General features: G+C 33.0%; 4 protein-coding genes across 4 annotated transcripts in view; 3 read left to right on the top strand and 1 right to left on the bottom strand.

The window, feature by feature from the left end:
* The window catches only part of LOC114734752 (vacuolar protein sorting-associated protein 53 A-like), a 5,621-nt gene extending 2,620 nt beyond the window's left edge, over nucleotides 1-3,001 (bottom strand). The window contains exons 1-5 of the mRNA XM_028922399.1: nucleotides 2,910-3,001; nucleotides 2,669-2,751; nucleotides 2,363-2,457; nucleotides 1,857-1,916; nucleotides 1,397-1,547 (exon numbers count right to left, since the gene is read on the bottom strand). Coding sequence (XP_028778232.1) covers nucleotides 1,397-1,547; nucleotides 1,857-1,916; nucleotides 2,363-2,457; nucleotides 2,669-2,717 — 355 coding nt within the window. The 5' untranslated portion in view covers nucleotides 2,718-2,751; nucleotides 2,910-3,001. The remainder of the gene's footprint in view (nucleotides 1-1,396; nucleotides 1,548-1,856; nucleotides 1,917-2,362; nucleotides 2,458-2,668; nucleotides 2,752-2,909) is intronic.
* A 13,808-nt stretch (nucleotides 3,002-16,809) lies between these two features.
* LOC114734751 (uncharacterized) lies at nucleotides 16,810-17,196 on the top strand. Its single transcript, XM_028922398.1, has one exon. It carries the CDS (start codon nucleotides 16,810-16,812, stop codon nucleotides 17,194-17,196), a length of 387 nt encoding a protein of 128 aa, XP_028778231.1.
* A 31,953-nt stretch (nucleotides 17,197-49,149) lies between these two features.
* Nucleotides 49,150-54,240, top strand: LOC114734750 (uncharacterized). Its single transcript, XM_028922397.1, has 5 exons — nucleotides 49,150-49,497; nucleotides 49,639-50,239; nucleotides 50,611-52,197; nucleotides 52,306-54,004; nucleotides 54,078-54,240. Exons 1-5 carry the CDS (start codon nucleotides 49,150-49,152, stop codon nucleotides 54,238-54,240), a joined length of 4,398 nt encoding a protein of 1,465 aa, XP_028778230.1.
* A 2,839-nt stretch (nucleotides 54,241-57,079) lies between these two features.
* On the top strand, nucleotides 57,080-66,333 carry LOC114734746 (sodium/hydrogen exchanger 6). Its single transcript, XM_028922392.1, has 22 exons — nucleotides 57,080-57,409; nucleotides 57,520-57,571; nucleotides 57,695-57,754; nucleotides 57,869-57,893; nucleotides 57,981-58,066; nucleotides 58,179-58,290; nucleotides 58,950-59,012; nucleotides 59,157-59,176; nucleotides 59,261-59,355; nucleotides 59,970-59,998; nucleotides 60,382-60,413; nucleotides 60,515-60,562; nucleotides 60,668-60,728; nucleotides 60,821-60,918; nucleotides 61,007-61,082; nucleotides 61,187-61,206; nucleotides 61,401-61,498; nucleotides 61,617-61,726; nucleotides 63,121-63,225; nucleotides 64,563-64,660; nucleotides 64,754-64,833; nucleotides 65,913-66,333. The coding sequence occupies exons 1-22, from the start codon at nucleotides 57,226-57,228 to the stop codon at nucleotides 65,975-65,977; spliced, it is 1,617 nt and encodes a 538-aa protein (XP_028778225.1). The 5' UTR covers nucleotides 57,080-57,225; the 3' UTR covers nucleotides 65,978-66,333.
* Nucleotides 66,334-72,089: the final 5,756 nt, after the last annotated feature.

Raw genomic sequence — 72,089 nt, 5'->3', positions numbered from 1 at the left:
ACCAGAAAATTGCAGTAACGGTTCATTATTTTAGTTTATCTTAACAATACATGGATTGTCAGGTCTAGTTACAATAAAGTATGAGGACTTGTACTATAAATTCTATGGTAAAATTCTCTCATAAGCACCTAAGCATTTTTACATTAGAACTTGCCTAATGCGTATAAAAATGGGACCTCTGAAAACAGATTAAATTAACAAACAAATAGCAAACTTATTCATATGGTAAAGAGAGTGTGTGAGGGTGTGCGCCCTTGCACGCGAGAGAGAGAAAGAGAGAGACTAAGAGATTACTGAGAGAATAACTTCAAAGATTTGAGAATCAAGAATCCTTCTGAAAACAAAAGAAAGAAAAAAACTAATATTTCAATCTATTAACTCAAAGAGATATGCAATCCTCTGGGTATATAAACGGAGACTCACTTCAAAAAACCAAAGCAGAGGCCCTCATAGAGGAAATGCAAGAAAAGCTATCCTTTGATTCTGCGACTCTTCCCAACCATTCAATCATATCATTTCCATTTATACAAAATAAAACTCGGCATTCTACAGTGTCTAATGCAAGTTCCAAACCATGGAAACTTGCATCTTATGCATTGCACAACCAACATCTGAAAAAATTTATAAATCCCTTAAAACTGACATGATCAGTTAATTGTTTGGCCAGCCACTGCTGAGAAAAATTCATCTTCATCACATCCAACTTCACTAGCAAATCACTGACAGGAATTTTGTTCTAGATGTAGCACAGATCAAATTATCGCAAAGATTATAGCTTTTAGAGTCAAAACAACCCAAAAAAAAAAACACAAAAAAAAAAGGATAAAAGGGGAGAATACAAGATGCCTGGATTAAATTTTTGTGCCTTCACAAATCATGTCATTGGTTACAGTCATTCCCCCACCATGAGAAGAGAGTTAACGGAATTACAGAATTCTCTGAAATTAAATATATTCACAGATGCAACAATTATTAGATAGACATGATAAAATTCAAATAAGGATCAATTATTCAAACATAGCAATGCTCTCTCTTGTCTTTAAAGATACCTCGACAGTGAACATGATTGTAACTTCCGGCCTACGTATGCATTTTTAACTTTATTACTATGGTCATCAAGGGACAAGATTATGCATAAACATCACAAACAAGAGATATTCACCTCTATCTGTCTTCCAGTTGCACAGATTAAATGCAAACTTAGCACTTCAAACCCAATAAATATCAACTAACCCAAAAATTACTAAGAATACCAACCATATACCAATCTAATTAACAGATCTTAAGTTACCAAGTTCAACTCCTGATGCTGCAAAAGTAGTCAGCAAGCTTTTTTTCCGAGGGAAGGGGGCATAATAGGTCACTTATGATATACAGAAGGACAATCAAGATTTACCAAGCATGGTAAGACGGTGAAGAGCAGTGATTGTTGTGGTTATGTGCTTCTTGGCAAAATCCAGTTTCTTAATGTCACGGCATATTTCTTGAACCATGGTTTCACTTTGTACAGCTTTAGTTTTTATTTCTCGGATCTTATACATTAGTTCCTGCATCATAAAATCAAAACAGTTAAACATATAAAAATGACATTCAAGTTCACAGAGAAGCTTGAAGGAGGAAGAGAGACAAAAGAAAGCATCACGGACAATGCAAGGAAAAAAAATATATCAAAATACTTGACAGTTGAAAAATAGAAACTCATCACATTGAACCAGGAAACTGCTTTTCACAAGCATGCATTTCAAAAATAAAGAGAAAGAGTGTGTTGTGTGTGCGTGCGCGTGAGAAGAGAAAGAGGGAGGAGAGGGGTAATTAGAAAAATATGGAGAGGGTGAGGGTGGAGGAAGAGAGTCAACCTCCACGGCAGTTGTAGCAGCAGCAAGATCTCTTCTTTGTCCTTTAGTCCTTGAATTGCTCTGAAATTACAGAAGCTGAGTCATCAAACAATAGAAGCCAAAAAGGTGTATATGATTACAGTTTTAACGATTAATACCTCACGACACTGAACCATATTTAGCCCAGGCGATTCACAATTCAGGAATGCAATCAAGGATAACTCCTACATTCCCCACCCCCAGAGTCCCCCCTTTAAAAGAAGTGACCAAATTTATATCCAAAGTATTAACCTTCATGTTAGCTTCACTCAAATGTCCCATTAGAATTGAATAGCTCCGAGCAAGTTTTCAGTAAATGACAACATCAATCTGATTTTTTTAGCAAAATGTCAATATGATTTAGCTCCTGAAATATTGTTAAGTTTTTCAGATGGCTGGGGTTATGTGAGAATAACACAGAACGAAGTCACTACAAGCCATTAACTTAAGACTAGGAAGCAGTTAAGGTCAGAGGCATGGATCAAGACCTGTTGGCGAACAGCTGCTAAAATTCCAGCATCAACAGTGCGAATCTCATTCTGTATCTTTTGCATAAGTGGCTCAACACCGGATAGAGATGCCTCTGGATAATATAGAAAATAGATGAGCATAGAACTGAGCATTAGCAAGAAGAACTGAACTACCTGGTAAGTTCATGAACTTGCTGGCACAAAAGCGCACAAAAGACAACAAACGGAGGGGAGGGGGGAGTTACAGAGTTTGCAAGTATGAAATGCAATCGAAACGGCAGCCCATGCGGATTGGAACTAGATTTGCAAGTAGGACATGGTTACCATTGGGAAACATCTGATTGATATACTCCAAAGCACTTGACTTGTCCATTGCTGATAGTAGATGAAAACCCACCTCGACGCCCCTGATACCACGTTCAATCGAAGCACCAACAACGAAGATTCAATATCTAGATCTCATATATTGCATCAAGCTCTCGGTGAAAAGGGAAAGGATGCCAAGTTCAAAGGCGAAGAGGGGAATTTGGAAGATGAGAGAATGACACAGAAAGTAAGCACCCACCACAGTGGCAGCAACAGCTAGAAAATCAGAGCTCCAAATCTAACATTTATTCATGCACTTCTTCCTGCAGATCGAATTGCAGGGCGATGCTAGCAGCCTGATTTGGATCCTCTCGAGCATGCGCCCTCTTTCGTCATCACGCGGTCAGTCCCATACTAGGGGGCGAATGTCAAAATTCGAAAACAATAAGGACTAACAGTGAAAATTGAACAAGAAATCAACAAAGAAAAAGGGGATAATTTCAGTTAGCCCACAAAATAAATGTAATTTCGATTAGTCCTTGTAAAACCAATAGTCCTTGTAAAACACTAGAGACATCACTGCACCTTTAGACCAAAATAAAATTAAAAATTACGGGTGTCTTTTTTTAAAATAAGATGAGCAAGGGAGGTTTTGACTTTTAAACTCATGATTCTTTGGCACATCAAAAGAGTTATGACTAGCAAACCATCCAGTTTGTTCAATCATATGATGCAAAGAATTACAACTCAAATTCGATGGTTTACAAGAAACATAAGGAAATTCCTTTTCGAATTTTACTCAAGAATGAAAGATATGAATACAAATAAATAACAAGATCTTTTTAACTTGGTTGAACTTTTGATATTATGCGAGTCTAATACTCAACATTTAAAACTTGTGAACCAATAAACTGTTTTTTTGAGTAATTATAATGAGGAAAAAAAGCTTTTATGTTATCTTGAATAAATTTATTAATTTTCCAGCAAAATAAATACTTCTCTAATTTTATTATCTTTAAAGCATTGGATTTCAACAAATCCTAATCTACAAATTTGGGAATGTATTGAATTAATTCTAAATTTTTTTAAGTTTGCTCATCTTGCTACATATAAACTTTTTGAGTAGTTTTGGTAAATTATCATTTTCTTAGACCAAATGGAAATATTTTTAAGTGATTCATTTTTGCATTGGACAATAGACTTCCCTAGCTTTCTAAAGAGTTCTACTTTATAATTTTTGGAGATGTATGAAATTCATTATGAATTTTGAAAATAAGACCACCCTTCTTCTTTAGCCACAATGAATGTCACAAAATCTACATATCAATTGTGATTTTCAATTAAAAACTGGTGATATTTGTTAGGCTTGATGGGCCTAGTACACCCACCTAAGCCCAAGAAAAAAATGCCCAAGCCAACCCAATAAATCGGTATTTTCAAGCCAGAAGCAACCAAGGTATGCTGTCCTCTCAATTTTGCCTTGCCTAAAAATATGTGATTTTGTGCGTTATAATAATATATAGTATAATATTATATTACATTTTAGCTATCATTTTAGTTTTAAAAAACAATTATCTTCCCTTCATGTTGCTTTTTCTTTAATAGATTATGGATGTTATTCAAATTTGAAGTATGAATATTTATCTATCTATTATACATTTATAAATCTTGTAATAAACTGATGAAGTTCATTTTATCATGTAGCATTAGTCATCTTGAACCACCAAGCACTTAGATCAAATATTAGGAGTTGTTTTAGCTTAACCAAAAGTCACGAGTTCGATCTTTTGGGTAGGATCGCTACCTATATAGGTCCTATCATGGCTCAATCATAATTAGTCTGATTCGTAATTGAATTTCTAAAGGGTTGGTTAGGATACTAGGTGTGTAAAAATACATAACCGTTTAAATTAACAACACCCGTTTAACATAATATTCTTGAAAGCCAAAGCCACCACAAATTGTTTGGATGCAAAGTCTAAAGAATTCTTATATAGTTAAGAAAAATCATATTCCACAAAATAATGCATGACAACAAATGAATTTTTTGGGCGGAGAGAAATGAGAAATAAAATTTGTAGAAAGGATTTTTTTTTTTTGGGAATAAAGGTTGAAGAATATAATATAATAAAATATTTTTGATAGAATCAAATATCTTGTAATACACTTTAAATATGTGAAGTAGTGTCAACTACATTTGAATCCTTTTCAAACTTAGACATGTTGTCAACTACATTTAAATCATTTTCAAACTTAGACATGTGTCATGTATTGGATGTGGAGAGAAATTTCTAGTTTGTCAAGGGATACAATAGTATTTCAAATTTCAAGACTCAAGTTGTAAACTTATTTTAAACAATTTCAAGGTGTGGGATCAAGAAATGTATTTTTTAGATATAACTAGCATTTCTTCCCCCTGCGAATTGGTGACAATCCAAATGACAAAGGAATGTTCCCACCTAAACATAGCAAACAGTAAATAACAACCAGAATTCCAAGTCATCATAACTGCGCTGACAAATGGTGTGAAAAATATATCAAACAAAAACACATCAAATAGAACACAGACCATTATACAAGCTACACAATAGGATCTACATTCCTAAAAATTTCTCTATAGACAACATTGATCATAACATTGCTATCACAACACCCATCATATTCTAGAAGAATCTTCAACCCCTTGATGTGTGTCATCCTAAATAAAGCAACATATAACTGGCAATGAGAAAAAAAATGGTTTCAGTAGATATAATCCCACATAATGTAAAGATTGACATTTACTTTTATTTATAGTCATAGTGAATGGCAATATTATTGGCAATGGTCTTCTCTTGAAAAGGAAAATGACTATTAGAAGGATTCATATCCATATGATGAATAAGCACTTTCTGATATGGTTTAGAGGCATTCAAAGTTATCGCTTCAATTACAAATTTTCCTAGATGAGTGACACGTAATCTTGTTCCATTGCAGAGCCTTGATGCTTGATCAATATTCCTTGGAAGCATAATAGGAGCTCCAACCTTCAATTCCAATTTGTGCATTGGCATACCAGAGCTGTTAATTATATTTAGAAATTCAGCGGTGTAAAAGTCTTCAAAACAGTCAGTATCGTTGAATGATTTGCATACCGAGTCACAACTCAAATATTCGATTGATTCACTAGGTAATAAAGAACACACATAATCATTCACTCGGTTGACAACCTCAATTGTTGGAATCTATGATTGAAGTACTTAGTGTTTGATCCTCAATGTTGCCTTCGGTTAAATAAATTAAATTTAGAATGCAGCAAGTGATGCAAACCAAAGTCGTTCTCTTATTGGAGCAAAAAATTAACTAGGTCCTAAATTAACTAAAAATCAAAATTGCTATTAAAAAGTTTTTTTTTTGTTTTTTGTTTATTAAGAACTACTTTGCAAAATAAATTAAAAAAACAATTCAAAATTTTTTTCGGGTTTTTTTTTAAATAAAAAAAATGAAAGGTAATTTGAAATTGAAATTGAAAGAAAATTAATTAAAAAGGTAGCAAATAATAAAATTTGGATTTAAGGAGATATGAGATAATGCTTCTTGAAAAATGGGGATTGGGTTATCCTTGCTTAAAATGATTTGGGAGTTATTTTGTTCACTAATTCAAAATCAAAACCTTAATCACTGATTAAGTCAAGTAGTCTTAATTAATAGATGTCCTAGAACTTTAGCTACAACTACCAATTAAAATTACCATTGAAAACCGATTAGTGTGCAATTAGGATTAGATTAATGCAATTCGGGTCTCTATGCAAAGAACACTCAACTTGAGATATTCAATAAGTACCATATAATTATAACATTCATCCAAACTATGAAAGAATAGCATAATCATATAGAACTCAAAACTGGATATAAATGTAAATTTCAAATTGTAAAATCCAATCTTAATCACAAAAACTCAATTCTAAAGTAAGAATTACAACTAGTAATCTCAGAAAATTTAATTAAATAATATCAATTCTAACACAGAAAATCCATTACTCAATTAAATTAAAAGAATCAAAATAGAAGAACTCTCCTAATTAACTTTGAAGCTCAAACCCAATACTCCATCTCCAAGAAGCTCAATGAAATTAGCTGGACATGATTTGAGATTCTACCAACATCAGCTCAATGTGTAATTCGGCCATGGAAGAAGAATAAATAGGCGCTGTGGGTCTGGCCGATGGCAGTGACGAAGGAGCTGATACAAAGAGAGAGAGGTTGTTTGCTGGTGTTGATGGAGGAAAAAGGAAGATGACGATGATGCTTCAGACTCACTGGCAGTTACTCAAACAGTGAAGGTCGCAACTTGCTGCCTCCCCTGTTTCAGAGTTGATGAAGAAAGTCGAGAATGATGATGAAGGATGGTGAGGTGGCGTTGTATATTGCCCTTCTCTCAGCTTTGCCGCTACTGCGAAGATGATGATGATCGTGGAACGTGCGCGTGAAGGAAGATTGGAGGTGGTGTGTGCGTCGTGGAATAGGGAATGGAATGCATGATGATGATAATCGTGGGGGGTGTGGCGTGGATGGGTGTGGCGTGTTCTCCTCTCCCTACAGTCATGTCTATATATATACACACGAAGGTGTATATTCTCAAGCCTTGCCACTACTGTTCCGTCCTTTTCTCCCTCCAGAAGGCCATGATTATGCAACCCTATATTCAAACCTTGCAATATCTCCCAAATTTTCTATAACAAAATCTAAGATAATGTGATATGATTTTTTTTTTCAAGAAGATCAATCAGTTAAACTAAATCATAAAAATATGATATTTTTGCCCCTTTTTAGCACTATTTTCATCACACACGAAGGTGTATATTCTCAAGCCTTGCTGCTACTGTTCCGTCCTTTTCTCCCTCCAGAAGGCCATGATGATGCAACCCTAGATTCAAACCTTGCAATATCTCCCAAATTTTCTATAACAAAATCTAAGATAATGTGATATGATATTTTTTTCAAGAAGATCAATCAGTTAAACTAAATCATAAAAATATGATATTTTTGCCCCTTTTAGCACTATTTTCATCAAATCACAATTAATCCAATTTAATCATAATAAATGCAATTAAGCCCAATTTAATTGATAAAAATATAAAATAAGATATGAAAAATTAATATAAAATCAGGATTTATCAGTGTTTGATAAATTATCAAGAAAATCTAGATAAGTAGATGACATAATAGCATTAAGTGGTTCTTCATAATTTTTATTAGTAACTCAGATGGAATTTTAATTTTAGCTGTACCATCATGTGGCATCCCTAAATTACCATCTTTGACATTTAAAAGAAAATTTGAGAATTTCTCTAGAGATTGTTCCTCCTCAACTGAAGAGGCTGAAGACAATCGCATGTTCTTAGACAACTTGAAAATTGTGCAATAATCCCATAAATATGAAGAGCTAATACAACCATTAACAATATTTGCTCTTGTACCTTTTAGTATTATAGGAAGAATCTAATGAAAATTCCAACCCATCAAAATGCACTTTCCACCAAATGGTAAATTAAGATGCATTATGTCCCTTAATATATGATCAAATGCTTCAATGCAATTACATTGAACCATAAGAGCTTCATCCTATATGATTAGCTTAGTATGAAGTATTAGATTAGCTAAAGCAGAATTCTGTCTAATGTTGCAAACAAAGTCCCCATTAACTTGGATAGGAATTGCAAACCTTGAATGAGCTGTTCTTCCAGATAGCAATAATGTAGTAGCAATGCCATTAGATGCAACAACGATAACAATGTCTCCCCTAGCTCGAAGAGTTGATGTCAAAGCATTCCATAGAAACGTTTTACTTGTTCCTCCATAGTCGTATATGAAGAAAAAAGCTCCATCAGTACAATCTAAAGAAGATGAGACGGTGTCAAATATTAAGTGACTTAGTTAATACATTTGCCTCCTCTTGCAGTGCAATGCAATCATAACTTAACTCATGTAATATAAGATGATTCCGGATATCAAGCATTGGAGACGATGAAGGTCTTGGTTGTATAGGGAAATCCTAAAGACTCCTCCCATTCTCTTGAAGAAATAATTCAATCTCCTTCAATACAGCATCTTCCCTCTGAGCATCTAATATATGTATTCCTATAGCAAAAGACAATACGTAATGAACTATGCAATCATAAAAAATTACAATGTTACACATGATTAGTTTCTATTTCCTCCAAAATTAAATTATTACTTACTTGATGACATAGGATCACGATGAGGAATGTATAGTAAATCTTCTGAAAGTATTTTAAAAGTTTCCTTCCACACAAAGTCATAGCGACTTAGTGAAGAACACAAAAGCACGCTCACAAACATCCTACGTAATGATCTTCTAGATGCCGATATTGATGCCTCCTTGATGGCATTTATACACTCTATATCATCATCTAACAAACTAAAGTTTAAAGCATGCATCTCTGAATGTTGAATGAATAACACCATCAATAGTTCTAATCACTTCAAATAAGGGTGGCCCTTTAATCTTGGTTAGCAAAATTTGAAGATAGCAAAGCTCACCAGATGATGGAGGAACATAAGTAATCTTACCAATTGTAAAGCCCTTTTCTCTCCATTTCTAACATCGTTTGTTTTTCTGATAAACAAAATGCTAAGGGAACTCAAAATAAGTTAGTGTTTTAACAAGGTCATCGTGAAAGTTGTTTCCATCCAAGCAATAAACAGACTCACATACCTTAGGCATGTCTAAAATATCTCCAATGTCATCAGCATAAGAGTAAACTACATATTGTTGATTAGGTGAGTGGAAGCTTAGCCTCTCTACAACAGGATATCTATGGTGGATATCAAATGCAAATATATGCCGAGCTGCTTCACATGCCGAAATATATCTAAAGTTGTAATACTGTTGGATCTCATCAACGGGATGTTTAGAAGACCCATCTTCATTGTTGTCATATATGGCCACAACAACCTTATCATTATCTTTGCTAATGTACTTGAATAGGTATTTATTTGCAGAGAATTGATTACACTTCTCTACATTGATATGAGCTTGGAACATGAATAATAATGTGGGGTTATACAGCACAACAAAACGATTGTCCAAGTGGATACCTTTAACTTTAATTATCCTCCCATCATCTTTATCTGTCATCATCAATAGTTATATCCTCATTGAATTGTTTAGGAAAATATTTGTTGCACTTATGATCCTTCATACAAGGTGATTTAGGATTTGTTTACCCACATGGTCTATGAATCATGAATTTCTTCACTAATTCATAAAGGTAAGGATTTTCATCTTCATCAGGGATCTCTGTAGAAATGACCCTATCGATGTCCTCTGGTGATTTCAAGTGATCGTGTCGATCTAAGAATAGCAAGACATATGCATGCAGGAGACCTTTTTTTTTTAGAACTCAATCGTGTGACAATTAACTTATTAATAACATGTAAGACATATAAATTTAAGCATGAATACTTGAAAAACCAAATAATGCCATGTACCTACAATGACAGTGCCAAATATCTTCTTATTCTTCTTCACAGTCTCCATCAAATCTTTGAGCTTCATGTGGAATATTCTACTTGGTATTTCTAGTTTGTTTGTAGGAGAAAGTGTTTCGTTACCCATTAGTCTTGAAATCACTAGCTAAGCAGGATTACATATGAAGGTAATGAAATGCTTAGATAACTCGCCCATCTACAAATACCCATTGCATCTTTGTAGTTTTGCACCATATACCATGCTTCTCCTATGAATGATAACGGCAAAATTATTAGCTTACCAGTTAAAGTAGCACTTCTCTCTCCAGTCAACAAACATTTGTCAAGCCTTGATATAAATCTACCTTTAACTCTTTTTGAGGAGTTCTAACTCATAGTAGCCTTTGAGATTCAATCATGATGTACCCATCAATAATAAATTGGTGTAACAATTTCCTAGAGTACAATAGCGTTGATGTCTTATTTCCCTCATCATCAATCTATATGCAAAATACTCCCTAATACTAAGCCTTTTTTTCTTCTTAGTGGCATTAAAAGTCTCCTCATGATGTTCAATATCATCTCTATAACCATCCTCACTTCTAGGGAACAATATTGGATATTGAAGAGAAAGGCAAGAGGCATATAGTTCATCAATTCATTGTGGCAAGCCAAACAATGTATGAACTATAATGTTCCTTCTATTGAAATTCATGTCTATATCACCAACTATCAATGCTGCAACCTTAGAAGCTGATGGCAGATTGTAATTATGATCGTCGTGCCTTCTAGTACTGATTAGACATATTTTGACATCAGAGTGACGACCATCCACAATCATAGATGATGCTAATCTATACTGTTTGACGAAAGGATTAACCTCAACAAGCATTCTTTTAATCTGATCAACAATCTCATTGTCAATGGCTAGACCCTTTGTGTGCTTACTATATGGGGAAAAAAAAAAACAATCATGCATAAATAATTTATCCCATAAGCTAACATCATAATTTGAGAGACAATCTTATTATCTATTTAATAATTTAACATACCTGATAGCAAAGATACAATTATGCACTTCATTGTTTGTATCATATATGTAAAGTTATAAATACACAGGCTTGGAGCCTTTGGAGGCAAGAAACTTCCAATCCTATGATAATTCATACCAAACAAGATAAAAGAGTATAGACCACCACCACCACCACAATTTTTTGAATGATCATTTTTTCCTCCCATTGATGTAAATGAGAACATGTTGTTATAAGTTCTGATATTTGAATGGAAATTTTTTGAAGGTTGTGACTTCTTATCAAAAAATAATTTCATGAACAAATCTGGAGGAGCAACAATAGGAGGGAGCTAAACTTTCCCTTTAAGGTAGCACATCGAGAATGATGGATTCCTTGCATACTTAGATGAGCCAATTTTTTCAACAAACCACATTTGTGCACTAAACGATTGACATTTAAATGTGGGATCACTTATGTCAATATAATCTACAAGGCCAATATCAAAGTGAATGACAGATAAGATATCAAAACTACGGTCACAAATATATAAAAATATTAAGGGGGCCTTCCTAACCATCACATGTAAATGCACTTCCATTTTCTCTATTTGAGTGCCCTTGATTAGGTTTAGCAACGCCACCATTAGAGAAAATACTAGCATTTACATTACAAACATATATAAAAAAATACATGTTCCATATATTATTAACTAATATATAAATAATGCTTCTTTCCTTAATCATGATTTGAGTCATTCTCACTGCTATCGCTATCTTGATTATTTGGTCCATTGAAAGAAAAGTTAATGCCCTTATAATGTACTTTTGTATTATCTGAATCAAAATGGCACAAACATAAAATCTTAACATAAATAACGTCATGAAACACTTTTAAAGGTGTCAAACTTTGAATGAAACAAATCACACAATAAATACATTTTAATCTAGAGTGTTTGCATAAAAAATGAATGGCTATCAGATTAAATATTTTAATTTCAATAGATTAAGTCACATGACAATAACGTATGAGAGTCTTGATTGATGCAGTGAATATTAACAAAAATAATTACTAAAAATAAAAGACAAGTAAAGATTACTATATATGGGGTAAAAAAATAAATGACTTAGATTTTACCACTTATATATTATTTGACTACTCAATCTAGTTAATAATTTATATTTTAATACATACATACTTATATATTGTAGTACTAAATTATTATGAAGATTTATTGTTAGTTGAAATGTTGACTTTTGAAATTAAATTATTAATCAATGAAAACAGAATTTTTTTAATTTAATATACCTATAATGTTATACTTGTATAATGCACAAGATTATTTAAATTAGATTTCTAGAAGTCAACAATAAATATAAACAAACAGATAGCAAGTGATATAAATGGTTTAGTTATTACTATTATGGGGTGAAAAAATTATTCTAAAAGAAATATTGTGAATGATATAGTATTATAATAATATTTAAAAGCTGAGGTTTGTCTTTCACTTTTTAATGAAATTAATATTTAATGATTAAACCAATGTTTTAAACTTGTTCATATGAAACAATTATACTGAAACTAACAATGATGATACTAACGGTGTATTAACTATCATTAATTGGTGGTATTTAAATCTTTAGCCTTAAGAATATCTATCCAATTTCGTTTAATAAAATCCATTATATGATTACTATAAAACAACAATTTTGCAATGATAACTCATATTAATGCTAGAAATATTATTACTTGGAATAGACTCTAGTACTAAAGAGACCTCCATCACTTGCTCATAATTTTCAAATGCATGTAATCTACTACTTCTTCTCTAACCACACTATTTTTAAACTCCACATCTCCTGTTATTAGGCTGTGTGTAATTCTAGAACTTAAAATCTAAGTTAGTTGCAATATTGGATATGTCTTGTAGTGCACCTCTTTTTGGCCTACGCTTGTTTGAAACATGACTGCTGGTATGGAGGGCATCATTCTCTTGTGCATTCATGTCGGTTCTAGCATGTTCTATCAATTAATGGAATAAAGTCTTATTAGCACCTTGAATAATAAGATAATATCAAACACAAGAACTAAAAACCAGGTCTGAAAAGTCCTTTGGGATACTTTATATCTTTGGCCAACAAACAACATATAAAGCGTACCTCTTGGTTGTCGAGTTGACAACTCTCTATTTTTAATATATTTAAAGAATATTTTGAGTGATTTTTTTGGAGAGTTATTAATACATTTTAGAAGATTTCTGAGAGTTAAATTGGAAGATTTGATTTTGAGCATTATTTGGAGGATTTTCTCATAAATATAGGTAGTTAATGCTAATTTTAAGAATTATATTAATTTTATTTTCATTTCAGTTTCTTTCCTTTCCAGTTTTTTCTCTCTTATTTTATTTTTTCATTTTATTATTTTCTATCCTCTTTTCAGCTGAAGCTACACACAGCATTTTGGGAAGGGAGACCTAGAATCACTATTCATCATGATTTGAAAGGCACCGACCCTGGCGGGAATGAAGGGAGCTGGGGTACACTATTTTGTTGCTAGAGCTCGACAGAGACAAGCAAGGGAGCAGCTAGTTTTGGTTCGAGAGGGAGGAAGGCATCAAATGCTTCTGCAGCATCTTCTTCTTTACTGGAGACAGAAGAGACGCCCAGTTGGTTTGAAGAGAGAGACACCATTGGTTATCAGTTGAGAAAGAAGAGCGACTGTTCATCATTTTCAATCTGGAAACACGCGGACCATAGCTCAGTAATATTTTGATTCCCTGTTTCTCTGTTTTGGTTCCTCTTTACTTTGCTTATGATTTTCACAATGATTTTTGAATTTGAGATCGTTGCTTTAGAGTTGAGATTGATTATATTCAAGAGTAGCTAATTTTGTTTTTACAGCCCACAGGAACTACGAACTTCTTAGTGGATTGAGCTTAGTTTTTACTAAATTGAGAATGTTTAGTGTTAAAATTTGGTTACTTAATCTTGTGCTTTATTATCCATTTAATGACTGGCCACCATTAATTGTGAATTTGAGAATTAAATTTTTGTTGACAAAGGGGATTTTAATTAAGCTCTTAGATCAAGTAATATGGGATTGGATGATAATCTAATTTGTGATCAGGATAGAAATATACCTAATTACCCTATATAATTGTTGTTGAGTGAGACCGAATTGTTTAGCCTCTTAGGTAATTGTGTAAGAAATTACATGATTAATTTAAGATAGGGTTATAAGTGGACTGACATGCACTTGTAGCTAATTGAACTCTAGATTAATAAAATTGACATTAAAGCTAATCAATTCAGTGAAACAATGTTTAAGAAGCTAGTAAGGGAATAGTGACCCTAGGTTGGCCTTTTTAATATTTTCTCTAATAATTTGAGAAAGCTTTGTTTTGTTTTATTTTAATTTCTTTTCACTCAATTTCATTAAATCCTAATTTTCTCAACTTAAACGAAAAAAGAATTTTTATTGCCTAATCATTGTTAATTGAGTTCTATGTGGGATCGACCTTGATTTGCCACTATCTATTTTTATAACCCGTACACTTGTGGTGCATCTTAATATTTGGTAGCATCAAGTTTTTGGCGCCGTTGCTAGGAAACTCAAGGTAATTGGTGGTTAGAAATAGAAATCCTTTTAGTAGTTTTTGCTTGAGTATTTTCTTTAAACATTTCTTTGTTAGTTTCTTTTTGTGTTCTTTTATTTGGATAGATGCTTTTAAGATTTGTTTTGTTTTTCAGGTACTAATTATATGCCCTCCAAATCCATAGGTTCGAAGACACCATTGAAGACAAGAATTCTTAAGGAAATCTTGGCCAAACCTTCTCCTGAAGATCAAGAGGAAGAAGGTGCTAATATCGTGAAAGAAGATATGGCTGAGGATGAGAACAATCGTTTAGGTGTCAATGATTTCCTAGGAAGGCAATCCAAAGGTTATCAATCTAGGATCAAAGTATCAAAATTTCAAGCAAATAACTTTAAGATCAGGCAAGCAATGCTCAAGATGATTGAAGTGAATGGGCAATTTGAGGGAAACAGTTATGAAGATCCAAACTAGCAGTTGATTCAGTTTTTGGATGTTTGTGACTCTTTCAAACATAATGGAGTTCCCAAAGACGTCATTCATCTAAGGCTTTTCCCTTGTTCTCTACAAGGGAAAGCTAAAGCTTGGCTTAATAATTTAGAGAAAGGAAGTGTGAAGTCATGGGATGATCTGGAAGAGAAGTTTAGAGCAAGGTTCTTTCCACACAACAATATAGTGGATGCAAGGGCCAATGTCACAAACTTCTGCCAACAGTTTCGTGAGTACTTGTATGAAGCTTGGGAAAGGTTTAAACTATTGGTTAAGCAGTGCCCAGGACATAATCAAGAGAAATGGGTTTTGCTTTAGATCTTTAGTAGTCGATTAACTCCTAAGTCTAAATCTAAGATGAATGCAGTCACTAACGACGGAATTACAAAACAACCAGTAAATCATGTTTAGGGTTGTTTAGATGATTTGGCAACTGACTACATTCAAAACAATAGTGATAGAATATCAGTGAAGTTTACTGAGAAAGGCACTGAAAATACTTCTTTACAATTGGTGGCAATGTTAGTTGCAATCAACAAGAGGTTTAATCATCTAGAAACTTAGGTTAAGCACCTTAATGGTGGACCTATGGGAGTTAACGCTTTATATACTTCTTGTGATTATTATGGGGGTAGTCATACCACTAGTCAGTGCCTCATTTCTCTACAAGTAGAGACAGTGAATTATGCTGGAAACTTCCATCAGAACAACATAACAATGCATATTCAAACACATACAATCCAGGATGGCATAATAATTCAAATCGCTCTCGGAAACATGGGGCAACACTTAATCAAGCCTCAACTTTTGGTGCAAAGCACGTGATCCCTCCTGGTTTTCATCACTTAGAAAAAGAATCTATTCCTATTCAAGAGTCTAAGCCTGATCTAGAGGCGATGATGAGCAAGCTCATGAGTTTGTAATTGAAGAACACTCAGGATCAAGCTAACATTAATGCCAAGTTAGATTCCTCTATCAAGAATCTTGAAGTGCAAGTGGGATAAATTGCAAATGCAGTAAATGCATTGCAACAGAGAGGGTTGCCAAGTGATATTGTTCCTAACCCTCATGGAGAAGAAATAAGGGAATATAAAGCTATGACTCTTCAAAGTGGTAAGGTATTACTTAAGATTCCACAACTATCAAAGAAGTCTTCAGATTCTAGTGTTCAAGTAACTCCTAAAGTCATGGTAGAGGATGATGAAGAGGCTTTAAAAGAGGACACTATCAAAGTCAATGAGGAGAAGGTGGGACATGAATCTACAAGAAAGAGTAAAGCAAAGAAAAAGGTAACTAATGGGCATCAAAATTGGGTGCTGCCTTTACCATTCCCTCAAAGATTTTAGAAGAAGGCATTTGATGATCAATATAAGAAATTCTAGGAGATTTTCAAGCAATTACATATTAATATTCCATTCATTGAGGCTTTGGAATAGATGCCTGAATATGCTAAGTTTCTGAAGGAGACGTTGAGTAAGAAGAAGCACTTCATTGAGTTTGCAACTGTAGCACTGACCAAAGAGATCGCCAGTGTCATTTAGGCCTATTGTTCCTTTCAAGTGTAGGGATCCTGGTTCCTTACTATTCTATGTTTGATGGGTGATAAGTTTGAATACCGTGCTCTATGTGATTTGGGTTCTGTTGTAAATCTAATGCCCCTATTTGTTTTTAAGAAGTTGCAATTAGGGGAAGTCAATCCTACCATTGTTACTGTCCAACTAGCTGATAGAAGTCTCTCTTATCCATATGGCATTATTAAGGATGTCTTGGTGAAAGTAGGTTCTTTTATCTATCCTACTGATTTCATTGTGCTAGACATTGAAGAGGATAAAGAGATTCCACTTATTGTTGAGCGACCATTCTTGTCTACAGCTAGAGCTTTAGTGGATGTTGAGAAAGGAGATGTGATTTTACGGCTTAGTGATGAGCAAATTAAATTCAACATGGACAAAGCAATGAAGGATTCTAAAGAAAAGAAATAGTGTGCAAAGATTGTTGTGATAAATAAGCTCAATCAAGTTGAATCCAATTCATTCACTGGTAAAGAGCCCTTTTAAGCGACTAGAGTTGAGAAAAAGACTATGGAGGATGCTTACTGTGTACAAACTGAGAGCTCTTGGACCACTTCTATATCATCTCTTGAGAGACATTAGCATTGCTTATCTCAGCCTGCTTGATTTGCTGACAATCTGGTTGAAGACTATAAACTTAGCACTTCTAGGAGGTAACCCAAGGTCTTGGTAGTTACTTTTCTGTTTTGTTTCTTTGCTTGAGTTGTTTTGATGTTTGCTTTCATTTTGTAGGACTTTAGTGTCCCTCTATTAAAGTGATTCAATTGAGCTACAAAGATCAAGAGGAATTCAGAGAGTGCACATTAGGAACAAAAAAGGGAGTCTCCTTCCACTTTAACCTGATCAACTTGATTTATTATTGATTGTCTATTGCTAGAAATTGAGTGCTGGTTATAATTTGGATTTGTATGTGACTAACATTTGATGTTGACTGTTGTTTCTACTAGTTGCACTTGTCTGTTTTGCTTATTTTAGAACTCTTGGAATTTATGACTTTCTTTGCATTTGGATATGGTTGGAACTGTCATGATTTCCAGTGGATTGCTGTCTTTCTTCCACTGCTTTGATTTTGTTTGGTTCCCATCTGTTAAGGGAGTGGCAGTTTTGTTTTTCTCCTTACTTCTTTATCTAATTGATGTGCTTTTACACATTGAGGGCAATATGTCATTTAAGTGTGGGGGTGAGGCAAAAACCATTGATTTTGCACAAACTTATCCTTAAGTTTTTGGTTTTGAGGTAAATATTTGAAAATTTCTTTGTTTTTATGAATAGTTAAAAAAAATTTTAGGAAAATTTTGAACAAAAATTTTGTTTTCCTAGACAAGTTTGGGTTGATAAGAATTTGGTTCTATCTTCCAATAATACCAGTAAATTGGCAAAGAATTTGGTTTTGGTAAATAACTTCAGGAAATCAACAACCTATGAGGATTTGAGCCTAAAAGTTTATTTCTTTTGAGAGAGTACACTTATTGTGATTTTGTCTTTAAAACTTGTCTTGAATCTCTTTTGAGACTGAAAATTCTTTTTGAATGCACAAAGATGATTTAGGCATCCATTTTCATAGCCATTTTAGCCAATTGTCCATCCTATTACATTAATCATTTGATTTACCCCTTTGAGCCTTAACCTTTTCTTTAAAGAAAATTACATGGTTTAGATAGCCTTTTGTTTGAGACGATGAAATTTCTCTTTCAATTTCATTACTTTAGTAAGTGCTATGTGATACTTTTTGAGAAGAGTGAAGGAATTGAAAAAAAAAGTTGGTCAGTGCTTTGTGATTTTGTGTAAATAGGGGGAAAAATGAAGAAATAGAAAATCAAATCAAAATAAAGAGGGAAAAAAAAAAGAGATGTCATGAAAGAATGATTTTAAAGAAGGGAAAAAACAAAAAAAAAGTATAGATAAAAAAAAGAGAACAAAAAGGAAAGAGAAAGAAGAAAGGAAAAATATAATAGCTAAAAAAAATCATCATACGGAAAAAAAAAAAGAAAAGGTATGAAAACAGAAAAATAAAAAGAGCATATGAGTTTGGTTTCTTGAAATTCCTTCATTCTTCTTGTGATTTTTATTAAAAAGTTTAGCACTTATTAAATTTTTCCTCTAATTATCATTTTTCCATTTCATTATCCTACCTTATTCATTAGAACCCTTGAAATAATATAGTGGAGATTGAGATGATAAACAAGCCTATGGTAGATGGGTTGTAATAAATGGAATTGAGTGAAACACAAGCCCTTAATTGTCATGAGATGAGTGTAAACACTTGACTAGTGAGGGAGCTCCTATTATGATTTATCTTTACCAATTTAATTGCCTTGCTACTTGTATTTTTGGAAGACGGAAAAGAATTTTTGAAAACTTAACTCTTGATAGTTTGAATTATTTCTAACTCGGTGATGTTTGCTCTTAAATTTTGTTTCTTTTGCTTTGCTTTAGTTGTTTTATAAATAAAAATCTTGAGGATAAAATTTGAGACAAGTGTAGGGGAATTTGATAACTCTCTATTTTTAATACATTTAAAGAATATTGAGTGATTTTTTAGAGAGTTATTAATGCATTTTAGAAGATTTTTAAGAGTTAAATTGGAAGATTTGATTTTGACCATTATTTAGGGGATTTTCTCATAAATATCTTGATTTAAAATAAATATAGGTAGTTAATGCTAATTTTAAGAATTATATTAATTTTATTTTCGTTTCAGTTTCTTTCCTTTCCAGTTTTTTCCCTCTTATTTTATTTTTCATTTTATTATTTTCTATCCTCTTTTCAGTTGAAGCTACACACAGCATCTTGGGAAGGGAGGCCTAGAATCACTATTCATCATGATCTGAAAGGTGCTGATGCTGGTAGGAACGGAGGGAGCTGGGGGGAAAAATCATCATCGTCTTGGAGTTGGAGGCCGCTGAAATGGTTCGGGGAGAACTCTCTATCTGGGAGGTGCCAAATTGGTTATGGAGAAGCTAGAGTACACTGTTTCTGTTGCTGGAGCTCGATAGAGACAAGCAAGGGAGCAGCTGGTTCTAGTTCAAGAGGGAGGAAGGTGCCAAACAGTTCTGCAACATCTTCTTCTTCACTGGAGAGAGAAGAGACACCCAGCTAGTTCGAAGAGAGAGACACCATTGGTTATCAGTTGAGAAAGAAGAGCGACTGTTCATCATTTTCAATCTGGAACGCGCGGACCATAACTCAGTAATATTTTGATTCCTTGTTTCTCTGTTTTGGTTCCTCTTTACTTTGCTTATGATTTTCACAATGATTTTTGAATTTGAGATCGTTGCTTTAGAGTTGAGAATGATTATATTCAAGAGTAGCTAATTTTGTTTTTACAGCCCACAGGAACTACGAACTTCTTAGTGGATTGAGCTTAGTTTTTACTAAATTGAGAATGTTTAGTGTTAAAATTTGGTTACTTAATCTTGTGCTTTATTGTCCATTTAATGACTGGCCACCATTAATTGTGAATTTGAGAATTAAAATTTTTGTTGACAAAGGGGATTTTAATTAAGCTCTTAGATCAAGTAATATGGGATTGGATGATAATCTAATTTGTGATCAGGATAGAAATATACCTAATTACCCTATATAATTATTGTTGAGTGAGACCGAATTGTTTAGCCTCTTAGGTAATTGTGTAAGAAATTACATGATTAATTTAAGATAGGGTTATAAGTGGACTGACATGCACTTGTAGCTAATTGAACTCTAGATTAATAAAATTGACATTAAAGCTAATCAATTCAGTGAAACAAAGTTTAGAAAGGTAGCAAGAGAATAGTGACCCTAGGTTGACCTTTTTAATATTTTCTCTAATAATTTGAGAAAGCTTTGTTTTGTTTTATTTTAATTTCTTTTCACTCAATTTCATTAAATCCTAATTTTCTCAACTTGAAAGAAAAAAGAATTTTTATTGCCTAATCATTGTTAACTGAGTTCTCTGTGGGATCGCCCTTGATTTGCCACTGTCTATTTTTATGACCCGTACACTTGCGGTGCATCTTAATATTTGGTAGCATCATGAGTCTTCTCAAAGAAGTTTGAATTGCTTGAGAAAATAGTGGAGTTGTGACTGAATCTAAAAGGAACTTGTTGCACGCATCATGACCTGGTGGAAACTTGGAAGGTTTCCTCTTCATTTCTATAATAACATTACAATGCAGAATTGTTAAATTAGAGTGCTTAAGAAAATAGTAAAAAATTTTCTGTTGAATCATATGAGTTAGCTGAAGTGTGGTATTAGTTGTTTATCATGCAGAAAACTTCCAATCTATATGGGAATAAAGATAAAGAACACAAACCACTTAACGCAATCCTCAAGGAAGTGAAGTAAGAAAACAACATAATAGGGCTATATGTTTACAATCATGCCTATGCTATGTGTAACCAGAATATCAGCATGAGAGTAGGCCATAGCTTTTAGAGAAACGATACAGTCAAATCATTGCACTGCTCAAGGGTACTTAGTTCAAACATTTCATGAGGTAAATATCAACCTGCACAACTTAGTTTACCATGAAACACATCCTTAGCTTGTTAGTTTGAGGAAATTAAGTTTACCATGAAATAATTGCAATAAAAATTAAAAAAAGTTCACAAGTCAATTGCCAATGGAAAGAACACTATCATTTCTAATAAAATCTATCATACTACATCCGGTCTTAATTATAAGAGCTAGTTGACTAATTTGAGGAGATTAAGGAAGTAAGTTGAGTTAGTTATTTGTCCTAAACAGGTGTTGTCTTTCCTAAAATATCCTTGCTAATCAAGTGTATTGACTAGAACTATCATTGTTAGAAGGACTACTTTAGAAAAAAAGTGAATTGGAGTCTTATATTTAGGAGCAAAATAAAAGTCAAACAAGGTCTTATATTAAGGACCAGAGGTAGTACTTGTTAACAAAATACATCATTCGTCCCAATTACATCGTAGGACTCAAATGTTTGCTGCCATTCATATTTATTTAATTTAGAAACCATTCACATATGTCCATTGAATTAAATTTACTCCCAAACATTGTTGCATCACAACACGATCCATTCAAGTCCATAAGCTAGAAACAAATGCTTAAATATGATGTCCATATTATTTTAATGATTTACAACATATCAGAATCAATCACATGTATTTATATGTAACAAAAAATCTTCCATATCAGACCTAAACATTTAAGGCCCGAATTCATGAAAAAGAGGTTGTATACCAGTAAAATAACCGGCAAAGCATGTTTGAAATATTCATATCAAATCTGCCACATGTATTATAATAACCCAATATCATCAATCTTCTATATGAGATTAAAACTAGAGAGGCCCAAATTTATTATTAAGTGATCCAATACTTGAATAACAATCAAATGAGCATGTTCGATAAATGCATTATGCATGGTTATTAGTGCTTTAGTGGCTTTCTAGGACATCAGAAGTTGGGTCCCAATCGGGTTGGGGCTTATAATGGAATAATAAACTTAAAAACTATTGCTGTTTTATGAGCCAAATATTTTTAAAATAGGTCAATCATTTACTTATGATCACATTCTGCTTATTTATTTCATGAATTAAGAAGACACCAACTTCAGCATTAACGTTATTCATTTCATGATATGATCAATTTAAAATACCTAAACACTTTATATTTGTTCTTATTAGTGTAAGCCAAACCGATTGCTTGGCTCATTTAGTTGGGAAAACATTATGAGAATCCACTTGAACAGGTATATCCAAGGACATCAGAATCAAAAGTCAACATACAAAAAATAGAAACTACCAACCACCACATAATGCAATTAGTACTACGCTCCTACATACATAAAACATAATGACAACACATTCCACATAAACCACACCAACAAATGACATCAACATGAAACAACAACTTAAAGTGACAACCCTTCTAATCTTCTCCTACTTGATTGCCTTCAAAGGCTTGGATGTTGACTTCATATGGGAAGAATTAGGTGAGGGAATCCATTTTTCTTTCATAGCAGAAATCCTTTTCCCGACATTTCTGTTTTTAGCCTTATAAGTTGCAAAGGCAATCACCTTAGACAATGGGATCTCCTCAGCACCACCTGAATCATCATCATTTTCCTTGCCTATCTCAGAACTAGTCATAGTGGTTTTAGCAAGAGCAGTAACTTGAGTCCTATTATCAAGAGAATCAGATGCTTGTCAAATTTATTGGTGACATGCTATAAAAATATGCTCAATGCTGCCACATCCCGCTAGATTTACATTGATAGAAGGGACAAAAAATTTGGTTAAGGGCCAATAGGAAAAAAGATTGGCTAAGAAAAATACACATGCTGTGAAACCTAAAAAGGGCTCGAACTGGCATTTTCAAATTTATCAGTCCAGAAAGGGCGAAGTGGGAAATTTTGAGAAAAATTTTAGAAAATTTCCTAAAAGTGAGAAATCGGTGAATTAGAGGTTTTAGAACCTCGAAGGAGGCCCTAAAGGTGAAACATATGGAAAAAGAAATTTTTATGGAATTTCCCGAATATAGAGGTTTTTTAGGAAAACAGTGAAAAATTTAGGGAAAATAATTATTTTAAATAGTTAGAGGCCTTAATAATTCTAAAAAAATATGAAAAAAATCATATAAATATTTTTTTGAATTTATAAAATTATTTTTAGGCATCGGAAGCCCCATAATTTATTTTAAAAAAATTTATTTTCTTGCAGTTATACTGATAGAGGCCTAATAAGGGAAAATTCAAAATAAATACGTCGAGGTGGCAAGAAATTCTAAAAATTTTTAGATCATGTTCTTATATTAAAAGGTGAATTATCATAAAAAGAAATGAATTTTCAGAGGCCTAGAAAAATTACCGAATGTTACAAGTGAACACTAACCGAAAAAGTTTCCGAATGGTTTGGCATTGTGATTTGGTTTGTGGGCCATCTTTTTAATCCAGCCCAAAAAATTTTTAGGCCCCACATTGGACCTGAATTAAGCCCAATTTTGTGAGTAATCTGGACCCTTCATTAAATATTAATAAAATTCAATTTTTACATAAATATCAATAGGAAAGTTCTAGAGAGAGAACATGGCATGATTTGAGAATTTGAGGCTTAGAAGGCAGCCACATGGCCACTTTTGCTGGCTAAATTTTGGCCATTGATCAAGGGGAGAGGCTAGATTTATTTCTCTATAAATACCCCTCAAAATACCCAAAAATAGATAGAAAATTAGTAAAATAAGGGGAAGTGCTGCCCATTTCATTATTGGAGCTGTAGACTAAATTTGACAAGTATTTTTGGACAAGAAATCATCAAGCTTTAATCAAGGATTCACCAAGGTATGTTTGAGCTTTGGGTTGGTTAAGATTAAAGCTTGTTTTAGTTAGGAAATTGAATGATTTTGGAGGTGTTTTGTTGCTGTAAATTTGGTTAGCATGCTTATGCTTTAGGGTAGGATAGAAACTTTAAATATGATATGGAATAATCATGTTTAAGTGGTGTATGGACTGATTTTTGAAAGAAAATCAACCTAGGCTTCATGACACATCAATTCGGCCACTATGCTATCTTGGGGTAGGAGTTTGTTTTGATGTGTTTTGATGATTCCAATGAGTTTAAAATGTGTTTTTGTGTAGGAATATACTAAATGAAAGTGTTTGAAATCATTGGAATCAAAAATAAAATTTTGAAAAATACGGACCCCTATTCGGCCAAGCTTAAATAAAAGGGAAGGAGTGTGATTTTTATAAATCTGATTGGATATTTGGATTCTACACAAAAAAATTGTATAGGAATGGATCAAGAGATTGATAGAAATAAAGAGGGAATAATGACGTCAAAAATCAAGGAAAAAGGGGTTTAATTAAGCTTAATGTCAAGCATTAGTGCTTATGCTTGAATTATTGATGAATTGGAATGTTTTTAACTTGAATTAATAGGTTTTGTGGAGGAAATTCAAGGAGAGCATAATTCCCTTAAGGAGGCCAAATTGCATCAAGGATTAAGAGGTAGCATTGTATTATCATTTGAATGTTTATTTTGCTTGTTTAGTATGATGCAAAACATGCTTTTATGTGACTTGACGATGTTGTGAAGTTTTATAGCATGTCACATTATACTCGCTTGATTTATATGATGATTGTAATTCATTACTACTGAGATTTCAATGAAATCTCACTCCCCTCAATGTATAAACAGTAATAGGAATCTCAGGTGGTGTCACTGGGAGCAAGGAGAAAGGAAAGGAATTCACTTAGAGGATGAGGGAGTTCATATTATTGAAACAATGTTTTATAATTATATGTTGTTATATATAGTTGTAAACCATATTGAATTATTATGTCAATATTTAAGGATAAGTACATTTGAGTAATTGACCAAAGATTATGTGTGAGTATATGCCATATGGTTGAGAAAAACTAGATGAAAGGAAAGAAAAAGAAAAGGCAAAGAATGGTATGAGAAAATGGATGAAAGTTGACTTTTTGGGAGTAAAGTTTGACCAACATGGATTTGAGAAATTGGACAAATCTGGATCTGAAATTTGACATGCTTATAGATCTCATTTTTATCTTTAAAACAAGTGATAAGTCATTAAATTTAGAGTTTTGTACAGAAAGTTATGCCCTTCCAAAGTTGAGTATAAATCTTGAAAAATTAAAAAATGAACAAATAGATAGTACCACTTTGAATGAAATCTGGGATTGATGCATGAGATCTAGATACCAATGATTTTTTTTTTAAAAAAGCATTCATGAGCTTTCTATAGAACTTGGAAACACTTTGTTTTGATTTTCCTACAATTAGTTATGAATTTTCAAAGTTAGCTAAAAATACTGTGAATAATGAATAGTAACCCAGAACCTAAGTTGAAACAATGAAATTTTCTCATACTTGAGGCTTATATAATGTTTCCAAATGGCTCCAATTGTTATATAATAAGATAATAAAGGAGGTGTAACACATGCTATTTGAAATAGTTAACAGAGTGTCACTTTCCTACAAACCTTCGGATCAACATTAACACTGTTCTCATCAACTTGTATAGATGGAGAAGGTACAGGTCATCCATGCATAACTCCATAGCAACTGAATTAATTAAATATCAATATAATTAAATACAAATAGAGGAATAATGAAGACATGCCTGATTAAACTCTTCCATTAAGTCTGTGCATTCAATGTAAGAGGTAACAGACATACTAGAGTTAGGGAAGTCAAGGTTATATTGGTTTAGCTTCAGCTTGATCAGCATCATCTTACCAACCAGCATATCACGCTCCTCAGGGAATTCATAAGAATGATCCTCCTAAGTAATAATGAAAATTAATAATATTAATATGAGAAAAAGAACCATAGAACCAAACCAATTAAGAATGCAAAGTCACAGAACACAATACCCTTTCAAGTACAAGTTTAATCTCAGCAACAGTCTTCTGAAAAAATTGCAAGCAAGCTTATCAAAGAAAAAAACAGAATTTTTCCCTGAATAGTCTTCCACCGTGTAGTGAACCTTTTGCCTACCAATAAATCTAATTAGTAACTATTAATGACTAGTAATGATTAATGATCACAAAAAATTAAGTATGACCATGGGATATAAATCTGGGAACAACATGAAGTTTGGTTTGGCATAAAGTTATCTTACTTAGATTTGAATGTAGCAAACTTAGATTTGAATGTAGCAAGTCCTCTCTTACAGTTAATGCAAATATCTTTTCCATTAACATGCCTTGGTTTGCTGCAACACTTAGTACAGCCTATATATAACTAACCATATCTAGTGTCAACTTTGAGAATAACACACTTGATAACAAAGAACGTGTCCTATTCATCATGTACATATCAAATTAATAAGTCTAATGTGATTGTTAAAAAAGATCTTACTATAATTGCTAAAATATACCAACCAAAGGTTGATTAGGAATATCAGATACAAGTATAAGAGGATGGTTCTGGAGTAGGCTAGAGACAGTTTGGTTTTGGTAATGCCTGGGGATGGATTGAGAAATTGTGCTTATAGTAGGAGATGGTATAGTTGTGGCATTGGAATGGCAAAAAAAAAAGTAAGTTAAGTGGACATGTTAAAGTATACAGAATGAAACAAAGAAATCCTTTAACTATATACCTGTCAACGAAGTGTTTCACTTTAGGGTATTTCACATTAAAAGAAATATGTGTCGCATGGTAGGAACTGCATACCTCAGTTGCACCTGTGAAATAATTGTGAAACCAAAAAAAAAATTGAGTTACCATCTACATGCTACCTCATTTTGGAATCCGCCATAATTAAGATTGATATCAATTACCATCTTCATCAAAACCAATCCTGCCAAGTTGAATAATCATCACAACAGGAGCTTGCATGCTATTAAAGTTCATCATACACACATTGGTAGCACAATCACCATATAAAACTCATTCCACAAAATTTCCACTGAAACAAAAATTAACAAAATTAAGTAAGACATACCACATTGTTATTCGTATCTTGGAATGAAAATAAACATAATCAACATGCAATTCATCTACCATAACCAAATGAAGCTTGTTCTTTACTTCATTGTTGGACTTGTACTCCTCAAAATTACCAACTAATGATACGAAGCCAATAGCATCTAATACAAAAAAAAAAAAGATCATTGCAATAAGCTTATAGTATCATAAAAAGCACACAAAAAACATGTAAGGAAAAAAAATAAGTAATCATAATTTTCATCCAACATGCTACCAATAAGGTAGCCAACATGGTTGCTCTCCTTCCCTTTAATGATATCACGTATGGGAAAGAAGTCATAAGAGTATTCAAGTATATTTGCAGTCTCTTCCTTAATAAAGGTCTGACTTCCAATTGTCAACTTGAAAGCATAGTTTGTTGCCCTATACTCCTTGTTATTTGCTAAGACCACAAAGTTAGCCATGAAATAGGTCCTTCCTTCTACAAGTTTGTTATTGAAGAGTTGAATAGGTTCTTGTTCATCACATATGCCTGAATCTTGGTTCCCTATGTACACATGAACTGGTCAATGATATAAATAACAAACATGTAAAGTATAACTATGGAAAAATTTTGTATCATTTAAAAATATTTTTAAGAACCTGTTAGTCAATAAAAATTATAGACACACAGAAGACATTAGTAGGAGCATCCTTGTGATACACATTCCACCTTCTATTGACCTGAACAACTACTTTCCAACAACCAGTTTTGTCATTGATGTCCTTCATAAGTGAGCATCCTTTTGAGGCCATCGTGGAGCTGCTGAAGGATTTAAGATTTGAAGAAGTTAATTACTTAAGAACTCTAGATTGCCTTTAGTTTATGTGAGTTTAAGCAATTGATCACTACAGTTTATATAGCAAAACAAATGTACAAAAAGGCAGGAATAGATCCCTCAATAAATTTTGAAAATGGGTTATCCAATATTGGGAAGAGGTCACTTTCATACTGCTTGAAGTTAAGTACATGGAATGGGGTGAATTGTAATCAACTTGGTATATGCTTGAAGTGTAAATATAGAGATATAATGTCAAAGGAGATTATTGCTATGAATGTATACTCAGAAAATATTGGAATCATAAGATCTTAGAGTATTTTCCTAATAGAAGTTCAGACTTCTATCTATATGAAAGCATTAATGATATGTAGACATGACTTTCATTATTCAAATCATCAATCTGTGAGGCTCGATACAGAAACAAAATTTGAAAAAAAAAATCCACCCTAGCTTATCTTATTAGCATACTAAATCCACCTATACGAAAGGATTGGGAAGACTATAGATGGGTGGCATACAGTGACTACTTGAGCAGGCATGAACTATAGGCTACATCATTGGGTTTGGCTTGATTTTCTAGTTCTTGGGTTGAATCCTCTTAAGTTCATATGTATCATGGCTGACACAAATAAACTTATGATCCTGTGTGCATAGTCTATATCTTTATAAATTCAAGGCCCATGATTCTATTCAACATAAATCAAGGGTGCAATAAATATGAAAGAAGATGGGTGAGGCTCAATGCAAAAAGAAAATATGATATGAAAAATCCATCCTTACATTATCTTAGCAGCAAACTAAATCCACTTATATCACAGTAATGGTGGAAGGACTATAGATGGGCTAAGTGATTGGAGAGCAGCAAACAGTGACTACTTGTGTAGCATACTTACACCTAACAATGCATCTAAAGTACAAGCTATATCATTGGGTTTAGCAAGATTTTCTGCCCTTAAGTCGAAATCCTCTTAAGTCCACATATATCATGGCTAACACTCCATAAATTTGTGATCCTATGTGCAGAGTCCATATCTTTATAAGATCAAGGCATGATTCTCTTCAGCATAAATCAAGGCTGCAACAAATCTGAAAGTAGATGGGCGAGGCTCAATGCAAAAACAAAATTTGAATATGTTTATCCATCCCTACATTATCTTTTTAGAAAAAAGAAATATAAAAACAAATACATAACAAATCTTAAGTTCTTTTACGCAAAAAATATGGTCCATTTTACAATATAATAATAAGAACAATAAGCACAGGATACATGATAATTGAACAACAAAAAAACATAGGATGATGCAGAATAAATCAAAAATCACCCACTCATCATATTTTCCTACAACTTAAACATGTCAATGGCTAAAAAAAAACATATAGTGATAGGAAAAAAGAATAGAATACACAACCATGTCCTGATATATGAAATTTCAAACATTACACGTGGGAAGAAGTATGCCAACAAAAGTATTCTTTTGGATCAACTGAAAAAGCCATCATAAAGTGCTTGCTTGGACTATCGAATAAAAGGTATACCACTAAGTAAGCAAGAACGTGGAGCATATGTGTGTCTCTACAGTAGAAGTTAACTAAAAGATACATCATAATCTAAAAAGTCATGGCTCCATGTACCAAACCCAATTTTTTAATACTACAAATAAGATACTGTAAGAAAGATGTCAAAAAATAATAATAAACCAAAAATCTTTGAGTTTCCCCACTCGAAATTGACAAGTCTATAAGAAAAAGAAATATACTATGCATCATTAAATATATCTACTTGTATTTTAATATATAACTTCAACCATAAAGTTGCACCAAAGAATTAAAAATGTGGAGTCAAATGAAAAAGTAACCCTAAGTGATAATGAAACCAAGAAAACATGACTGCAAGACATGAGATCTCAGACTTGTACATGATATTTGGAGTAGTCCTTCATTTTTTTAAGTAAATCATAGCATGTTAATAGATATTTGCTTTCTAAGCATGTTAATTTCAAATTTCATTATTAAATGGAATTGATCATTTTGTCAATAAAATAAAAGACATAAACTTGCATGGATTATGTGATCCCTTAGAACCCCTTATGAAAATATGGATTTATACTTACTGGAAAATTCATGACCAAGATGGAGATGAATCTAGACAATATGGATATCTATATATCACAACACATGTATATCAGTGTATTAACATTAAATCAAAAGACACAAATTAACATGATAAAAAAGACTTTTCATAACATTAGTAGTACACAGGTGAGATCATAATATCCAGGATTAGATAACAACCCATACTCTAAAAGCCTAATACATAACCAACTAATGTTTTAATACATAATTAGATAACAACCCGTACTCCAAAAGCCAAATACATGACCTACTAATAGTCTAATATATGATTAGATAACAACTCATACTCCAAAAGCCAATACATAGCCAGCTAGTAGCCTATCAAGATATCCTAAACTTAAACACTCCATACTGATATTAGCATAATCAAACTTCTGAAGACAACTCAGTCCTCAAATCAGCTATCAAGAAGAGCTCTCCTAACAGCTATAATTTCACTGAAGGTGGGGTTCCAGTATGCGTTAGTGGCACTCACATAATTCTGAAGAGTTAATGAGTTTGCATGAATGAACCAACAAATGGCCCATCAATTGTATGATATAACAGGATATATTTAAGAATAAAACTAAAAAGCTTAATGGCATTGGTGCCCAGTTGCTTCTTCACAACTGCATAGTTAACCAAGGTCACCATCTTGTGCGTCCTTTCAAGTGGAAGGTATGTCTTCCAAGCTTCTTTGGCAGAGTCTCCCAGAAGAAGACACCTGACTCTGTTACCTCTACGTAAACAAACCAAGGTTGTAAAAAGTATTGTATAACTATAATCAAGATAAACTTCATACAAGTAGTGAAAGTTAATGAATTCATTTGCGTTTCTTGTATCACAAATGTGAGGACACGTGTTAGAAACCCTCTCACTCTTATCTAGTTAGCCTTGTTAATACTAACTAGAAGACCTCACACATCTATTTGCAAGGAAAAAAACAATCACAAATAAATGAATAAATTTGCGTAAGGCATTTTGAATAAAAGATAAAACCATGTCAATAAGAAGGAAACCTCTGACTCTATACTCAGATAAAGGTTCCCTAAGTAAGGCATCGACAAACCACAACTTGACACAATGAGGAGGGAACAGGAAGTTTTTTTTTTCCTGAATCAAGGTACTGTGAAGCATAATGATGTGGTACTTCGGATGGATAGCCTCTCTACCAGTACCAATATTGAAATACTGAATCAAGTACACCTTGCCTTCCATGAACACATTGTAGAAGCGACCAGTTCATCTCCAATAATCCTCACCAACATCCTCGAGTTCTTCACATAAAGTGCATGAAAAGATTATATATCCAACTCACTCAAATAGAAATAAGTGACCTAAAAGAATGAAAGAATAGTAGAACATATGGCATACCAACTCATTAAAGACAATCATGTCTAAAGAGACCAAACTCTTTGGGTAACCAAGGTCCCTCTTTGAATTGTCAAAGGTAGTCCTCATGAAAACCCGATCGACCTTCACCATAACCTTCCATGTGTTAACACCAGGGACAACCTCATTGAGCCTATCATATTGCAAAGCCATATCAAACTAGAGCACAATGAAGGAATTATAGGTGGAAGGAAAATGTGTGTAAAGAACTGAGGGAGGCTCACTATTATATAGTAGGAGGAAATCAAAGAGGAAGATTGAAACATTAAATGCAGCACTCATGTTACTTGTAATATGATTTCTTGCATTTGAAAAAAGGTAACCTGAAAAGGTTGCAATAGCAAGCCATGACACTATGTTGATAATTTGGCATATGATGGTCAAAAAAATAGGACGATATGGACTTGAGCTGAAGATATAAGCATTGTGCATAGAGCCCAAGGTGTGATGGGAAATTGCACTTAGAAGCTGTAACTGTTCACATAAACAATTACATGTGAGTGGAGTCAAGGGCAATGAGAAACTAGCTTGGCTAATTATATAGCACAGTTTTTAAAGTTATGTATATGTCAAGACTTCTTTGGGCAAGCCTATGCGATGAGCTGCAAATAGCAACATGCTCATCTTTTGAATTGGGCATAGAAAAGGTGATATGAGCGTGGAGGGAAATTATGTCCCTCTGTATAAGATTAATCAAGTAGAGGAATGATCAATATAAAAGATGCATATTCAAGAAGCTACATTGTGTTTTTGGAGCATATTCCAACATATTAAAGGCCTAAAATACAAATATGCTTTAAAAAGGCAAACTAGGTCATAACCTTGCATATATAGGCCCAAACACATGTCATGGTGCAGCATGGAGATTCATAAGTGTGAATAGTACTTGTGATGGTCCTAATAGATTTAAAGAAAACTTATTTGAAGTTTTAGGAAGCATCACTTAAAGACTAATCCAACTAGAGTCTGCTTAGCTTGCTTAACTTAGTTTTTTCAATTTATTTTGTCATTTTTGTTTTTTTAATGAGCTCACAAGCCAAAAGCATTAATTGGTGTTTTAGGTGCTATTTAATTATTAATGGCATATAGGATTTATTTATTGTTATCATTAGGTGATTAATCCTAAAATATTATTTGATCCCCACAAATCATATTGTCATCCATGATCCGATTTACCCTAATTTAAATGATCTCTTCTCCATCCATAAATTAGAATATTTTAAATAATCTAATATCCTTCCATATCTTTTAAAAAATATATCTTTTTACAACAGCGTTCATTAGTCCATTATCCATTATTCACTATCTATTAAATACTTTAACACTAATTAAATTATCCTAGTAATCTAATTAAGATAGTCCCCAATATTTTTGTTTATCCTTTAATGATATAATTCATTATCTATCATAATCTTTTTCAATTTTTATGATTAAATTAGTATTTTTTTTAAAAGTTCCAGCAAGTTAAGAGTTCTAGTTAGAGACAGTTTATTTGGGACTTAGATCCTCTCCACTACCCTTTCCGTCCTCTTCCCCTCCACTACCCTCCTTTTCTTTTTACAACCATTAGATCAAAATTCTAATGATTCAGATTTAACATCTTATAAAAATAATATTATTAAAAAAATAAATAAATAAATTTAAACTATCAAAATCTGGTCTGAACAATTCACAATTATAATAAAAAAATTTGAAAAAAATTTGCTTTGTAATAACAGTCTGTAGTTATGAACTGTTCAGATTAGATTTTAACAGTTTAAATTTATTTATCTATTTTTTATCATAATATTTATTTTTATAAAATGTTATAAAATATTAAATCTGGACCATTGGAGTTTTGATCCAATGGCTGTGAAGAGAAAATGAGGTTAGTGGAGGGGAAGAGGATGGGAAGGGTAGTGGAGAGAATCCAATTCCGTTTATTTGGTGATAAATACCCTTATCATGTATGCTATTCTCAGATCAATTTGAATATAGGGTATTATTCAATTTCTTTTAGGCAAGTATTGCCTTTTTTTTTTAATTGTTCTGAATTTAATAACTTATGGCAACTCAATTATCTTATCATTGGTATTTTGGTAGGCTTCTATATAAGAAGGGGTCGTACCCTACCTAACTCTATCCATAGGCACCCCATCAAGAACATAAGTTTTGAAGAGGGATTTATGGCAGGTGGTTTATGCTCTGCCAGGGGCTTAATATTTTCAACTTTTAGAAGTGATTTTGGTCTTCTAAACATCAAAACTAGTGTTTTAACTTGTTTTTCCTCTTCTCCTAGACTTCTCAAATTTTAAAACTTTGAAACTCCAAGATTCTTGATGGATTTGTGAATGGGTGATATTTTGACTAAACATTTTGAATTTAAATGAGTTATTTGGCTTAGATAAGATGTTTAATCAGCTTGGTTTTCTTGTGATTGAAATGTTTATTAATTAGGGGTTAGGGTTTGTTTTTAGAAGATGGGGTTTGAAGAAAATTAGTAATATGATGAAATGAAACATCGCCATGTGATGAGCCCTTTTTTATTTTCACATTGAAATGTTAATTATTATTGTGCCCTTTTTGAAAGATTGTATATGAAATTGCTCTACTATATTCCTAGAGATGTCAATAACTTCTTGTAGGAATGGTAACAACATCTAAAAATAAGGTGAAGTGGGTGCTTACTAAAGTTTTTCTACTTTTTAAAACTTTGTTAAAAATGGAGCACTAATATATATTTGAGTAAACTTAGGCTTAAAAACTTGTTCCCAATAATGCTTAGTCAACTTCACAACTACAATGAATGTCTGAAAGTTTAAAATCAATTTGTAAAAGAAAGTCTTAAGCATAAGATTATAAACACTTTAAGTTTAGTTGTAACACAAAAATACAACAGTAATATGAATATTCACTTAAAAATATAGAGATATAATGCAAATTTCCATTTGATATTTTTTCAAGTAACCTCCATAATTGTAAACTTGTAATACTTATGAAACTTTACAATTTTAAAGTTATTTTTAGTCAATTTTTCCACACATCCTTAAAAGATATTTCCCAAACACTCCCTCAGATTTCTTATCTAAATAACCTCTTTCAAGAAATGATAAAAATTGTAACAGCATAACTCTTACTAGAGTAGATGTCACAAATGACTCACATGAACTCAAATGATAGAGAACCTTTAGGTATTTACTCAAGAATAATAGTTTTCATTTCTAAGAGGTTGGAAGGATTTTTTTGGCCAAAATCAAGTTAATGTTATTAATATCAAAAGCAAAGTATAGACACCAATATCCAAATTCAACAAAGAAAAACATTCAAATTCTACACATGCAATCTATTTTGAGCTAAAACTAAATATCAATGAAAGAATAAACTATTGTAAGAAAATAAAGCAACTCCTAACCTAACTAGCAAAATTAGCCAATACCACTCCTATCAGTATTATATAAATCAAAACCAGCTACAACCATTATAGGGCTTCTTCCTGCCTTAGGACCACTCTCCAAAAGCCAAGCCAATGTAAGTGCTAGTAAATCTGCCTACCCTATAAGATATAACTTTTTGCCAAACTTCATAGTTTATGAACTTGTAGCCTCAAAATTCCTCAACTTGGCCATTTTCTTAGTTCATGAAGTATCAGCATTTAGACATTACAATATTCAGCTATGGGGTGTCCTCATGAGCTTTTATGTTATTTCGATGTATGATTACCTCATTGGTACCCTCCTATTGCTAAAGCTACTTTCACATTTGTAGCTTTTAAACTTTCCCTTAAAGTAAGAAAGGAGGAAAATATCTGGAACACTACATAAACTTCCATGAGATCACATAATCTTCCAGAATTAAACCATGTAATGTTCAGTTATAGCACAATCTATCTTTTACTCTCCTATTTTAGCATAATCTCCTTAATTATATGCACTGCAATACTAAAACAAACATAATTTTCTAGGGGCATTGATCTCTTATCATCTTTTACTTCATTAACAATTCTTTGAATGCCTATAACCAAATCACTATTCCCACATAAGCACAAGCAAAATGATTCAATAACAGTGTCTGTAGCATCCAATTCCTATTCTTAGTTCATTGATTCTAACAACATAGACAGTTTCTTTCCACATGTTAAGCTCAGCCACCAAAATCTCATACAAAATTATGTATAGAAGAGATAGGCCACCCTAAATCAATAAATTCAAAGCTAATTTCAACATTACCTTGTACTTCCTATTTATATTCACCTCATTCTTTGTCATATTTGAGTTCCATCAACTCTAGTATATGCAACTTGTAAGAACAAAGAACTATAAAACTTCCAGATCTTTCATTAACATCTATGGCCACAATGAGAAAAATACTATTGTGTGATTAAGGATTGTTGTAGTGGATGATGATCTTGGTTTCAAATCTGTTGATCATCCAATAAGAAGAAAGTTGGACAAGTTGGAGAAATCCATTCTCTATTAGTTAGAATTGCATCTCCCCTGCCTCTTACTCATAAACAACTTTCTGACTCAAATTGTAACAACACCAATTATCTTGCTAGAAACAACCATGATAGAAAGAATGAAACCAATATACATATCCTATAATGGTTAGTTAGAAAACAAGCACATCACTGCTAAGCTAACTATGATAGAAAAGAAACTATCCTCACTAAAGGCTATCATGGTTAGAAAAGGCAAAACCTTATAACATGTATTATTACCATGTATCATCATAAACTACAAATTGTAAGACTTAAACCTCATCAATAATTTATAATAGTTTCATATCAAATAAATCACATACAATCCTAGGCCTCTTGCTAACCATCACCGCAACAAAATAATTAATAAAACTCATAATCCAAAGTTTAGCACATTTGTTATGACAAAGGACATAGAAACATGACAATGCATGAAATATTTAAACATAGATGTTCTAGGGTGGTAATATGTAGTATATAGAAAACAATACTAACTCAGATTGAGGATGTGCTACAAGTCACTAATGTAGTTTTAATCCTCTAGAGGCTTTCCTAACATCACTCTTCTAGAGCTTTCACCTAGAAAAATGTTAAATAACAAGAATGAGGTAACATCTCTGTAGCTAAATTCTCACACATCACACGCTCTAACGTGAGTCAGTGAGGTATCTGATGGATACATATTTTAAAATAGTTATACAATTCTAATCAATAAATCGAATGTGTTTACTAGAGTTATCAGCTAGTTTCAAAATAACATCATTACTAGTTTTAAAGATAACATAACCGTTTACAAGATACTAACTCAGAAATCATCCCATGATATATATGCAAATATGAATCCCAATTCCAATGTTATATACTCATTATTTTTGCTAACTTAACTCGTCGGCTAAGTCTTACTATATGACTGGCCACTCTCATATGCTCACCACATGAGTAATATGAATCGACCAAAGTTCATAGTGCATTTATTAGACCATGGGTCCCCTTTGAAGAACTAGTAGGATCAATGATTTGAAACCTGAAACAGACCTAATAGTTAGACCATAATCTGGCTACTTTATCGGTCAATTTGGAGCTTTTGACCGTTTGAGGGGTAAGCCAGTTTAAATTGCTCAGACCAAACTTTTGAGTCAGAAGCTAAATTTAAACTTGAAACCAAAGAGATTATAAAGAAACCAAATAGCCAGAAAAGAAGAAGAACATGAAGAGGAAAGAGAGGGATAAATGGCATGATGGAGATCAAAGAACTATGAGAGGAAAAGCAAAAACCTATCATAGAAAATGCCAATGTTTCTTTTGTCTATTTTGAGATGAATGAAGAAAGCACCAACACAGGTGGAAATGTTTTAGAATTAATATCCTAAAAGGTTGAGGGAGCTCTTGAGGCTGTCATGAAAGAGGGCATCAAGGATAAAAAGAAGATAAATTCATATATGAAAGAGAAAAATAATAAAAAGTTAGGCTTGAATTGATATTTGCTTTTCACCTTTTATCTAACACACTACATGCTTTGAATTTTGGGGGGGAAAATGGCCTCTTAAATTTCAAAATTACAAATTAGGAATTACTACAAAAATATGTCTTCATTTGCTTTCCAGGTGCAATCAATTGCTATCAAAGTATAGTAAACAAGAATAATTTGGAATTTTGAAATTCAAGAGGTTTTTTTTTTTTGGATTTTCCCTTGAATTTTTTTAGTTTTATTATTAATTAAAAAATTAACAGATATTTTCAAATCTTCTCCTTGTTCACATTTTCAAGGCATTAGAAGTACTCATCTATATCCATTGCCACGTCCCATCACTCATTCATCTTAATTATCAATTATCAATATTAAGTATATATATTACTTTTATTATTTTAATTTCTCTTATATATAAAATATTGATTAAAGAAACTATTTTGCAAACTACATTGTATATTAGAGTCTGTTGCAGGATACAAGTTTTCAGGTTTTGAATGATCTCCCTATGGAATTGGATTTGCTATTATTTAAAGATATGATGGTTGATGGTTGTTCTAGCTTTAGACTTGTTTTAATGGTGAATGAATAATTTGGACATTTTGCGCCGTTGCTTATCAAAATGTTGATTAAAGAATTTATTAGCTAAGCCAATTTCTGTAATTTTTGTGTTATATTAGTATAACTAGTATATTATTTTAATTACGATAGGTTAAATCGCTTCAAAAATCATGAAATTGAAGTATTTAATTATTTTTTTTCAATTATTTACCTATTTGATATTTAATTTTTTACATATGTATTATTATATGTGTGTATAATATCATTTTTTTATTTAATTATTATATTCAGTCCAACCAAATGGTTGAATCGTAACCCACTAACTCCTTTAGCTTGATGTCCAATCTAGCTTTTAAAATATTGAGTGGAACATGGATATGGGCCAACTATAGAGCTTATTATGAAGGCCAATATCACATAACAAGTGTGTGTATTGATAACTCCAATAAAAAATACAAAAGCATACCTCATAAAAAAATATAAGTTATCCATCACATCCTAATAGTCAATTGTTTACAAACTCATTTTTCAGTTCCTTTCAAGACACTACCCCACAAGACAATTTATGCAAATCAAAACTTCATATAAAAGAAATTATTTATAAAAGTCACTCACCAACACATGCTAGAGCACTCAATAGATATAAATTCAGTTACTTAACCTCCTAGTTATTGAGTCAAAACACAAATCAAGGCCTAAACTTGAAAACACTGAAACCAAAGTAAGATCTATAGACAAAATTAAAATGTCATCTTTGCACTACTAGACTAGGCTACATATACCAAATTCTAACCTCTAGATCCCCTTCTAAGATGTTCAATTATTACTCAAAATTCTAGCTTGTTAAACTTTTCTAAGGTTTAAAATAAGAACAAATATAAAATAACTTTGATTCAATTCCTAAGTTTCTTTACCTTAGATTATCTTTATGTTACAAGCTTATATTATTAGAATCAGTAATTTTGGCGGTAGCACTTGCAAAAAAATAGTTAATTTGAGTCACATCCTATGGACATTGTTCTTAAAAGCTATTCCGCAGCTACTAGTAAACGAGAAGGTCACACTCCCCATGATTAATAACATAACTCGGGTAGATATTATAGCCCTTTAGAGTATAAACCAACCTAAACCAATAATACTTAGTACATAGAGATATCAATGGTTCTATAGACTATGAACTCACACCTTTTGGGCATATGCTAGAGGCATTATTGGTCAAATCATACCTCCCATATTGTCACTGTTAAAGATATTTTTCTACATTAAAATGGCCACATGTATGCCTGATGCACAACGGATGCTCTAGAGATTTTGCCATGATCTCATAGCAGTGGCCTAACTCCATGTTCATAATGTGATTTCATTCAATGTCATTGCAATGAGCATACCATCTCATAAGATTATGAAATCATTAAAAGCTTTCGTTCAGCCTTACCAAAATGCATTCTAGCACTTGGAAAGGACTTGCACTTAATTTAATGTTAGCAAGACTGAACAAATGACTTGTTCTTGCATGTTCAACTTTCTTTATGGAATAACTAATAACAAAGATTGGGTTGCCATTGCTTCTAATTTTGAATTGGCTTAAGTCACAATCCCCTCGTTGTTTCATAAATTTATTTTCTCCCTAGAGGTTTTATTAACGGATCTGCTAAGTTTACTTCTGACCTCACATAATCAATTGAGATTACTCCATCTTTCAGAAGTTGTCTTATAATATTATGTATCAATTAAATATGTTTGGTTTTACTATTAAAGGTTTTATTTTTAGTTGTAGTTATCAATGATTGCCTATCACATTATAAAGACACTGATAGCGTTGATTTTTCACCCAGTAAAATATTAGCAAGTTTTTCAACCACTTAGTCTTACAACCAGCCAATTCCATAGTAATAAACTCAAAATCCCTGAGGATTTAGTTATTATAATTTGTTTGGTTCACTTCCATATTACTGCACTACTACCAAAAGTGAAAATATAGCCACTAGTGTATTTTGTCTTATCTGAGTCTAAAACCTAAGGAGTACCACTATATCCTTCTAATATAGTGGGAAATCCAATATAAAATATACCATAATTCATGATACCTCTCAAGTAACTTAATACCCTTAGTAAAGTCTTCCAATGCTTATTGATTGGGTAGTAAGTGTATATGCTTAACCTACATATAACATAAGCAACATCTTACTTTCCTGAGAACACTGTGTTAAGAAAATCTTGAGAAAGTTTGGACATTATGATGTTTCTCTTATTGGTATTCTTTACGATTCTTATAATATCTGACTTATGAACATATCCTAATCTAGCATGCCACATATCAAAAGAGTCAACAAAATAAGTAGAAGAAGATTCATCCATACTAATCTCACCAACACTTAAAACAAACTGACCCTGATTACAATATCCCTTCCTAATTAGAATATTATTCTTCGTCATGACATCTTTGTCAAACTCAAAAGACACTTAACCTCAGCTTTCCCAAGTAGCGCCACAAAGACAAAGTTTGCCCTAAAATTAGGGACGTTCAGCACCAAAGTCTTTCTTGATGTGAGTTTTAACAACAGTTTTTTTTCCTAAACCTTAGTAGCTAGGGAATTAGCAAGGTAGATGTGATCTTTCCCTTCTTCAAAGGAGATAAACATCTCTCTGTTTGCATAAATGTGCTTGGTAGCTCCTAAATATTCCACCACCCATTTATTTACATTAGACACAGTGAGGGCTTAAGAAACCATTACAGCTACAACTTTATAATCATTATCATCATCTCCTTCAACCAAATTCACATTTGGCTTAAGAGAATTATCAACCTTTTGGGTAGCCTTCATCTATTGGCTTTCCACATATAAAACAATTGCCTTTCTTTTTGAACTTGGGGTTAGAGTCTTTGGATATGCAATCAATTTTTTATTCTTATTATTTTTATTTTTGGAATTGTACCTCTTGGAGTAAGGTTTCACTTCTACCAAGTTTGCTTTGGTAGCTATTTTCTTTTCTTTTGCAGCTTGTATTGCCTTTTTGTTGGTATCTTCAATGATTATATGGGTAATGAGATCTGAAAGGGACAACTGCTTTTGTTTGTGCTTTAATTGTTATTTATAGTCACTTAATGTCTTTGGCAACTTCTTGATCAGAAAAATTGATGATGCTTCTGTCGTTAAAGCACTCAATTAAACTAGGTCCTAATTGATTTGTAGTTTAGGATCAACCTAGGTCATTACTTCCAAGGAGCAATTTATGGGTTTCTTTAGGTAAAAATTCAGGTGATAAAAAAAATGCAATAAATTGGACCTAAACTAAAATGCAAAATTCTAATCCTAAATGGAAAATGCAAATGTCCTAAAATCTATATGAAAATTAAATTAAACTAAATAAATGCAATGCAATTTTTGGGGGGTTTTTTGAAAGAAAATGAAATAATGAATAAAGAAAATTAATCAGAAAGCAAAGAGAGTTAACAAGTAAAAATGGAGAAGTTCTCTTCAAGTAAGGTAGAGGGGACAACTCAGGATTCGCATGAATTTAACCTTCATAACCTTAATCAATTAATTAGACCAAAGGGAGGTGATAAGAGAGTGGAATTAATAAACTTAATTACCTACTTGAAACAAAGGGAACCCTCAATTTCAAAAGCCCTTAAACTATTAGAGAACTCATAACAATATAAGGTTGGTTAATTAAGCTTATTAAAACCAATGAAAAATAACCCAATTAATTTTGGAAATTATGTTTGAAATTATCCAATTAAACAATCAGATAACCAACCAACTTAATTAAACAATTAAGAGGTGAAAGAACCCAAATTTTGCAATTGAAACCACATTGATAATTAAACTCATAATGAAAACTCAATTATAAATTCAATTAACAATGCAAAGGTTCTAAACATAAATTCCAACAAGTGTCTCAACACAAATAAAATCCAAATATCAATCCAATCCAAGCATAAAGATGACAATCTAGAACTAAATTGTCTCAACAAAAATACAACTTAAAATTATTTAAAACTAAATAGTTTCAAGTCCTTGAATTAAAAAGATAAATGGAACATCACTCCCTTGTGGTCTTCAAATGCTAACCCAAGGCTCTAGTCTTTTCCATGCTCCTCCCAAGTTGCCTCCCTATAAGCTTAAGCTTCCATCAAAACAATCTTCCCTCCAAGCTTGTTGACGCGGAGAACGGCCATGTGGGCGAGGAAATTGAAGAACGGTGGCGTGGGTTCTTGGTGTGGTACTGGAGAGAGGTGGTATATGGTGGATATATGGGGTAATATTCAAAGGAGAGGGTTGATTGAAATTGGTGGGTGAATGATGTGAATGAGGGGGAGGAGAATTGGCGTCCAAAACTTGTATCCGTGCGTGAATCAATGGAGAATGGAAAGGAGGTCCCCTTAGGCGTGAATTCCTTGTTCTCAAATAAGGAAAATATTTTAATGGGAGAAAAGGAAATTTTTTGTGGATCCAAAGCTCAAGCCCATTAGTAATTAATTGATCCACTTGATATTAGCCATTCGATTGTGCTTAAATCCCAAGAAACAATCTTGCACCATTGGATTTTCTATATGCTCTTTCTTAACCTACAAGAATTTAAGTGCATCCATTAATGTAGATTATATCTAAATATAATCAAAAATTAAATATTAAATCTGCACAAAAATTAGGCAAGAAATTGCAAAACTTTCTAAAAATAATCTTTCTAAAAATATGAGACTTGTTTCCAAAGATTGGAGGAAAAATTAATTCCAAGTCAAAATAGGAAATCACAAAATATCTATATTTTTAATCCAAAATCTCAATTTTTATGCAAAATCCAAAAATCAACCAATTAATCTAATTATGCATAAAAATCCAATTAAGCTCAAAATTATCATTTAAATTCTGAATAAATGTGGGATAAAATATATAAAAATTGGGTTTTATCAGTATGCTAGCTATGAATTTATCTAGTGAGTTAATCTTCTCAACACGAAGCTCCTCCAACAATTTGTGATAGTCATTGATTTAGAGCTTAATATCTTTCTCTTCAATGATATCGCATCAATAGAAATTCCCTACCACGAACTCATCAATTGGTATCTATGATGATTATGTGGGTAATGAGATCTGAAAGGGACAACTGCTCTTGTTTGTGCCTTAATTGTTATTTCCAGTCACTTCATGTCTTTGGTAGCTTCTCGATCAGTATGCTAGCTATAAACTCATACGCAAGCTGATCTTCTCAACATAAATCTCTTTTCCAGCAATCTGTGGTAGTCATTGATTTGGAGCTTAATATCTTTCTTTTTGATCATCTCCCATATGTAGAAATTCCCTCCCACAGACTTCTATTTCCTAGGGTCCTCAAAAGTGTGCTTAAGGATAATTGATGCCTATATCTTATGTACTTCCTCGTAGACACAATACACATCGAAGAGGTCATTAGATAAAGTGCTAATAAGAGTGTGCCTACAAATGTTATTAGCATCTATCTAAATGTCCCTTGGGGTCTGATTAGCATCTAGTAGTAGTTTAGACTAAGTGAGTGCAGTAGCTACTCCATACATGTCAAGGGTAGAATAAACTTATTCTTGCCACCACCTGAACTTATTCCTGTCAAACGTTTCTATTTTTCAAAGTGTCAAGGACCAACCTGGGAATAGGCACTACTATTAGAATAATAATAACTACAACAACACTGTGAGTGTTTTCAGCAGCAGCATCAACACTAGTAGCATTGAGGGGTTCATGGTAGCAAGCAACTCTTAAGATTGTTGGTGGTAACACCTATAAAAAAATAGTTAATGTGAGTCACATGTTATGGACGCTATCCTTAAGAGCTATTCCACAATCACTGGAAGATGAGGAAGCGATACTCCTTAGGATAAAATGAACTCTTCTTGCAAGAACAGGATGAGTAAAACAATAGAAGATAAAAAAGCAAACTCAGCAAGGAAGTAGAAATTTCAGAAGAGGGAGGAGAGATGCATGAAAGCTCTCACAGTGTTGTTGTAGTTATTTATTATTATAAATAGATAAGCTATTTATTGTAATTTAATTTCAATTTTTGCAAAAATACCTCTGATTAAAAAGTGCCTAGTCTGCCTTTAACTCATGTACATAGGGGAAAATTGCTGGATCTCCATTATGTTTGCCTTTAGTCGCACATAGTCATGGGAGTGAGATCCTCTTTTTCCTCTAAGCTTGTTCACTAGCCCAAGACCACAGGTTAGTATTTATACTCTTGTACCTCCATAGTTTTGAGTAACGTGGCACTTCTTCCTTTTGATTCACCCATCCTTTATCTCTATTAGTTGTCATCTATTTATAAGCTAGATAGAAAATCCTCAATTAGAAAAATAAATCTAATATGAATTAAATTATTATCACTGCAAATTTTCAAGGAAAAATTTCAATTAAGGACCACAGGATAATTTATTTTGAATAGCTCCAAAACATTCTGAAATGTCACTGCAGGACCAAAGAAGTAAATTGACATTAATTTAAGAAAGAAAAAGACATTTTTACCTCTCAAAACTGTGACCCTAAAGCTCTTTCCCCTTTTTCTCTTAAAACTCCCAGTAACCCAAGCTCTTCTCTTATTTACTCTCTAAAAAATCTGTTGTTGCATTGAGAAAGATCATTCGTTGCCATCGTTGTTCCAATAAGGAGAGCTGTGAAACTCATATTTTTGTTATGAATTCGTAAATTCCTATTGTAAGTGTATATTGTGTTTAATTATTGAAAATTGATTCAAATGAATACTTGAATAATATCCAGCAACATATTATATATGACTAGCAACAGTGGAAGTAAATGTTTGTGTTCATTGATTATTTTGAGTTTTTATTGTCGCATTTATGCGAATATATTGATGATTATTATCCTTGTGCTAGAGGAACAACACACTGTGCTAAAATCTAAGTTGTTCTGGTTGCTCATTACTTACAAAAAAAAAATGAAGTTAGGTGCTGTTACGAAACTACTTCAACGAATAAAGACCCAACAAAAAAAAAGCGATGACATAGTAATGGTTATATTTCTATTCGAGATGTAACTTAAGCTATTTTAGAATGTGTTCAAGTTTGTGTATAGAGAATTTGTACAATTTCAGTTTCAGAGAATATATATTATGAGTATGTTTCATTTCAATTAATTCTAATATTTTGCTTTTTCCCACTAGTTTATAAGTATCTGATGTACTACTAACAAATAAAATTAGAGAATTTGCAACAAGGATACAGTGCTTAACAACTTCATGTTTTGGAAAAGTGGCTGTCACATTGACAATTAAAATTAAAAAATTTGTAAGAAAGATACGTATATTAACAACAAGAACACGTCTATTTGCAAACGAACTAGTTGAATTAAAGAAGATGAACATGACAATTCACAAGTCTAGGAGGGACTATTTATACATGGAATTAGACGATCTGCAATATAGATACGCCTATTAACAATAGAAATACATCAATTTGCAAGTGGATTTATTTAATTTATGAACACAATGATTCACAAGTCTAGGAACGATAGTTCATAAGTGGCATTAGAAAATTTGCGACACGATTATGCCCATTAATAACATAAATATGTCTATTTGAAAGTGGATTTATTTCATTCATAAACTTAAACAGAATAATTCACAAATCTAAGAGCGATAATTCACAAGTAGGATTAGGATATTTGCAACACAAATACACCCATTAACAACATACATACTTCCATTTACAAGTGAATTTATTTCATTTATAAAGTTAAACACAACAATTTACAAATCTGAGATCAATAGTTTAGAAGTGAAATAAGGACATTTGCAATATGGATATGTCCTTTGACAATATAAATTTGTCCATTTGTAAGTAAATTTATTTCATTCATAAAGTTGAATAAAATAATTCACAACTCTGGGAGTGACAGTTTGAAAGTAGAATTAGGATATTTGCAATATCAATACGCCTATTAACAACATAAATACATCTATTTACAAGTGGATTAATTTGTTTTGCATTTACATAGTTACTAGCCAATTTCAGTGCAATATTTCATATATTATTTTTCTTTCTAAGGTCATCATAGATTCACCTCCTTCATGGAAGATGCAAAATAATTGCTTTCCACTATTGCTAGTCATATACAATACGTTGCTACACATCATTCAAATATTAATTTCAATCAATTTTCAATAATTAAACACAAGATATGTTTACAATAGGAATTTGTGAATTCACAACAAAAATACAAGTTTTCAGAATACCAAATCACCATTTTATTAGAGAAGTAAAATTTGCAAATTCATAATACAATTCATGATAGGAACTACAAAGCTGACTCTTAATACTCAACAGTGTAAATTTAAAATTAATGCACTGTATAATTTTATTTCAGATCTAAGAAATCTAAAAGATTTCTCGCTGGTTCAGAATTTCACAATAGCCCAAAGCAAATCCATAAAATCCACAATAGAAGAAATGGAGAAGGATTTTGCAGTATTATATGCAAAAAAAAAATTTAATGGAAATACAGTGAAAGAGGTCACATACACAGAGAGAGAGATTATGGCAACAATGAAGGCTCGTTACCAAAACAACACTAACAGTGAAGGCACTCCATACTTAAATAATAGTGAAGGCGAAGGCTCTCCTTACCAGAACAACGACGACGACGAATGATCTCTCTCAATGCAAGAACAGATTTTTCAAAGAGAGAGAGGGAAAGAAGAGCTTGAGTTACTGAGAGTTTTAAGAGAGAGGGGGGAAGAGCTTCAAGATTATAGTTTTGAGGGGTAAAAATGTCTTTTCCTTTCTTAAATTAATTTTAGTTTGCTCTTTGGTGATGTAGTGATATTTCAGAATGTTTTGGGGGTTGTTTGAAATAAATTATCTACTGTGATCCTTAATTGAAATTTTCCTAATTTTCAAATATCAATCTAACCGTTGACATTAATGCATTAGACATCATGAGTCTACTCTTTAAATTTTAGCTCGATCTAATGGTAAACTATGACTTGGATCTCCCGAACTGCCTAACCAAGTTTCAGCTCGTTTCAACGATTCTTCAATTTACGTATGATACTTTACTAAACCTATCTTAACTATGTGCGAAAATTACTTAATTGTTTAATTTTACCTTGCCACCTCCTATATATAGACTCCTAGAATTTCCTCTTCCTCATTATTTAGTTGATGTTGGACTTCTTCAGTTTTATTTTATTTTATTCATTTACATATTTCTATATGTGTATATATATAAAAATACAATCATAATTATTTTAAATGTTTAATTCAACCTCCATTAGTTTAATTTTATGAGATATTTACTTATATATTCACTTAACCTCCATTAACTTCGATATATATTATTCTTTTCCTAATATTATAACTTGATATTATATTTTCATCCTTAGAATTTATTTTATTTGCATGCATTTTCTTTATTTAAATAACAACAAGGTAAATTCTATTTTGCAAGTAAACAATTTTCGCTAATATTATTTAAATCTTAGGGAGAAAATTAGGATGTTATCCAAATCCTCTTCATTGATTCTTAATCACTTCTTTAGAATCATAGATCTTGTTGGTTTTTTTTCCTAATTTGGAACAACTCTAAAGCCTATTCAACTTTCACAAATAATCTCAGCTTCAGGTACACACTCTTGCCAACAAATATCTCTAAGACACATGCACATTGGAACATCCTCTATTTTTGTGGGTGCTAGAGAGAGGTGCTGGAAAACTCATTATAGGAGAGCAAGAAATTCCCACAAGAAAAAACCCTAGCAAAGAAAATGCCCTTGCTAGGGGGGAGAAAATTGTGATTGGAAGGGAATTAAGATCACATTTCTACTCAAAAAGATGTTTAGAATAACATTTCTTCAACCCATCAAAGTCTTATAAAATGGATCCAGAGTGATATATTTTTACTTATTGAAAAATATAGCCATTAGAAAAAAAAAAAAGAAGGTTGTTTCTAACTATTGTAGAACTTTAAAAATAAAAGTAATGCACTAAAATTCCTTTAAAATTTACGCATCAAAATTGAGTGAAAAATATTTTCAGAAAAACTTTTTCTACGCATTACTATGAAAATAAATGTGCTAAATTTATACACAGGCAAAATAATTTTTATGTGAAAAATTGACACAATAAAAACTTCAACAAATCAAAACTAAGTTTTTCAAATAAGCTCATAAACAATGAAAAGAGAGTGATGTGTTGCAATAAATTTCAAGCACTTGTGAGGAATTTCGTTTGGGATCCATTGAGCAACAAAGAAGTGTACATTTGATTAACTAGAACACCATGTAGCAGCTAAAATCAACAGGAGGCAGTGGGATAAGGGATATGGTAGCCCAAAATTCTGCCCTCCTTATGAAACTAGCCTATAAGATAGTCAAGCAGCCCGATCTCTTATGGGTCCAGATTCCAAGAGCCAAATATGGTTGGCAAGAAGGCAATTTAAAAGCTGTCAAATCAGGAGTTGGTATCGGAGTTCGTGACCCAAGGCCCCTGACATTCTCTTTGTTTGGAAGTTGGAGCCTGGGAGGTGCAATTAAAGTATATGCGCCGACTGCTCTTACATGGCTCTGGTTCTCTCGGGCAAAGGTGCTGCTGTTCAAGTCCCTCCAACAACGGAGGAGGATGATCAAATAATGAGAAGCTCAAAAAAGATAAAAAATATGGGGATTGGTGAGAGTTCGAAAACTGATCAATGGCCGAAGCTTGGAACCAATATAGCCCTAACTCAGAAGACAACCCCTTTAACTTTTGCTCAAACTCTAAAAGGGGTGGAACACAATGAAGATCATTCTGATGAGGATAACGAAGGGAAAGATTACTCAGGCTATTCTGATGATTCATTATCTGAAGACTCTGAAATGGATGAAGGGGAGAAGAAGGAACCTATTGTGAGGATTCGAGAGGATCCCCATAAAAACTTCCCAACCTTCTACTTCTCCGGCAGACTGAAGAAACGCCTATATAGAGCGTGGAAGAAAGCTGTTATAGTAAAGTTACTTGATCATCATGTGGGATACAAAGCACTGGAATCTAGACTATAGGCTCTGTGGGCAAAGCGAGGAGTGATCAGCCTTATCAATATCGGGTATGGATACTTTGTGGTTAAACTCTCAAACAAAGAGGATTATTTCAATGCACTCACTGGTGGCCCATGGATGCTCTACGATCACTATCTAACTGTAAGACCATGGGAACCAAGATTTAATCCGGCCAAAGCAAAAATCGATAAAGTCGCAGTGTGGGTTCATTTGCCCAGAGTTGCTCTTGAATATTATGATGCAGAGGCATTAACCATTATTGAGAACAGAATAGGGGAAACTATAAAAGTTGATGTCAACACTTCAGGCCAATTGAGAGGGCACTATGCTCGAATATGTGTTCTTGTGGATTTGGGGAAACAACTCATGTCAGGGTTCTCCCTAGAAGGGGAAGAGTATCAACTGGAATATGAGGGTCTGCACTCTCTATGCATTAACTGTGGGGTCTATGGGCATAATTGCTCGGTATGTCCGAAGAAAAAAAATACAATGGGGAACGAAGAGGGCTGACAAACTGATCAGAATAATGGAGTTAGCGGGAGGCAAAGGCCAAATGAGGATGGATTAAACACCTCTAGTGATCAAGAAGTGTGGAAAGTTGTCCAGAAACAACGACGGCAACGGAAAGGAAAGGATAAACAGGGGAATAATCTCCGGCAACAAAATCAAGGGACCAGATTTGATGTGCTTGCTGAGGTGGAAAATCATTTTAATCTTGCAAAGAATTATGTGGAAAAGGAAGTATCTACGGAGCCACAAAAGGATATGGTACAAAGTAGTGGGGTGCTTGCAAATTCGGTGAGACGTGCAAAAACAAAGCAACCTGCGCAAAAGCAAAACGGAGGGAAATCCTTAGCAGTGGTCCCAGCGGCAGAGTTCAAACGTGTCTCAGTGGCTGTCGAAAAGGGCAAAAGAGAGAAAAGATCAAGGGAGATGTTTAGAAATCATATGAGAAGTAAGGAGGCACTGATGTTGACAGGAAACGAGAACAAGGGAGAAGAGCAAGAGCAAACGAATGGGGACAAAAGGGAGATACTGCAGGGAGCATTAAATGTAGATCTCATGGACCTCCAACTGGACCCCCCAGGTCTGCCACATGACCCCGGGGATAAAGAAGCGGACACTGAAAGGGCCTCCTTTGGGCAAGTGAGTGAAAGCCCATTTGAGGAGAGCCCAATGAATGAAGATGGGGAAGAATTACTTCAGAGTAATGGAACGATAGTAAGCGAGACTCAGAGCACATAGGGTCTTAAATTGGGCCTTTTTTTAAAAAACAAAAATCTTTTATGGATAGTATCTTCTACTGGAATACTAGAGGTGCATGTAGTAAGGGACTGGTGAGGAACTTAAAAACCATGTTCTCTGGGCCTAAGCCCAAAGTTATTATTCTAGCAGAAACCAGATGTGAAGATTCCTCTTACTTTCGTTCTCTTAATTCTCTGGGGTTTGATTGCTACTCAGCAGTTCCAAGCATTGGACGTTCAGGCGGAATAGTGGTTGCTTGGAATGGGAGTTGTGTGAATATTACAATTCTGCAGCTAAATAGACAATATATTCATTTTTGATGTATGCTTCCAGGATTTGAACCTTTTCTCCTGACAGCAATTTATACGGTTCCACACTCTAATCTGAGGAAAGCTCTTTGGGAGGACCTGAAATCTCTGTCTTCCATAACCTCAGAATCATGGGTGGTTTGTGGCGATTTCAATGATATCATGTCTTCATCGGAAAGAATGGGAGGAAGGAAAATTAATATACGGCGCATTGCTTGGTTTAATGATCAGATTAAAGCTTGCGCTCTATCAGATCTGGGATTTAAAGGTCCTCGTTTTACATGGAAGGGTCCGCAACTAGCAAGATGCTCAAGACTCTTTGAAAGATTAGATAGAGCTCTAGCGAATTCTGCTTTTATGAATTCCTTCCCGGACTGTCTGGTAAAGATTCTTCCTCGTACGAATTTTTCAGATCATAATCCTCTAAATTTGCTGCTGTCTGATTCTTTCATTACTTCGAAAGGTCCTAAACCTTTTAGATTTGAGGCTATGTGGATTGAACATGCCAATTTTAAAGACTTGATTAAAGAGAAGTGGCTTTTTAGGAACGATTTCAATGAAGCTTTGAACAACATTAAGAACTCTTTGCTTAGTTGGAATAGAGATGTTTTTGGCCTTGTAGAAAAAAGGAAGAGACAGATTCTGGCTAGATTAAATGGAATTCAAAACTTTGATGGTTACCCCTTTTCACATTTCCTTTGCAAACTGGAGGTGGAATTGCAGGAGGAATTAGAGGAAGTTTTAAAATTAGAGGAGCTTAAATGGTTTCAAAAAGCTAGAACAATTTGGATTACTGAAGGGGATAGGAATACACGATTTTATCATTTAAAAACCAGAATTAGAAGGAAGAAAAATAGAGTCTTAGCTCTAAAGAATGAGATGGGAATCTGGATTGAGGAGGAGGATAATTTGAAGGAGTGGGTAGTGAAGTATTTCAAGAAGCTTTACACGACGGATGGCTGTGAGCAGAACTATTTAAAGACTGCTACCTGTTTTCCCGAAGTAACTGATGCTTTGAATGATTTATGTGCAATTCCCTCATATAAAGAAGTTAAAAATGCTTTATTCTCTATAGGTCCCTATAAAGCTCCTGGGGAGGATGGTTTCTCCCCTATTTTCTTCCAGGCTAACTGGCAATTAGTTGGGCCTGATCTTTGCAAATTTGTGAAAGGAGTTTTTAATGGGGAAATTGAAGTGGTTGATTCAAATAAAACTCTGATTTCTCTTATTCCAAAGACTAATAGCCCAGAGTTGGTGACTCAATTCAGACCAATTGCTTTGTGTTCTGTGCATTATAAGTGTATCACTAAAGTGTTGACCCAAAGATTGAAGATGGTGATGAATGACCTGATCTCCCCCTTCCAAGCAAGTTTTATTAAAGGGAGACACATTCAGGATAACATAATAATTGGGCAGGAGATAATGCATACCATGAAAAAGAATAAAAACAAGAAGGGTTTGATGGCAATGAAGATAGATTTGGAGAAAGCTTATGACAGGATAAGATGGGACTTCCTACAACAGGTGCTGGAGGAGACTGGAATGGATAGTCGTTCAATTAATTTGATTATGTCTTGTGTTACTTCAGTCTCCTACAATGTTTTGTGGAATGGTTCCAAGACTCAGTATTTCAAACCTTAGAGAGGCCTCAGACAAGGGGACCCTCTATCCCCTCTACTCTTTGTGCTGTGCATGGATAAACTGTCACATTTAATTACAGATGCGGTCAATGAAGGTAAATGGAGGCCTATAAAGGTAACCAAAAATGGTCCAGGTATATCTCACTTGCTTTTTGCTGATGATTTACTCTTGTTTGGTGTTGCTACTGAAAGACAAGCTCACTGCATGATGGAGTGCCTGCAGAATTTCTCTCGAGCTTCTGGAGAACTTGTTAACAAAAGCAAGTCCTCCTTAACTTTCTCCCCAAAAGTGGATAGAACAATCAAAGAAAGAATAAGAAATATTGCTCAGATGAAAGTCACTGCTGAAATGGGCAAGTACCTGGGTTTTCCTCTCTCTACTACTAGGAAACCTAAGGAAAGCTTCCAATATGTTATTGATCGAGTGCAATCGAAGCTGTCAGCGTGGAAAGCCGATAGTTTATCTCTGGCAGGAAGAATCACACTGGCCAAATCTGTGGTGAGCTATATTCCCCTTTACCCTATGCAAGTGGCCCTATTACCAAAGAAAATTTATGAGGAGGTAGAGAGATTGCAAAGAAACTTCATATGGGGAAATAACCAACATTCCCATGGATATCACCCTATTGGATGGCATCAAGTGACGCTACCTAAATCCCATGGTGGACTGGGTTTCAAAAGACTTGCTTCTGTCAACAGAGCTTATGGAGCAAAACTAGCCTGGAAACTAATCAGAGGTGAAAATGGATTATGGGTGGATATTTTGCAGCAGAAGTATATGTTACGTGATGAGGAATGCTTGCTGACTGCTTTTCCAGGGGACTCTAAACTCTGGAGCTTTATTTGCAAGCAAGCAGACATTATTGAAAATGGGACTAAATGGCAAGTCAGGAATGGTCCATCTGTAAATTTCTTTAATGATGTGTGGCTACTCCCAGATATGAAAATTAAGGATATGTGCATCAGACCTTTAACGCAAGAGGAGGAAGCAAGCTCTGTAGCTGATTGGACGAAATATGGGACATGGGATTTTCAGAGGCTAAACACGATTGTTAAGAAGGAAGTTATACAGAGACTCATCAGTGTCTTACCTCCTATAGAGGGGGCTGGAAATGATGTAATGATTTGGAGTGAAACAAGTAATGGCATGTTTAGTGTTAAAAGTGCTTATTTTCTAATTGAAGAAAATGACAGGGCTCTCTTTAATCCAATTTATAAACTGATATGGAAGTGGAAAGGGGCTGAGAGAATCAGAGTCTTCCTTTGGAGAGCCTTTAATAATAGGCTTCCAACAAACTTGTGGAGAAGCAGATGGTGTGCGGATTCAGCAGTATGTTATTATTGTCACAGAGGAACCGAAGACATTCTTCACGTTTTAAGAGACTGCTTCTATGCTAAGCAGCTTTGGTTACAACTTCTTAACAAGAGATATACTTCAGATTTTTTTGCTGCTTCTCTTCAAGAATGGTTTACAATGAATCTGAAAGTTAATATGGGAATGATTGAGGACGTCAGCTGGGATATTATTTGGGCTGTAGCAGTTTGGAAATTATGGAATTGGCGTAACAAGACTATGTTTGGGAATGATATCAACTGCAGACCTAGGAATCCGGGATATCATATACTAAATTGTTGGAGATTTTTTGCAACTAGAACGGAAGAGGGCAGTAAACTCATTGCTGAATCTGATAGGAAGAATGATAAGTGGATTCCCCCCCCCGGAAAGTTGGGTGAAGTTGAATGTAGATGGAGCTATGAACCAACGATCCACGAAGGCAGGTTGTGGAGGGGTCATCAGGGATCAAGCTGGAACCTGGATTGTGGGGTTCTGTTTCTTAATTGGTACTTGCAGTGCGGCTGAAGCAGAAGAGTGGGCGATCCTTAAGGGACTATCCTTAGCTTGGGATTTTGGATTCAAACGTGTGATTCTGGAATCTGATGCCAAGACTCTTATTGAGCAACTCATGAGGAAGGATGAGTCTCAAAATGGAAATCTTGTCCTATTTAGAATCTAGGAATTACTGAATTTCAGTTGGACAATTGAGCTGGAGCATATAACAAGAGAAAGGAACAAGGTGGCTGATGGGCTTGCGAAGATGGGCATCTCTCAATCCTCGTTTTGGGATAAATACCCCGAGAGTTTGCAAATGCTAGTGGATCAGGATTGCGTAGGAATCAATCCTAATAGTATTTAATTTGGGCTTTAGCCTTCTTTTGTACCAAAAAAGAAAAAAGCTGTCAAATCCAAGAAGGGATCACACCTCTAGAGAAACCTTGGCACCTTATGGGAGGACCTAGAAATGGGTCTCAAATGGACCATTTGAAATGGGGAAAAAGCCAGATTTTGGACTGATCACTGAATTAGGGAGCTTGGACCGCTACACTACCTCTCCTTCGCACCCATCCCAGAGGAGGAGCTTAGCAAGCCAATAAATCACTTGATTTCACCAAGTGGCTCATAGGACTAGCAGAATATTGGAGACAGATTACCTACAAGGATAATCAAGTTAACTATAGATCATGGAACCCCAAGGAATCCTTCACAGCTAGACCAATGCAACTAGAGCTATTCATCCTCTGGCATTTTCACAGTGCAAACAGCTTATCAGCTAATCAAGGAGGAGGACTGGAACGTAGAAAGAAAGGAGTGGCAGCTTGCTTGGTGATGGCCAGGAGCACAACGAACTTGAGCCTTTTTATGGTTGGCACTAAGCAATAAACTGTTAACCAACACGGAAAGAGTCAAGAGACACATGGCTTCAGATGAATGGTGCAAACTTTGTGAAAACGGTTCTAAGGACCTAAATCATGTTCTTAGGGAGGGTACTAATGCCGCCTCATGCTGGAACCTGATTATACCCCCTCATCTCCAAGTGGAATTTTGCCAGAAGACACTCAGAGAATGGTTTGAGGATGACATCAACCCAAAGAAACGGGACAAGAACTGGTGCATCTTTAGTCAGTTGTTTTGCCAAGATACTTGATGTCGTTAAACTTGTAAATGAGGCTATTGCCTTAAGCCACCACACCATCCGCGCGAAAGAATTTCATGAGCGGTTAAGCTTAGGCTAATAGCATCTCTGTGTAGTTTTACCTTTTCCGGCTTGTAACTATTTGTACGTTTCTTTGCTTTTGAATAAAAAGTACTTTTCACTCAAAAAGAAAAAGAAAAAGATTGATGCGTTAAAATTGCTATGAAGGCAAAACTTTGATTCTTTGGAAACTGAGGGTAACACATTAGAATTGAAATTAACGTGCTAAGAATTTCATAAAGAAAAAATAAACTTTTTAAATAAAGATAACTAAATATGGAACAAAGAGTGAAAACAAGCTTTTCAAATAATTTTAGTGTCCTGATGTCAAAATTGACACTTAAAACACATCTTTTCATTAAAAACACTTCGTTAACGTGTGATTGTTAAAAATTGATGTGTTAATATTTTCACAAAAGCATCTTAAAGTTTTCAAACAAACATTATATATTAGAATAAGAATTAACGCGAGGATAACATTTGAGGATCAAAAAGATTTAGTTAATCTTATTTAAGAACCAAAATAGTTTAGAAATCCAAAATAAGAACCAAAGGTTCCTTAGTGATATAGTAAACCCTTGTAGCAAAACAATAAATCTCACTTGCAAATTAGTAATTACCAAGTTACAAATCATGTGGAATAAATGTATTGATTCGTTAGATATCATAATAACTTTGACAAGTTAATTTTTTTATTTTTTTTATAAATAAATGAATTTTATTTGCAAATTAATTGTTACAAAGTTATAAACTAAGGAGCATGAGCATCAAGCTACCAGAAATCTTGAAAACTATTCCTCTTCCGTCATAAATAGACAAATCTTATTCATAATTTTTTGCCTGAAAATCTTATTTATAAATTTGTACTCATCCGGTCCTTAATATAAGATCCATTTAACTGTTTGATTAGATTAAGGAAGTTAGGTAAATTAGTTATTAGAAAAGTGACATCTTTTCCTAAATACCATAATCATGTTTCTTAATACCCCCTCTCCCTTTTCTACTTGATTATGGTTGAGAGAGTATCCATAGGGGTAATTTAGAGATAATTGATAAATATGAGAAATGGGTCTTATATTTAGAACCAAACCAACTCAAAATTGGGTTCTATATTAAGGACCGGTAGAGTAGTAACAAAGATATAAATAAGGTAATATGATAAATAAACCACGAGAAATCATTGTGTTTATTCTTTTTTTGGCCAACATCGTATGCTTAACAAGTTGTATTTTTATTAATTTCATAGACGAATTTTGCTGATAAATTAATGATTAGAGAGTTGTAAATTAAGGTACTACCTCCGGTCTTAATTATAAAAGCTGGTTGACTAATTTAATGAGATTAAGAAAATAAGTTAAGTTAGTTATTTGTAATAAATAAGTATTATCTTTCCTAAAATATCCTTACTAATTAAGTGTTGGCTAGAATTATTATTGTTAAAAAGACTATCTTGGAAAAAAATACATAAATATTAGAAATAAGTGGATTGAGGTTTATATTTAGAACCAAAATAAAAATCAAACGAGATCTTATATTAAGAACGTGAGGTAGTATAAGAGTAGCAAACCATTAAAAAAAACCTGTGCTCTTTATTTTAGTATTTTCAAATCTTTTTATTAAAAATTTTTAACAAATTGCATAAACCCCATCATAATGAATATGTAGTTTGATTTGTTGGTCAAACGCCAGCTTTCCTTGATGACAAAGCCTCTTTAGATTATACAAGCGTTATTTGAATTGTTACTAGTTAATAATTAATAATTTACATTAGATCTCATCAGACATATCGTTTTTAATGTTTTTTTGATCTCGTTCCGTGATTACGGAGGCAAAAAGTCCAAACCTGAGAATAGAGAAAGAAAAGCGAGGGAGAAGAACTGGGGGGTGGGTCCTGGAAGACGATCATCATATTTGATTCGAGCGATACAGGCGTTGGCGGAAGCAACTGCTTCCAGCGAAGTTTCCAGAATGGGCGTGGAGAATGATATTTCTCCGGCCGATGCTCATGGGGCTCCGGGCAAGGAGCAGCAAGCTGCCGGAGTGGGAATTCTTCTTCAGATCATGATGTTGGTTTTGTCTTTCGTTCTTGGCCACGTCCTACGTCGCAAGCGGATATATGTTATCCCTGAAGCAAGCGCTTCTCTTCTTATAGGTACTCTTACGGTGATCGCTGTTCGTTTAATTGATATTTTTGTTTTTTTCTTCTCTCAGGGGTCATTGTTATTTTTCCACAATTTTTGTAAAATTGACTTGCTTTTGCAGGTTTAATTGTTGGTGTACTTGCTAACGTTTCAGACACAGAAACTAGTATCAGGTTTGTTGCAATGCCAATCGGTTGTACTATCCTTTTACAAAATTTGAATGACGAGACTTTTGTTTGGATCTTGTTTGTTTCAAGAGCTGACTTATGATTTTTTACTTTGGTTTTCTTTTACAGGGCGTGGTTCAATTTTCATGAGGAATTTTTCTTCCTGTTCCTGTTGCCTCCCATTATATTATATCCTCAGCGGAGATTGTTATATTGGTCTCCTTTTTTATTATTATATAACTGATGTTATCTATTTATATGGGTCTACCATATTGCTATCTTTTCCTTGACTTTTGAGTTTACTCAGTCCGGTTTCAGTCTATCACCTGTGAGTGCGTCCATCTACCTGCTTTTGAGCTTGCACCTTGTTTTTCTCTGGATAGCTTTACTAATTTTTTGATTTTTGTCGGGACAGAAACCTTTCTTCTCAAATTTTGGAGCAATTGTGACATTTGCTATATTTGGTACCTTTATTGCTTCAGTAGTCACTGGTGTTTTAGTGTGAGTTACCTTCCCCTAATTTATGTTTTTCCATTGTGTTTAGCTATTTTTGCTTGTTGGTTCATTAGAGTTTATTGATTTCATGCTAGCATTTTCCTCCTATATGCTGCAGTTATCTTGGTGGTTTACTCTACCTCATGTATAAACTTCCTTTTGTGGAATGCCTAATGTTTGGTGCTTTGATATCAGCAACGGATCCTGTTACTGTTCTGTCCATATTTCAGGTGATGCTACGTATTCATTTTTTCTCATATAATTTTTATTGCCTCCAGTACTGCAGTTATGTATTCCAACTTCTAATATTCAATTAATAATAATTATTATTTTTTTAATCCAATATGGATAAGCGCTCAAATGCCATGGTGCGTTGGTAAGTGGGATTCTTTGGCATTCTTCTTCACTAGCTTACTTGTTCGTTGCTCAAGTTGCTGCTACTTTTCCTTAGATGATATTTGATTTAATGATATGTAATTAATTATGAAATTTGTCTATAAAATCACTTTCTTGGCACTATGCAGCTGGAAAAATGTGAGGATAGAAATAACTTTTTAGGTCTCCACTTTCTTTACACCTTTTTATTTTGGTGCCTCACTTTCGATTGAAGATGAAATTTTTATTAGAGAAAGAGAATGATGCAAGAGAGGCATACTTGTAGACCATTTTGCTGTTCCGGTATGGGTAGGACAATTTTTGAACATTCTGAGCTGGGGGTTTTCCTACTTATTTTCTACCCAACTAGCTGGACAGAATTCTTTTGCCTTTTCCATTCAAAGTACTTTGAGGATTATCCAACACACTTAATGTAACTTTATGTTGTATGTAACTATATGTTGGTGTTTGACTCTTTGTTCTTAATACGTGCATCTGTTTGCCTTATTTGCAGGAACTTGGCACAGATGTCAACCTATATGCCCTGGTGTTTGGAGAATCTGTCTTGAATGATGCAGTAAGTATTCATTGCTATTGTCCTTATGTTATCTCTTACTTTGTAGCACATTATCTGCAAGACATGGACTTCGCTAACTGACTAATTTGTTTACCTTTTTGTTTGTTCTTCCCCCACCTTCTCATCCTCATGTGCTGTGAATAGATAGCAATTTCCTTGTACAGGTATTTGACATTCTACATTGTCTTATTGTTAATCATGGTAATCATGAATAAAGGTTCAACTCTATCTAAAATACTTTCATGCAGGACTATGTCATCTGTCAAAACTAACCACTCTGGACAAAATTTCTTCATGGTGGTTGTGAGATTTTTGGAGACCTTTGTTGGTTCAATGTCTTCAGGTTCGTCATAAAGATAGTATCTTGTATTTTCTTTATCTAGTGTTAAAAACAGGTCATATTTTCTCCATGCATTTCACGGAGTTTGAGGAATGAAGCACGTTATTTTAGTGTAGTGTGGCTTGCTATAGATTTTATTATATATATTGATACCTGGCATGGTTTGCGCTTCTATATGTCTTGAAGAGGACTTAAATGAAGTGAGCTAACTGCCACATTCCATGTTGTTCCTTCTAGATTGCATGTCTCATACTTGTGATCTCACTCTTGGTTGCTTTTTCCTTCTTGATATAATTCTTGGCGAAGAAGAAATTTTGCCTCTTCGTTGTCTCGTGTGTGTAGATGGGAAAGAGAGATGGAGAGCCTTGCTATAGAAATGTGCCGTTTCTTTTCCATATATTATGTTATGGAACTGGTTGTTAACTAACCAACTTCACATGCACAACACCCTTCACCTAGTGCTATACGTGTATAGCTAAAGTCATGAACTGCTACAACTGATTCCAAGCCCCTTACGACTTATTAATACATGACATACACAAGGTGTTTCTATGTTTGTTTTATAAATTGCTATATTGTCAATGTTCCTAAGTTGCTTGCTTGTGGTGGTTATGCAGGTGTTGGGGTTGGATTTACATCTGCTTTGATATCCTTTTTAAATCCACTCTTCTACTAATTATTTACAGCATAGCTGTGGTAGTATTGTGATTAGGAATGAGAGAGGAGCAGAGAGAAAGGAGGAGAATGAGAGAGAAATTAAGGGAAAGAGAGGGAAGGGATCAGAGCATCAAAGCGAAGAATAGAGGAACAAAGAGGGAAACCAACTCACTGCATGTATTCAGAATGATCTAAGGCATAAAATGGGTTTGATTTATATAGGCAACGGGACTGGCCCCAACAGCTATATTCTGACCCTTATGTAACTAACTCAACCAACTCCTAGTGACTGTTCTTTGTCATTATTATGATTACATAACAACAGCACAATGGAAGCTTACAGTATGTTGCGAATACCTTAACTGTTATTACCTTTTTAAGTATGCAGGATTGGATATTGACAAGTGAGTACATGGTGTTTATTTTTATTCTTTTTACTTAACCTTTGATGATATCCATAATAACTGAAAGATACTGATAAGAACATTTTTCTGGTTCCATCCAGTCTTCAGAACTTGGAGAGCTGTCTTTTTGTTCTTTTCCCATATTTCTCGTAAGTAATCTCTTGGACAATTTTGTCATTATTTTTGCTTAGAAGTTTACTACATTACTTTCTACATACACGATATGTGTCGGTTTATACATATCTATCTTGTAGGTACATGCTTGCAGAAGGTCTTGGCTTGTCTGGTATTGTATCAATACTGTTCACGGGAATAGTAAGTGCATATTTCGTTTCCATTCTCTTTTTTTTGGTCATTTCTTATCTGGGTTAAAGAAATCTCATGAGCATTTGGGTAATCCGTATTAGGTCATGAAGCATTACACATACTCCAATTTGTCAGAAAGTTCTCAAAGATTTGTCTCCGCATTTTTCCATCTAATATCATCACTGGCAGAAACATTTATGTGAGGACTTTATCTTCAACTTCTTTCTTGTAATCAAATCATGAAGTCTAAATGATGCATGGATAACTCAATTTTTACTGATTTGCAGATTCATATACATGGGGTTCGATATTGCTATGGAACAACATAGCTGGTCACATGTTGGATTTATATTCTTTTCCATTGTATCCTTTCTTCTTTATTTTGCCCTATAAACCTGAACAATAGGGACTCATAATAACTAAGCATTTTTTCTGCTATTTTTCTTCCTTAACTAGAACCACTCCAGATATTTATTGGGGTTGCAAGGTACTATTGCTATCACCGCTATCAAGATAAGCCCTGGATCATGATGGGCACATGTTCATTTTATGATTTTCAGCTAGTTTTTTTATCGTTTAATGATTTTCTGGTTCATTTTAATACCCTTCAATCATTATTATTCTTTACTTTCTTATTTTTCTTGGAAGTCTTTAACTAAATTGTTTGGTCACTTAATTCAGGGCAGCAAATGTCTTTTCTTGTGCTTATTTGGTCAATTTGGTCAGACCTGCAAATAGAAAGATACCTCCAAAACATCAGAAAGCACTTTGGTATAGTGGTAAGGAAAGGAGCACAGTTGTCGCTGACAGTGACGTGGGAAGTTTGACTCAAAAGATTGCTTTTTGCTTTTGATTTGTTCTTTGCTGATTTACCTAAATTTCAATACCCTGAAATAGGACTTCGAGGGGCAATGGCATTTGCCCTTGCTCTGCAATCAGTTCATGATCTTCCAGAAGGACATGGGCAGACCATATTCACTGCAACTACAGCTATAGTTGTTTTAACGGTAGGTGTGTTCACTATTGTCCTCCGTTAAACCAATCATTAATCATTAAATATTTAATATTAAATAATTAAATAAAATGCTGTAGAAATTATGTAAAATATTGCCTAATTTAGACATAATGTAATTCATATAAAATGTTTCCTACTCTTGAATGGGAATATATTATAAATGAACTGCATAAATGTTAAATCCAAAATCTTTTGAGGTTGGGAGAAGAAATCATGTTGTGATCAAGCTTTTTAGTTAAATTGTGCGCTATTTGTTTTCTTGGTTGTGTTTGGCTAATGCACTGTGCTTGTTAACTCCATGCTCATTAGATTTTTTTTTTTTTTTTTTGACCTGCCATGCTCATTAGACTGGAACTACATGAATTAGTAAAATTATACTGAGTCTTTTAATCTTGGCTAAAATACACAAAACTTCCCTGAACTTTGAGTTAGTTACATACGACCTCCTTAACTTTTAGAAGTTTAAATCAAGGACCCTGTGTTTCATATTTTGATTATTAACTCCCCTACCTTTAAAATTACCGTTAAAGTTAACAGTTTTTTGCATGTCATAATTTTTTTAATTATATTTCATATCATTTAAAAATATTAATTTTATTTTATCCTTTAACTTTTAAAATATAGTGAAAAATTTCCTCTTTCTTAATATCATTAATTAGTATAGTGGAGAATGCTGATGTGTAATTTTTCAGGCCAGTTAAAAAAACTCAATTTACTGTTACTTTTTATTAATTAATTTTACCTTACTTTAAAATATTTTTGAAAATATTAAAAATAATTATCATTATCTTGAAACCTAAATTCTCTATATATAAATAAAAATTTAAACTTACATTTTTTTAGATGCTTATCTATACAGAACAAGTTATCTATGTATAGTTAAGATATATTTTTATATGTCGATTAAGTTTAATTTTTTAATAAACATTTTAAAAGTAGGATGAGATTGATAAATAAATAAATGATGACAACTTGAATTGGCTTGAAAAATTGCACGTAAGCATTTTCCATTAAGTAATTAATGGTGTGAGAAAGAAAAACTTTTGACTATTTTTTAATAGTTAAAGGATTAAAAAGAAACTCTATGAAGAACCAAAATGAAACATGATATAAGCTTAAGGGAGTAAAAGTATTCTTTGCCGCATGAATTTTATGGAGTGGGAGCATAAGTATGCAAGCTAAAAGATTGCTTTAGATTTTGATCAGTCCTTATTAGATGATGAGTATAACAATATTTCTGTCCGAATTCCTGTTCATGAGGTTATGTAGTGTATAAACAAGCAGCCAAATTGTTTTCCTTATCTTTCAAAATTTTGGAGCCTTAACTGATGATCATAAGAAACCCCTTGTGAATATTCTGATCATTCAAATTCATATTTGTTTCAGGTATTACTCATTGGTGGTTCAACGGGAACCATGCTGGAAGCCCTAGAAGTTGTTGGTGACAGCCATAACATTGACAATGCTTTGAGTCCAGTAGGAAACATCAATGTAAGTTTTACAACAGATAACTTCGTTTTATATCTATTATAATTTCTTTATGAAGCTTATTATATATTATTTTTAGTTTGAAATGTGCAACACCCATCATTGGTTTATGAAAGCGATGGCCATTTGAGATTTGAGCTAAAGTTATTCTGTTTGATAGCTTTGTTCCAAAATTATGGATGTGTTTTTATGTACTTATCATTGAAGAGATATTGATGCATATTATGCTTGTCATGGTTTAAAGATCGTTAAATATAAGAAGCATGTGAATCACTTATGTTAACAAGTTTTACAGGTGATTGAAAAGTATTTAGTTATTTACAAGGTTATTTTATTTATTGCCTTATTCATTTGATGCTGACGTAAAACTTTTCATAATTTAGAAACCAAATTCATTTGTACTAATATGTCCTTATAAGTTTAAATTTTAATTTTTTTGCCCTCATATGTATAACATCCTGATATATTAATAACTCTTAATGGATTCGCAAGGAGGAGGTTCTTTCTCTTTCTTTTGCAAGTGTTTTCTTCTTCAATTTAGCTTTTTGAATGCAGCATGAAGCAAACTCTTAGTTGACTAGAATGTGGGAAGGTGGGGCTAATTTGTTCAGACGAATATTCTTTCTTTGTGTTTTTTTTGGTCATTCGTTTACCTGCACATATGTAGGTTACATTTGAAACCGAGAGAAGAAATATACAATCAGTCTTCTAATTATGTACATAAATTATAACCAATTCAATTTCATCATACTGGGTCAAGTTATTGTCTCCACTTCAACATGGTCATAATGTATAGTAGCCTTGGATAAGGTGTTTTGTTGGCACTAAACCATCCTAGGTGGACATAACTAATCTGGCGGTTCTAGATAAATAATCTTGCGTGAGGAAAGATCGTGGTTGTAATTTTGATAAGCTTTCAGACCATTTTAATGATATACAGTTTTCACTTGTGTGGTGAGCTCCTTTCGTCCAGTTCTATATAAAAAAATACTCGACTGGAAGTTAGGAAACATGGGCATACATACTACCTAGTCAGTTAAAATAAAATATTTTTCTTTTGTTTTTTTAAATCATTATTTTCAAGCATGCTAACCCGTGTTCTGGGAATAATTAATTGACTTATCCTAGGATGAATGTGACCCTACAGCTCCTGTAAACCTGTTTACTTTTATTATGATTTGAATACATGTTCAGTTGTCGATCGTTCTTGTACAATTGTTTGTAATTGTCAATTTCTAGATTAAACTAATAACTTTTGAAATGCATATAAAATGTTCTTTTAATATATTTGTACATTTCCCCCACTTTTTTCTTATAACATTTTTGTTTTCTTTCACAAGAATTTTGAAGGAAACCATGGTTATATTGCTCCTTCGTATGATGAAGAATCTTCATCGGGCAACAAAATCAAAATGAAATTGAAAGAGTTTCATCGGAGGTATTGTCTGAATCTCGAAGTTAACAATCTAGCGAAATATATTTCATTGAAAGATCTTCCCATTTCCATTTACTGGTTGCTTCTCCTTTGCAGTGCTGCGTCTTTTACAGCTTTAGATAAAAATTACCTCACCCCATTCTTTACAAGTCAAAATGGAGATGAAGATGATGAAGGTAAGTTTAGCGGTATTAAATTTGATTTAAATGTGTCAAATTCGCTTGTAACTTGATTTGCACTTTCTACTTGTTCACCAAATCTAAAGGTCCCTCTAATACTCATTTTCTGGATTTGTGGACTTTGGATTTATTTATATATTTATCATGTTTATTTATATCTTTCTTCAATTAAAATTGTCAATAAAAACACTCGTCACAGTTTTAAATTTAATGATTTTTCATTAAAAATTTCATGCATATTAATGGGACTAGGAGGTTCACTCATCTTGAGAATCAAGAAAAGTGAGATTTTGATGGCTGCCTTTGCCATATAAAGGAGGGGAGGAACACTGAATGCTTGGCAAGGGGTTGTACTAGCTTAACAAAAGGTTTTGACTTTTGAGTTTGTGTAGTGGCAACCGCATTAAATATTGGTAGAGCTTGCTGCCCAATAGGGTGCTCCCTGGCTTGATTCAGATTAATCCTGACCCTGATAAAAATCCTCTAGTTGAAAGTGAGGTAGACCTATGATCCAGGGTGCACATGCAAAAAGAGAGAGAGGAGGGTTTTTTTTTTTTTTTATTTTATTTTTTGGCATTGAGGGTGTGGGTTTGTCATCCATGCATAATTTCTTTCTAGTTTATACAGTTATTTGGTTTCCAATATTATCAAATCTGATTTGAGTATTGTCAGGACATAATTTCTTGTCCATCACTAGCTTGCAATTTTTGTGGAATATGGATTATATTTGGCTAGGTGGGTGAGTGGGAGTCTGTGTGTGTAGTGGGTGGAATGCTTTGTGGAGATGTGGTATTGTGGGAGGAGAAATTGGTCATTGTTGGATAAGAAAATTATGGTTATGCTATTGCAAGCTAAGGTTTGAAAAAATGAAGGTATTTTACACATTTACGAAGATTTTGGCATTAATGTTAACCATTGATTTTGATATAAAGGTGTTTATGCCCTTCTCTTGCCTGTCCAGATATAGTCGGCTATCTTTTATGCTATATTTTATGTATGATCTTGATGTTTGCCTTTTGATTTGATTTTGTTTTAACTTTGCATTTTCTCCAACCTCCTGTGCTTCGTTTTGACAGAAGAGCCTCTTACTACAAGAAGAAGCTTTCAGGGCAATGATCATTACTATAGTAATTCTCGCTGAAGAACTTTCTTCAAGCTATTTGATGCCTATTTTGTACATAAGTCGGGCTCTGCAATATTACATCTAAGCTTTGGAGGAATAGACAGACATTAAAATGGTGGGATACGTTTGATTATTGCTTCCCAAGTATGTATAAGTTGAGAAATCTTATGTCAGCTAGGCATTGTGGCCCCTGAGGCGAGGCTGGGAAGTCGGAATACTCAGAAGACATGTCTGCAGCTGGGAAGCGTGATAGATATACCGTTCAAGCTGATGATTGTATGCCATTCTTGAGGTTAGAGGCTGAGAAATTGAATTTGATCACTTGTAACACTTTAGTTTGCTCTATAAGCTTACTCGCTCCCATTTTGCTCTTCTGTGACGTTTTTCTAATTTTTTAAGCTTTAAGATAATTCTAGTTACTCGGACATTGTAATGATGAGTTTATTACCAAAATCAATGAGAAGATAATGTTTCGGCTAGAAGACGATGCAAAGGGACTGGGTTTATGATGATAGGGGTTTAACTAATATTGGTGCATTTTACAATCTTATGACCTACGATAATCTGAATCTCGGTATCATTGCGATAGACACAAGATGTGGGGTTGGATGCACGCACTTCGGTGTGGCCTTTGGAAGTTGATGAATGTCAACTAATAAGAAGCCGGGTAGACAGCCGAGCCTAACCTAATGCTGAATGCTCTATCAACTGTTACCTCCCATCCTTAATATAACAGATAATTTGGCTCTCAATTTGGTTTTAAATACTACTTCCGGTTCTAATTATAAGAGTTAGTTGACTAATTTGAGGAGATTAAGGAAAGAAGTTTACTTAGTTATTTGTATCAAATAGGTATTGTCTTTCTAAAATATTCTTAACAATCAAGTGTATTGGCTAAAATCATCATTGTTAGAAGGATTACTTTGGGAAAAAAAATGCAAAAATATGAGAGACAAAGTGGATTGAGGTCTTATATATTTAGGATCAAAATAAAAGTCAAACAAGATCTTATATTAAGAACTAGATGTAGTATAAGATTATAATTTATTTTGTCTCTCATATTTATTCATTTTTTTAAAGTAGTCCTTAGAATAGTTGTGCATATTAAATGTTTCATCAAATAATAGGTCTAGATAATACATATGATTAGTAAGGATATTTTAGAAAAGATCATACATATTTGTTATAAATAAGTAAATAAATTTTTTTAATCTATTTAAATTAGTCAACTGGATCTTATATTTAGTATTGTAAGAAGTAGTACAAAATAGTAAAACAACACTGTTCTCTTTAGTAGAGTAAGGAAAATGGGCTGAGTCTATCGAGCCAACTTATTTAAATTGAGAACTGAGTTTGTATTTTGGAGTTTTGAAAGAGAAGTTAGGTTTAAAAGGATAAGTCTTGTAGGGTAAAAAATAAACGGGCTGGCCCGTTTAAGCCCCTTAACAATTTTTTTAAAATATTTCTATTTTTTAAAACTTAAAAAAGAAAATCTTAACATTTTATACATAACATACTCTTACGTTTCACTCACCCCCAATAGCTCATACAGACAGCATTCACCAAAAAAAAAAAAAAGAATAACTATAGTTGTTGGAAAAATAACAAAAAAAGCAGAAATTACAAAATTTAAAATTAGGAATATTTACAAAAATGTATTGTTACTTATAAGTTGTCAAAATTTATTAAGATATTGTATGTGCAATTTTTATGATTTTTATTTGTCATTCTCCCATATTTTTTATGCTTGAAATATAATTAATTAAAGAATCTTTTGAATTAAAATAAATATCTATATCATTTTTATAGTTAGAAATGAATTTAGAACTAGAGATGATGGACTCTTTTTTTTTTTTTGGCCCACAGGGCAAATGATTGTTCTTTATATATACTATTTTTGTTAGTTAAACTTTTTTGTTAATTATTTATAATTAAACCAAATCATTGATATTGTAACTATTTATTGAACTTGGTGCTTATTAAGTTGTTTATGTTTGTCTTCTATTTAGTTTGTTTATTCAATAGACTCTACTGCACCCTAATAAATGTTTAGATATGATGATATTTATATTTGTAACTTAATTTTATTTATATTTATACCTTTTATTAATAATGTTATTGTTTCATTTTTATTATTTCAATAAAATATGCACACAAAAAATTTAAAAAAAAATTACATTTTAGTTAAACGGGTTAAAAGCCCGTGGGTCGATTCTGAGTGCATCATCTCAAGGGCTAGGCTTAAGAAAATTGTCTATTTCTAATATTCAGGCTTAAACGGATCAGTCTGTTTAGGCCCAAGCCCGTAACAGGCCAGCCCATTTTTCCAATGTTACTCTTTAGATTCCTCAATGCTTCAGCACATGATACAACGCTCTTGTAACTAACGCCACATGATCTTGATTGGGTGCACGCGAAGTTAAAGGCATTTCTCAACCACTTCCTCATATGAAATTTAGATCTCCTTTTCTTACCCTTTAAATAAGGTTCTTTTATATGAAAAAGCATACAACATTTAATATATCTTTACCATAAAAAATTACAAGCAGTTATATTTTTATCATATTATTACCTTAACAATATTTTCTTAATTTTATCTTGCCAATGAACAATCGATGTGTTGCTATTTTTCAAAAACAAAATCTGTATTTTTTTTATTGGACCAATCCTCAAAGTAATGGTACGATGTTAGTTTTAGACTTTTAGTTGGGTGGCGTGGCGGGGGACCTGCCAAATTCTCAATCGGCTTTTCCCGTCAAACACACGCCATGCGGAGCGTGGGCGTCCCTTGTCGCATCCTCCACCATCCACTCAAATGCGCACTCCGCCCAACACGTGGTTTCATCAGGAAATAAAGGGGCGAGGATGATTCTTATTTTGGAAGTTTTCCCGAATGCGTTGTGGGTACCTATGAATTTTGTTAGTTCATTATTGAATGGTTTCGTGATATTTAAAGCTACTAGACGTTTACCAAAAAAAAAAAAAAGCTACTAGACAACCCATCAGAGGACAAGTCTTTATTGGTGGAAATTTGGTATCCTCGAGAAGCAAAACACAAAATACGATGTCTTGATCTAGTGTAGAAATAGAATTCAGAGTCATGGTACAATCTGTATTCGAGATGGTATGGATATATCAGTTGTTGAAGGGGGTCAGTATCCAAACTTTGTTACCAACAAAGTTGTAGCATGCTTTGGCTTTCAATCCCTATATTCGTATTATTTTGTTTTATTGTTGAGCTCTTGGTGTAGCTACCGTTCTTCTATTTTTATTAGATACTTTCATCTTCTGTTTTGACTCCTATATTGTTGTGTGGATGTTATTTTACTAATAGACATTGGTCCTAGTATGGTGATATTGTTGTTTGGTCTCCTACAAGACATTTGATCGCTGACTCTGGGTTGTGCCTCGTGACATTTCATTTTATTTTTTGTGATGCTACATCTAATTTCGCTCTTACACCTGAAAGTGTCCTTATTGCCACTAAGATTACTAAGCATAAATTAAACTGGATAATTTTTTCTTAGTTCAATATCATATTAAAAGTGTTAAAAAAAAAGAGGAATAATGTCACCCTACGTTAGGCATTAAAACGGACGTTTGTTACGTATGATTTCACGTGGGCGCAATCATGTTTTCTTTGATCACTTTCGCCTTTGAAGTTTTTGTAAAGAAGTAATGGATATTTGAAATAATTTTTGAGCCCAATATCGCTTCTAAAGTGTTAAAAAAATTGCAACATCATCCAAAGTTAATAAGAAAATGAAAAAAAAAGCATATGAAATATGGTTTTTCTTTTTGTTTTGCCATTAAATTTGGCAATATTGCTCCTGTTTAAATACTTATAGGGTATCATTGCCATTTCAAGAAAACTTTCGAGACAAAAATGACAAAAGAAAGCATAATTATATCTATATGAAATCATGGTAACCATATCGGATCTTATACCATGTATGATTTCATATAAGATCCGATATGGTAGACATCTATAATATGGCTATTGTTGAAGGAGGGTGACACTACTTTTTCTTCAACAATACTGAGGTAGAAAAAACTTTGGGATAGTCAGTTGATCCATTAAAACATTCAAGATAAAAATAACCATTAACCTAAAATGTAATGTTTTTTAATTAATTACTTTGAGTAAGTTAGAAAATAATTAAAATCAGTTATTCTTTAAACATTAATTGATCTTCAACAAATATTATTAATCAAAAGAATTTGCTTAATTACAAATGCGCACTTTGCTCAACGCATAACTCCGTTAAAAATTTTAATCAAATATTTTCCTTTTATAAACTTTAATTAATTACTTTACATAAGTTAAGAAAATTAGTTAAAATTAATTATTATTTTTACAAAATATTAAAATTATCTTCAAGATGTGTTTGATTAACTAAATAAAAAAATTTATAGTTGGTTAAGAATATTATGTAAAAAAAAAAAGTACTTTAGATAAAACATTATAGTATAAAAAATCACATTCAAGCATTGAAACTTTTAACCCGTCAATAGCAGAGTTGATCTTTCATAATATGATAAATTTGAAATTTTAATAAAAAATATCTATATTTAATATCTGATAGTGTCTCGAATATAATTTTTTCCATTAGGATACATATGCTTATTAAAAAAATTTGATCTTTATTGACTATAAGAAAAGGGTAATTGGTGGAAATAGGTTAAAAATCTTGAAAAGTAAGAACAAAATTTTGCAAATTAAACTAAAAAGGCAAAATACCTGTTTAGTTCTCTAACTTTATAAAAATTTTTAATTTCATCTCTTAATTTTATAGAGTATTATTTTATTCCTCTAATCCTATTATAGTCTTAAATGATAAGTTTTTGTGTCAACCGATATTTTAAGTGTTTTATGAATTTTTAAATTTTTTAGTGTTAACAACTTTTTGTTAATGAAACTTTTTAGTATTAAAGTTAGGGAATTAAAAAAATACTTTATAAAATTAAATGATTAAAATAAATATTATATAAACTGAAAGTACTAATGATATTTTTTTTCTTGTATTACAAATGATATGCTTTTGTCAACTAAAAATTATGAGATCTAAGTTAGAGGTTAACTTAAAGATTGTATATGTAAAAAATATTTAATTGAAAATGATTCAAGCTTCTAGGATATTTTATTTAGCTTCTAAGATGTTTTCAGTTAAATTTTCCGAATTTGTATCTCATATGTGAAATGTGCTGAAAAAAATTTCAATTTAATTTCATAAGACTAGATTTTCAACTTAATCAAAATTTTCAACTAATTTGTAATATCTTTTAACGTCTGGGTGAGGAATGATGTTTTGGTTTTATTTTATTTTTCCTTCTAAATGCACACAAATCCAAGTGAAAAGGTTTGGCGCGTTTTTCGTTTTTGGTACATTCTTTCCTTGAGTTTGATTTTTTATTTTCTGCGCATCAACGAACGAAATTGGGCCCCCGGGAAGGGGGGGGACAGCAGCAGATAATATTGCCCCTTATTCTCCTTTCTCCAGCAGCCATAAACTCCATCTGAGGTCAAACGGACAAGGACGAGGACAAGGACGTCCTTTACACTAATTTTTATCTTTAATATAAGATTTAGTTTAAATTTTAATTTAGTCATAAATATAAAATCTTAATTTATTATGGTTCATTGGAGTCAACGATTGAAAAAGTATATTATTATCAATTTGCCTTTTAAAAAAGTTAGATTGGGTAAAAATTAAATTAAGTAAAGTAAAATGTATTTGGATTGAATTTTATAAAAATTAGATTGGATAAAAAATTATTTAGATTATAATTGAATAAAAATAAATTTAGTTTGTAAAATTATCGAAATGAGCATGGGTTTTATTAGATTGTGAAAAATGATAAAGACATGAATTAACATGATACAATAAATTTAAATTAGTAAATTTAGCTTGTAAAATTACAAAAATACTTGTAAAATTACAAAAATGTGTATGATTTTTATTAAATCATGAAAAATAATTAAAAAAATAAATTTACATATTGCAATGAATTTAAATTATTTTAATATGAAGGAGCGGAATTTCATGACTGAAATATATTTTGAAACATTAGATATACCATAAAAAATTATCGTAAATATGAAGTGAAACATAATTTCAATAGATAAAAT

Source organism: Neltuma alba, unplaced genomic scaffold (assembly GCF_004799145.2).
Source record: "Neltuma alba isolate B1F8T4 unplaced genomic scaffold, ASM479914v2 tig00013137_pilon, whole genome shotgun sequence".
Taxonomy (NCBI): Eukaryota; Viridiplantae; Streptophyta; class Magnoliopsida; order Fabales; family Fabaceae; genus Neltuma; species Neltuma alba.
The sequence above is the reverse complement of the archived record's forward strand: the minus strand, read 5'-3'. Positions and strand labels throughout refer to the sequence as shown.

Excerpts from the sequence above, each read along its gene's own strand:
- LOC114734751 (XM_028922398.1), top strand. The coding sequence starts at position 16,810 with ATGGGTGATAAGTTTGAATACCGTGCTCTATGTGATTTGGGTTCTGTT.
- LOC114734750 (XM_028922397.1), top strand. The coding sequence starts at position 49,150 with ATGCTCTACGATCACTATCTAACTGTAAGACCATGGGAACCAAGATTT. Across the intron at positions 49,498-49,638 it reads TCTATGGGCATAATTGCTCG|AAACAACGACGGCAACGGAA; the intron begins GTATGTCCGAAG and ends AAAGTTGTCCAG. Across the intron at positions 54,005-54,077 it reads CCAACGATCCACGAAGGCAG|TGCGGCTGAAGCAGAAGAGT; the intron begins GTTGTGGAGGGG and ends TGGTACTTGCAG.
- LOC114734746 (XM_028922392.1), top strand. The coding sequence starts at position 57,226 with ATGGGCGTGGAGAATGATATTTCTCCGGCCGATGCTCATGGGGCTCCG. Across the intron at positions 61,499-61,616 it reads GAAAGCACTTTGGTATAGTG|GACTTCGAGGGGCAATGGCA; the intron begins GTAAGGAAAGGA and ends ACCCTGAAATAG. Across the intron at positions 63,226-64,562 it reads GTCCAGTAGGAAACATCAAT|AATTTTGAAGGAAACCATGG; the intron begins GTAAGTTTTACA and ends TTCTTTCACAAG.